This window comes from Triticum aestivum, chromosome 2B, assembly GCF_018294505.1.
Source record: "Triticum aestivum cultivar Chinese Spring chromosome 2B, IWGSC CS RefSeq v2.1, whole genome shotgun sequence".
Classification (NCBI taxonomy): Eukaryota; Viridiplantae; Streptophyta; class Magnoliopsida; order Poales; family Poaceae; genus Triticum; species Triticum aestivum.
In genome coordinates this window covers 382,887,089-382,959,177 of record NC_057798.1, presented here as the reverse complement: position 1 = coordinate 382,959,177, position 72,089 = coordinate 382,887,089, and the positions used below count along the sequence as shown (strand labels likewise).

The 72,089-nt window shown below is 47.1% G+C and overlaps 1 protein-coding gene across 2 annotated transcripts; it reads right to left on the bottom strand.

Annotated features, from left to right (window-relative positions):
- Positions 1-60,738: 60,738 nt before the first annotated feature.
- Positions 60,739-67,323, bottom strand: LOC543188 (DNA-binding protein EMBP-1-like). Of its 2 annotated transcripts, none has more exons than XM_044467949.1 (9): positions 66,960-67,308; positions 66,762-66,875; positions 66,494-66,639; positions 66,361-66,418; positions 66,203-66,251; positions 65,878-66,122; positions 64,229-64,306; positions 61,325-61,450; positions 60,739-61,207 (listed from the first exon to the last, which is right to left on the bottom strand). In XM_044467949.1, the coding sequence occupies exons 1-9, from the start codon at positions 67,116-67,118 to the stop codon at positions 61,046-61,048; spliced, it is 1,137 nt and encodes a 378-aa protein (XP_044323884.1). In that variant the 5' UTR covers positions 67,119-67,308; the 3' UTR covers positions 60,739-61,045. The 2 variants fall into 2 exon arrangements, 1 of the variants encoding a protein (XP_044323884.1); XR_006420964.1 differs by lacking the exon at positions 60,739-61,207 and adding an exon at positions 62,908-63,087 and having other exon boundaries at positions 61,331-61,450; positions 66,960-67,323.
- Between the last annotated feature and the right edge of the window lie 4,766 nt (positions 67,324-72,089).

The window sequence follows — 72,089 nt, the reverse complement described above, 5'->3', positions numbered from 1 at the left end:
TCGAGAACGGCGACAACATGTCATCATTCGTCACAAAGAGCCACCTCTTTGGTGCTCAAAGGGCGTTACACCAAGAGCAACAAGCTATGAGCGACCGCATCGACAACCTCACCACCGACTTGCAACTCTCCGAGCAACATACAAGAGACTACTTCAACAACAAGTTCGACTCTCACAAGCAAGAGAATGATGCAAGAATGGACGAGATCCGCGCCTTGGTGAGGAACCGGCATCCTTCCACTTCTTCATCCTCAAGACGGAGCCGCTCGAGTCGACACTCCGATGACACCTTCTCCGACTCAAGCACACCGTCATCGAACACTCTTCGACGAGCCGTGCGTCAAGATCGTCATGCATCTCGCAACCCGCTACATGACAAGCATTCCCAAGAGAAAGTCGATGAGCAAGTCCATCGTCCTCAATCAAACCAAGTCGCTTTTGCTCAAGCTCAAGAACGGCAACGACTACGGTGCCAAGAGGAAGAACGAGCGTGTCTACACCAAGAGGAACAAGACGCCGAGGCTCAACGTCTTCAACAACAACAAGAAGAAGCGCAAGCTCTTGAGGCGCAACGTGCCCTTCAAGAATCAAGTCGAGACATCGCCACCCACAATCGTGAACGGCGCAATCAAGAGGAAGCTCTTCGAGAAGAAATCCAAGAGAGGAACTACAAACCGCGTGTGCAACGTCAAGCTCCACAAGTTCCTCCACAAGCACGTCAAGCTCCACAAGCTCCCCCACAAGCTCGTCAAGCTCTACCTCAACATCAAGCTCAACAAGAACAAGTTGACTATGGACTTCCTCCGCGACAAGAGCAACATGAGGATGACTATCCTCCACGTCAAGGACGTCATCATCACCATCGCCAACAACACAATGAAGAACAACGCTACGGAAAGCTCAAGTTCACAATGCCCAAGTTCAATGGAAGTAATGATCCGGAAGAGTACCTCTCATGGGCATTGAAACTCGACAAAATTTTCCGCTTGCACAACTATGAGGAAGAGAAGAAGATCGCTATGGAATCACTTGAGTTCCAAGATTATGTGCTCATATGGTGGGAACAAGTACTTGAACGCTGCCAAGCAAGAGGTGAACCACCAATCACCACTTGGGCTCAAATGAAGGATGTCATGCGAGCACGTTTTGTGCCAACCTACTACAACCGCGATCTCTTTAAGAAGCTACAACTCCTCAAGCAAGGAACAAAGAGTGTTGAAGAATACTACAAGGAAATGGAGATAGCCATGATTCGAGCCAATGTCACGGAAGATGATGAGCAAACAATGGCACGTTTCTTGAATGGACTCAATCATCCCATCAAGAAGATTACCGACTTCCAACCGTATTCCAACCTCATTGAGCTCGTACATCAAGCAACCAAGGCGGAACGTCAAGTGCAAGATGACTTCAAGTACGCCAAGTACTCATACAAGACCTACGGTTTCTCCAACACCCAAGCTTCAACGACTCCTTCAACATCTACATCAACCAAACCTTCTCAAAGCAACAACGACAAGTCAAGTTACAAGAAAACTTCGGCAAGTTCAAGTCGTCTTCCTCCTACTACAAGCAACTTAAAGCCGCGTGCGTCATCATCTACTCCAACCGATGAGACCGTCAAAACAAGCTCCTTCAAGTGTTTCACTTGCGGCGGCCGAGGCCACAAGTCCTTCCAATGCACGAACAAGCGCACCATGATCCTCAACGACGACGGCACATATGCCTCAATGAGTGAAGAGGAGATGGAAGCCATTGAGCAAGTGGCCATGCACCGGCGCGTGAACGAGGATGAAGATGATCAAGTCTTTTGTGATGAGGATTCGAGCCCCGCTCTCGTTGTCTCCAAAGTCTTGACACTTCAACATCAACAAGAAGAATACCAACGATGCCACATCTTCCACACTAAGGCCGGCATCAACGGAAGGTCCGTCAAGGTCATCATCGATGGAGGTAGTTGCCACAACTTGGCAAGTGAAGAACCATGTTCCAAGCTTCAATTGGTCAAGAGGAAGCACCCGCACCCCTACAAAGTTCAATGGCTAAGTGACTCCGGCACTATACGAGTCGAGCATACGGTCCAAGTCTCTTTCAAAATTGGTGCTTATGAAGACACTTTGGAGTGTGATGTGGTCCCAATGACCATTTGCCACCTCCTTCTTGGTCGACCATGGCAATTCGACCGTGGTGTCGTCCACAATGGGCGTACCAATCACTATAGCTTCAAAATGAAAGGAAAGGAATATGTGCTACGACCTATGTCTCCTAGTCAAGTGATAGCCGACAAGCAAGCCACCAATCGTGGAAAGATGAGTGAAAAAGTGACACACCCAAAAGTGAGTGAGAGCCACAAGCCAAATTTGAGCGCCTCTCCGCCTAGAGAGAATAACCTCATCCTATTTGCCACCAAAAGTGAGATAAGAGAAGTGTGTGAGAACCCATCGAGTGTGATACACTTCATCCTTGTGTGCAAAGATGGAGAGCCAACAACTAACACCTCTCACGAGTTACCTTTAGTGTTTCAATCTCTTTTGCAGGAATTCAAAGATGTTTTCCCCGATGAGCTACCTTCGGGTCTACCGCCACTACAAGGCATTGAGCATCGAATCGACCTCATCCCCGGGGCGCCACTTCCAAACAAAGCTCCATACCGTGTCAATCCCGAAGAAACCAAGGAGATTCAACGGCAAGTACAACAACTCATCGACAATGGTCATGTATGTGAAAGCTTAAGCCCTTGTGCCGTTCCCATTATACTTGTGCCTAAGCCCGATGGAAGTTTCCGTTTGTGTTCCGATTGCAGACCCATAAATGCCATTACCGTTCGATATAGGCATCCCATTCCTCGTTTAGACGATATGCTTGATGAACTTAGTGGAGCCAACTTTTTCTCAAAAATAGATCTTAAAAGTGGCTATTATAAAATCCGCATTCAAGAAGGTGATGAATGGAAAACCGCTTTCAAAACAAAATTTGGCTTATATGAGTGGTTAGTGATGCCTATGGATTTATCGGAAGCACCCGGAACTTTCGTGCGTCTTATGCATCATGTGCTTAGACCTTACATTGGAGTCTTCGTTGTGGTTTACTTTGATGATATCCTTGTGTTTAGCAAAACCATGAAAGAGCACATTAATCATGTTAAATCTGTGTTGCAAACCCTCCGCAAGGAAAGCCTTTATGCGAACTTGAAAAAATGCACTTTTGGCGTTGACAAAGTGGTTTTCTTAGGTTTTGTTGTCTCTTCCAAGGGTGTCCATGTTGATGAAACTAAGATTAAAGCAATTAAAACTTGGCCCCAACCCACCAATTTGCAACAAGTGCGTAGTTTTCTTGGCCTTGCGGGATTTTATCGCCACTTTGTGAAAAACTTTAGCACAATTTCCGCTCCTTTGCATGCTTTGAGTAAGAAGAATGCACCTTTTGTTTGGGGATCTTTGCAATCCACCGCTTTTGATGAGCTCAAGTCTTTGCTTACTCATGCTCCGATTCTTGCTTTGCCCAACTTTGAGAAAACTTTTGAGGTTCATTGTGATGCAAGTGGTACCGGAATTGGCGGAGTTTTGATGCAAGAAAAATGAGCCATTGCTTATTTTAGTGAAAAACTCTCCGGTGCTCAACTTAACTACCCAATCTATGACAAAGAATTGTATGCTTTAGTGCGTGTGCTACATGTTTGGGAACATTACGTTAGACCTCATGAATTTGTCATCCATACCAATCATGAAACGCTTAAGTACTTAAAAGGCCAAACTAAGTTGAACAAGCGTCATGCCAAATGGAGTGAATTTATTGAATCTTTCCCATATGTGATCAAGTACATTAAGGGTAAAGAAAATGTTGTTGCGGATGCAATTTCACGCATATGCACACCTGTCACTCAACTTGAGTTGAATGTTATTGGTTTTGAGCATATAAAAGACTTGTATGAGCATGATCCTTCTTTTGCTACTCCTTATGTTAAGTGTTTGACGCACACGTCTTGGGAATGATACTACATAAAGGATGATTATCTTATGAGAGCTAACAAACTTTGCATTCCCAAGTCTTCTCTCCGTTTACTCCTTTTACAAGAGGCTCATGGAGGCGGACTCATGGGACACTTTGGACGCGACAAGACATTCGCCACGCTCTCCAAGAACTACTTTTGGCCCAAGATGTTCCGTAACGTTTCATGCTTCACCAACCGTTGCTCTACATGTCGCAAAGCTAAGTCTAAAGCTCAATCCCATGGTCTTTACATGCCACTTCCTATTCCTTATCAACCTTGGGAAGACATTAGCATGGATTTTATACTTGGTTTGCCTAGAACAAAAAATGTCAAGGATTCAATCTTTGTTGTTGTGGACAGATTTTCTAAGATGGCACATTTCATTCCTTGCAACAAGATAGACGATGCTTCACATATTGCAAATCTATTTTCTAGGGAAATCTTGCGACTTCATGGAGTGCCAAAGACAATTGTCTCGGACCGCGACTTCAAGTTCTTGAGTTACTTTTGGAAGACCCTATGTGCCAAGCTTGGCATCAAGCTATTGTTCTCTTCGGCATACCATCCTCAAACAGACGGCCAAACGGAGGTGACGAACCATACACTCTCCACTCTACTTCGCGTGTTGATCAAGAGGAACATCAAGGAGTGGGAGGCGTGCCTACCAATCGCCGAGTACGCCTACAACCGTGCAAGACATTCGACAACCAGCAAGTCCCCCTTTGAGGTCGTCTACGGCTTCAACCCGTTGTCCCCGTTGGACATTCTACCTCTTCCTCTACAAGAGCGCACCAACTTCGACGCAAGTGCCCGTGCAAGCTACATCAAGAAGATGCATGAAGATACAAGGCACACCATCGAGTGCCAAGTACAACGCCTCGCGACCAAGCTCAACGTCAACAAGCACCCCATGATATTCAACATTGGAGACCTAGTGTGGCTACATCTTCGCAAGGACCGCTTCCCCAACGAACACAAGTCCAAGCTTCTCCCTCGCGCCGATGGACCTTTCAAGGTGCTAGCACGTTACAACAACAATGCTTACAAGATCAATCTCCCGTGCGACAAGTACAACGTGAGCGACATCTTCAACGTCTCCGATCTCTCCCCGTACCATGGTGATGAGGATTTCGATCCGAGGTAGGATCTTTCACAAGGGGGAGGAGATGATGCGGAGCATCCTTCGGTCATCCCCATGGACCTTCCATCGCCTCACCAAGCACCAAGAGGACCCATGACACGAGCCCGAGCTAAGGCTATTGAAGATAAGGTGAACTCGCTCCTCTCCGAACTTTCTCTTCCTACTCACGAGACATGGCTACTACCTCATTCGGAAACTCTGTGTGTGATCAGGTGCCTGGAAGCGAGCCACGGAACAGCTACATACAAGAGCCAAGACGGCGAGGACCCCAAGCATGGTGGACAAGAAGAAGAGTTGCCGTGGAAGCTACAGGCATCGGACGACCGACCAAGTCCGGACGTCCGACGAGTCCCAGGACACGGACGACCGAGATTTCCGGACGTCCGGTACCTGGCCACCCGAACGAAATCTACGGAAGTCTGAGACGTCCCGGACGACCGGACGACAAGCAACCGAGCCAAAACCACGAACGACCGACGATCTCCAGACCGTCACGAAGCTCCGGACAACCGACCCCCTCCGGACGTCCGACACGCCCACGACAGAGCTGATTCTACGGACGCCTGAGCCCGACCGGACGTCCGGACCGTCCCGAGCCTCCGGACGTCCGACGCCTTCTGGACGACCGACACCTGAGTGACCGCACCTGCGGGCTGGAGCCCTTGTACCCCTTCGCTTTGACTTCCATTTGCACTAAGACTATAAATATGACGCCCCCACCTCCTAGGGAGGGTTAGCATAGGTTTAGCTCATATTTTGTGTGAGAGCCTTACTCATCCACTTGGCTACTTCTCCTCGGAGCTCAGGACCTCTTCGGAGAAGATCCCCCAAGCGGATTCAAGACCCCTTTCTAGGGAAGACCATCAAGACCTCCGTACGGAGAAGAACTGTTCCTTTGTATCCTTACCTTGGTTGATTGTGGATCATATGTTACTCTATGTTGTCGGTGATCTAGCACTCGTGTGATTGATTCTATGTCAGTTTAGTGTTTCTCTCTCTCTCGTTTTCCCCGTGTTTCCCCTTTATGCCTCCGTGTGTTCTTCGTGAATTCCCGTAGGATCCCTCCAAACGTGAAAGATCGTCCACTTAGGGTTCCACCCTACATCACCGCGGTCCTCGGATGTGGGAGGAGGTATTTCGGAGGCCTTGAATAGCACCTTCCATGTGTCCTTGTGCGTCGTGCCATAAAGCTCTTGAAGTGTCTGGTGTTCGGTCGGATCGAACTCCCACAGATTTAATGCCCGTCTTTGGCACGAAGGAATTCGGCGGACGAGCATGACCTGGACCACGTTGACAAGCTTGATCTTCTTGTCCATCATATTTTTGATGCAGTTCTGAAGTCCTATCAGCTCTGCAGGTTCGCCCCAGGCCAGGCCCTTCTTCTCCCAGGAAGTAAGCCGCATGGGAATTCCGGATCGAAATTCAGGGGCCGCTGCCCAGTTGGCGTCGCGTGGCTCGGTGATGTAGAACCACCCCGATTGCCACCCCTTCAAGGTCTCCGCGAAGGAGCCGTCAAGCCAGGTAACATTGGGCATCCTGCCCACCATGGCGCCTCCGCACTCCGTTTGTTGGCCGCTCACGATCTTTGGCTTCACGCAGAAGATTCGTAGCCACAAGCCAAAGTGGGGCTTGATGCGGAGGAAGGCCTCGCACATGACGATAAATGCCGAGATGTTGAGGACGAAATTTGGGGCTAGATCATAGAAATCCAACCCATAGTAAAACATGAGCCCGCAGACAAAGGGATGAAGTGGAAATCCCAGTCCGCTGACGAAGTGGGCGAGGAACACGACCTTCTCATGGGGTCCCGGAGTCGGAATGAACTGCCCTGCGTCCGGCAGCCGGTGCGCGGTATCTGCGAACAAGTATCCGGCCGCCCGGAGCTTCGTAATATGCTCCTCCTTAACGGCGGAGGCCACCCACTTGCCTCCTGCTCCGGACATGTTTGGTTGTGCGGAGAAGGTGTGGACTAGGGCGCTGGAGCTCAAGGGTGCGAGAATGGATAAGCGAAGGAGGAAGAAGGCGTGGGTAAAAATGGGGAATCCTTATCCATTTATAGAGGCGACGAAAACGGTGCGCCTCCCCGCTTGCCCGTTGAAAATCGCTTATTTCCCAAGCACCACGATTGATGGCGCGGTTGGGTTACCCGTACCCACATTGATGAGAATCTCGTGATAAGGGGACATGATCTCTGCTTCGACAAAACAAGCCGAGGAAACCGCCTCGCAATATGTGTTGTGGCTGGTTATGGGAAAATGGTTTGAATAATGACTCAACCATAGTGTCGTGTCACGTTATCTAAAGCTGTCAGTAGATTATATTTGTGGGATATCATTCTCTCTACGGTTGATGAGGACATCAATACCATTGTTACACCCACAGCCCCTACTGCTACATATACTGGACCAATTACTAGAGCTCGTGCACGCCAAATAAATTATCAGGTACTTCCGTTTCTTGGTAATGATTCTAATGTTCATGAGAATATAATGCTGCCTAAATTGGATACATTTGTTTTGCTTACAAATGAAGGGCCTCGCTTGGAGAAGGATGAACATTGGAGCAAGAACAAGCATGGAGATGATGGCATGCGCAAGGGGAACAAGAACGGAGTTACAAGTGATGATTTCAGGACTTTGAAGCCACCATAATGAGTGCATGAAGCCTTGGACGAAATATACAAGATGCCACTTCATAAATTTCGTCCAGAGGCTATTTTAGGTGCTGCGTCACCTTATTATTGGGCCAGGTCCATGTAATTTCGAAATACATAAGTATAGGCTATTTTTAGAGTTCGTATATGTGGGGAAACAAGAGATAGGGTTAGTTTCGGACCCCTCCACCAAGGGCCACGAAATTCACCCCTCTTCCTCCATATATACAGCCCTTAGGGCACCGTTTAGACTTTGGGTTTTGTTTAGATTAAAGTTCGACATAGCTGCAACTTCGCGTACTTCGTTTGTGTTCAACGACCAGACAAAGGCGTCACAGAACCCAACCTTGATCAATAAAGCTTTCCTCTTATATTCACAATATCCAGATTGCAATCTTAGTTTCTTGCTTGTTCTTCGTTTGCCTGCAGGAAACAGACCTTCGTGGTCAGGTTGATCGTGCTCCGGCGTGGTCAATAACCTCTCGGAGTTGGTTTAGCGATTGCTAAGGTGCGACATCCTCGCACGTTCATAGTCGGATCGTCAAAGTCGACTTCCTCCAAAACGATAGCCACCATCTCATCAAAAGACGGGACACCTTTGCCTCTATCAACGGTGGTATGTGAAAATCGTCTTGCAAAGCCGGACATGGTTTAAGTGTTCGAGGTTAACTTTGGAGTATTCGGAGATGGAACCCGCCTTTCAATGCCGAAGACAATCTACACGCTGGACTCATCTTCATTGAAGCCTGGTTCAGGGGCTACTGAGGGAGTCCTGGATTAGGGGGTATCCAGACAGCCGGACTGTATACTTTGGCCAAACTGTTGGACCATGAAGATACAAGACTCAAGACTTTGTCCCGTGTCCGGATGGGACTCTCCTTTGCATGGAAGACAAGCTTGGCGATCTGGATATTAGATCTCCTTCTTTGTAACCGACTCTGTGTAAACCCTAGCCTCCTCCGGTGTCTATATAAGCCAGAGGGTTTAGTCCATAGAGGAACAATCATAATCATCATAGGCTAGCTTCTAGGGTTTAGCCTCTACGATCTCGTGGTAGATCAACTCTTGTAATACTCATATCATCAAGATCAATCAAGCAAGAAGTAGGGTTTTACCTCCATCGAGAGGGACCGAACCTGGGAAAAACATCGTGTCCCTTGCCTCCTGTTACCTTTAGCCTTAGACGCACAGATTGGGACCCCCTACCCAAGATCCGCCGGTTTTGAAACCGACAGGTATGATGACAGACTCGATCTAAACTATGAAAAACTATAAAATCTCACCGAGCAACTTGGAAATCTGATACCACTTAATAAAGGTGAAGGTGTCCCGTCTTCCGATGAGATGGTGATTATCGTTTCGGAGGAGTAGACTTTGACGATCCGACTATGTACGTGCGAGGACGTTGCGCCTTAGCAATCGCTAAACCAACTCCGAGAGGTTATTGACCACGCCGGAGCACGATCAACCTGACCACGAGGGTCAATTTCCTGCGAGCAAATGAAGAACAAGCAAGAAACTGAGACTGCAATATGGATATTGTGAATATAAGATGAAAGTTTTATTGATCAAGATGGGGTTCTGTGACATCTTGGTCTGGTCGTTGAAAACAAACGAAGTATGTGAAGTTGCGTCTATGGCGAACTTTTAATCTAAACAAAAGCCAAAGTCTAAACGGTGCCCTAAGGGTTGTATATATGGAGGAAGAGGGGGGGAATTTCGTGGCCCTTGGGGGAGGGGTCCGAAACCAACCCTGTCTCTTGTTTCCCCACACATACAGACTCTAAAAATAGCCTATACTTATGTATTTCAAAATTACATGGGTCTGGCCCAATAATAAGGTGACGCGGCACCTAGAATAGCCTCTGGACGAAATTTATGAAGTGGAATCTTGTATATTTTTTCCAAGGCTTCATACACTCATTATGGTGGCTTCAAAGTCCTGAAATCATCACTTGTAACTCTGTTCTTGTTTCCCCTGTGCATGACATCATCTCCATGCTTGTTCTTGCTCCAATTCATCCTTCTCCAAGCTAGGCCCTTCATTTGTAAGCAAAACAAATGTATCCAATTTAGGCATCATCATATTCTCATGAACATTAGAATCATTACCAAGAAACAAAGTACCTGGTAATTCAATTGGTGTGCGTGAGCTCTAGTAATTGGTCCAATATGTATAGCGGCAGGGATTGTGGGTGTAACAACGGTATTGATGTCCTCATCAAAGACTCCACCGATCCATCGCATCGCAACGCAAGTCACCTATCGATGCGGAGTCGAGCCTCTAGGTGATTAAGCGGCTATTATTTGGCACATGGCAGCCATTCGGAAGGAAGATTACCTCCATGTGACACATGTCTAGAGGCGTGTCAAGCTGACAGACAAGCAGTGACTAAGCGGTGCGGCAGGCTTGCCTGGCTACATCCACAGCGTGACACCTAGCAGTGCATTTAATGCACTTTGTCCTAACTGCCAGAGTTAGGTATGATAGCACTGTTGGCTATCTAATCAGCAGATAATGACCATTTAGCCATTGTGGTAACCCCTTAGCCTATAAAAGGAGGACCATGGTTACCTAAGAGAGGATTCAGACCCTTGTACACTCATACCGGCATAGCTACTCCCCGAGGCACCCTTGCCAGGCTTGAGCGTCGGGTGATGTTTGTAGTCCCTCCATCAATCCACCAAAGCACGAGTAGGGTTTTACGCCTCGCGGTGGCCAGAACCTGGGTAAAATCTACTGGTGTCACCACTATCATGTTGTTTCCATGGCCTTTGCTCTTTGTGCATTGCGATCCTCCCCCTTGCCGAACCACAAGGGACTGATGACCCCATAGGTGATTGTGTTCCACCGTGAGATGGGCCGATGTCTAAGCCATGACTCACTTCGGCTGGAAATTAAAGCCCTTCATTTGACACAGGTGATCTCTATCGTCACATCGCTTAACTCGGTCTACAGATGGCCGGCCAGTCTACACCTACCTAGATAGTCAGTTTTCCGCTTTCTCCACTGAGGCGCTCTGCAAATGAACCTGGTGGCGCAATCCCAGTGGTTCTCCTATTACACCCTTAGTCGAATTCGTCAGGAACGTAAGGGGTACACATAGGAGCCGGGCAACCCAATTATTGAGTGAAATCTAGGTTCAAAACTGATGCATATAAAGCCGAAATCCAAGACGCCGAATACTTCGGACTTGTAATACAATTGTGACTTCTTTGCACCGAAGCTCCGTGAATGCTATATAGGGCCTTTAAAGGGCGTGGTTTCTTTATTTCATAATCTCAAGCATTTACATGCCCGACCGCAATAAGAGGAACTAAAAGAATACAATGTAAGAAGAAAAGAAGGAATATTGAGATCGGTCTTTTAGGAGCCTGGGCCGCATCCTGCCGCGCGTCTATGCTTTCGGGCTATTGACCAGCTTGTAGTCACCGAAGGTGGTGTTTTAAGTAGGACTGGTGCAATCTTGGTCCGTTTATGCGCTTCAGGCGTCTATTTGGCCGAGCCCCTTGAAGGAGGTCTTGCAGGAGTCTGCTTGCATGCTTTAAGCCACACTGAGGAATTCTTGGTTGCTGGCTCTTTAACAAAGGCCTGCTAATATGAGGGCTCAAAGCCGCGTCACTCCTCGGTCTAGTCGTTCCAACGTGTTGGTGAGTTTTTGGCCCCTCGGCAGCCCAGGGAATCTTGAGTGCGAAATTGTGCACTCTGGGGACATAATGCCCCATCCAGAGAGGGCGCACTAGGAGCATGTATCCCGATTTAGGGTGCGGGTGTATGTGGTCGAGGTCGATTTGCGCGGCCCGGATGCGCTTTGAAGAGCTAGTGTTGCGTTTATCGCTATGGGCTGCCTCCTCGGACGCATGTACCTCTGCTGCAAAAGCCGCACTCTGCTCCTCGGTCCGGAGTGAGCGCTTGGTGTTGCCATTGACTGTTATGACACTGTTGGGTCCTAGCATTTTGAGCTTGAGGTAAGCATAATGCAGGATCACGTTGAGCGCGTGAAGGCTGTGCGCCGTAAAAGCGCATGATACCCACTCTGGAAGGGGACGATGTCGAATATTGATTCTTTGCTTCTGAAGTTCTTGGCTGAGCCGAAAACTACCTCTAGGGTGACCGTTTCGATGCAGCAAGCTTCGACGCCCGGGATGACACCTTTAAGGTGGTTGTGGTCGGCTTGATCTGGGATGAGTCGATGCCCATCTTCCTTACTGTGTCCTTGTAAATGAGGTTGAGGTTGTTGCCTCCATCCATGAGGATACATGTCAGATGGTAACCATCGACAATTGGGTCCAGACGAGTGCTGTCAATCCACCATGCCTAATGCTAGTTGGATGGTCATGCTTATCAAGGTGATTGGACAAGTCGGCCAGGGGTTGAACTTCGGGGCAACTGGCTCCATCGCATAGACATCCCGAAGCACTCGCTTCCTCTTCTTCTTAGGGATATGGGTGACATAGATCATGTTAACCTCTATTACCTCATTAGGAAACGTATTTTGGCCTCCATTATTGGGTCGCTGAGGTTCATCCTTATCTTTGCTGCAGTTTTTGGGTTTTACTTTGACCCTCTGCAACGACCTTGCCGGCTTGCTTAAAGACCCAATATTCCTGTTAGTGTGGGTTGCTGGTTTGTCCCGAGTGTCGTGGATTCCGCATGGGCGGTCTAGGAGTCTATCAAGCTTGCTAGGTCCATCTCTGTTCCCTTTAAAGGGCTTATTTTTATGTCCTGGTTTAGGTCCAGTGAACCCTGTGTTAACCGCACCATCCTCTGTGTCGCTTCCGTCATTCTTATGCATGTGCTTGTTTTTATTGTGCTTGGGCTTTCCATTGGCGTCGTGTGTTTCCGAGGTGCCTGCCTCGTTGTTGTGAGAACTGCGGGTGAGCCAACTATCCTCTCCCACACAGAAGCGGGTAATCAGCAAGGCAAGGGCAGCCATAGTCCTTGGCTTTTCTTGACCGAGTTGACGGGCCAACCATTCATCTCGTATATTGTTTTTGAATGTGGCGATGGCCTCGTCTTTGGAGTAGTCTATGATTTGATTCTTCTTGGTGAGGAACCTATTCCAGAACTTCTGTGTTGATTTGCCTGGCTCCTGGGTGACACGACTGAGGTCGTCAATGTCCGTAGGCCGGACGTATGTGCCCTGGAAGTTTGCTCTAAAGGCATCTTCGAGGGCCTCCCAGCTGCCCATAGATTGAGGAGGCAGGCTATTGAGCCAATGCCTCGCCGTCCCCCTTAGTTTGAGCGGCAAATATTTAATGGCATGGAGATCATCTCCATTGGCCATGTGAATGTGGAGAAGGAAATCCTCGATCCATACTGCTAGATCGGTGGTGCCATCGTATGATTCTATATTGATGGGCTTGAATCCTTCGGTCCATCACCCTATCTGTGAAGTAGATCAGGTGTGCAGGACCTCGGAACCGAGGAGCATCTCATCGGAGGTATGGAGAGAGTTGTGCATAGGCCTGATCTCAGGCACGGTCATTCCTGTCCATCCAAGCATCATAGCCATTGAGCCCAGCCGCTGCGCGTCCCCTTGGTCTATAGATGGACCAGGGAGGTGCCCTGTTTGCCTTGATGTGACGTCGACCATCATGAGGATCTAACTAATCCATGGGGTACTTGCCATAACGGCATGGAGGTGGCCGGTCATTGAGGTTTTCCCGCATTTGCATGTCCCACCCACTAGGGGGTCGGTCCTAGTCCTCGGCGATCTCCTCATCAAACTCTGGCAGAACACGCCTACGTGGGTATGATTTCGGTGCACTACGGTGTCGGTCTTCCATGTCTTTCTCGGCAGAGAGCACTTCGACCCACTTTTCATTCATTGCGTCGGTATTGGCTTGCAGCTGATGCTGCTTTGTTTCATGCTCCGAGCAATTGTAATGAGGCGCCGCCAGAAGTGCTCTTGTTCGAAGGGGTCTTCGGGGACAACAAAGTCCTCGGTACCGAGGCTTTCGTCCTCCTCATATTCCAGCATGTATTTGTCATGGGCCCCTTCAAAGTGGTCGTCGGGATCTGAATCCCTGAGATGTCCGTTGGGTGTGCCGTTGCGCCTGGGGAAGCTTGATGGTCTCCCTCAATGTTATCGATGTCGCCGGATTCTGCGTCACCGTTATCGGCGGTTGCATTATTGCCGCTAGGCTTGCCGTTGTTGCCTCTTCTGCGTCTTCGCTGACGTCTTGGAGGGGTATCGGGGTGTCCACCATATAGACATCATAAGTAAATGTACCAGTCCACCTGCCAGTGTTTACTAGGGGCGAGGTGTCTTCTATGGGGACATCTCCATCTTCACCCATGTCTGAGGCCTCACCGTACTCTAGTACGTTGGTTAAATCATCGACTGTGACGACTAGGTGGGTGGTGGGTGGGATGTAAATTTCCCAATCGTTGGCTTTAAGTTTGACCTGATCATAGACCGGAGTCTTGCCGTCCGAGATGGACATGGCTTGGATATGGTCAAGCATCTCATTAAGGTGGGACAGCTATTCCGGATTCATTGATGGGTTATAGGAGGGGCTGACTTGAAGTATGCCCATCCGGTAACTCGACATGTCTTTGGCACGAAGGAAATTCGGGAGTGATTTTGGATTCTGCATTAGTATCAGGTCCAACCCTTACGTGATTCCTGAAGTGGGGGCAGATCTGCATGCGGGTCAGAGATCGGAAGGACATCAGCTGAGGCGATCACGTCGGGAGCCTCTAAGGGTGTTGTGACGGAGATTGGTTCTGGGGTCGAGCCCCCGATGCTAGATAGGTTCTCAATTCGGCCGGTGGCCCATCCTGGTAGGATGTCGCCAAAGGTCATGATCCAACCTGGGGAAAAGTTCTCGGCCGAGGCTAGATGAGTCAGCGCAAGAGACCATGTTGCCGAACACAAAAAGCTAGCCGGGGGCGAAAACGCTCCCGAGGCCGTTGGAGAAGTTGATATGCAGGTGAGCCCTCAATCCTTGTGGTGATCGCACAGCGGAACTCTCAACGAAAGCACCAGTGTTGGTGTCAAAACTGGTAGACCTCGGGGTAGGGGTCCCGAGCTGTGGATCTCGGATTGAGGGTAACAGGAACGAAGGAGATGGTGTGTTGTATGGTGAAACCCTAAGATGGATCTTTTCACACTTGGAGGGGGGAAGGAATGAACACCAAGAACACAAAGAGGAATTCACTCCAACAAAACCCAATCACACTGAGTAGCAAACACATTGATCCACAAGATTACAAGCACAATCAAAGGAAACAAGCACTAGGTAAAGTTCTTCCCACTCCTAAGAGATGAGGTCTTGATGATGATAGTCTTCTCCAAGAGGAGGTCTTGAAATCCACAAGTGGATCCTCTCCTAAGAGGCCTTGATCTCCAATGGAGTGGTAGAGGAGCAAAGCTCTCAAATATCTCACATATACTTTGCTAACCTTAAACATGAACCTAAGTACGGAATATATAGGCTTGGGGGCGAGGTGTATGAAGTGGAGTCCCAAAACCCGAAGTTAGTCGGGAATCCTGTAGGGCTCGTGCGCATGGGGTAATTGGGCCCGTGCGCCCGGGGATCCCATGCGCAAGGTACACGCCCGTGCGCACGGGGTGCTACAGCCGTAGCTCCCTGTGTAGCCCGTGGGCACGGGGTTTCGGGGGGCCATGCGCATGGGGTCGCCTAGGACTTTCTGTCCTTCTCCTTTGTGCTTCCTTCTTCTTCCTCAACACCTTGGGGAGGTTCTCCTCCTCCTTGGTGATGCTCCTTAGCTGCTTGGGAGTGTTCCTCTTCGTAACTAATGATACATAGTGCATTTTGTGAGGTAGTACCCAAGTTCCATTCGTGTCCATACGCATGTCAAGTAGGAAGGAATTCACCTCGGTTTCCATTGCGCGTGCTCGAGCTCTTGTCATAGGCCTACGTGGTTGATGCAGGGTAGAACCCTAGATGCATGATCTTTCACGTTTGGAGGGAATCCTACCAAGAACACGAAGAACACAAGGGGAAAATGAGGGGAAAATGAGGGTAAACACAAGAGAAATCACTCAACCAACAAGATATGGTCACACATATGCTAGATCCTCGAAACACAAAGAGTGATACATGATTCAAAGTCAACAAGGGACGATACAAAGGGTCTTCTCCGTGAGGAGGTCTTGAAGGGTCTTCCCGTAAAGGGGTCTTGAATCCGCTTGGGGGATCTTCTCCAAAGAGGTTGTGAGCTCCAAGGAAAAGTAACCAAGTGGATGAGCAAAGCTCTATCTCAAGTAGGAGCTATCACAATGCTAATCCTAATATGAAGCTAGGAGACAAGTATATATAGTCCAAGGGGTAAGTGGGTGATACATGGGGTGAAACCCCTTTCACTGTGCACAGGCAGGGCGGTTGTACCGGTCATGGGGGCGGTTGTACCGCTGGGAGCTCAGGCAGGCCGGTTGTACCGGTGTTTGGAGCGGTAGTACCGGTCTTCTGGCAGTTACGCGGATAAACCAGTGCTGTACCGGCCTTGCACCGCTCGATCACAGAAGTTGGACCGGTTGTTGGGTGGTAGTCGAGCGGTTGTACCGCCCGGGCGGTAGTTGGGTGGTTCTTGGCCGGTTGTACAGGTCCTTCTGCGCTGAGCAGATTGTCATCATGCTCTTGATGTTCATCTTGCACCGTAACTTCTCCTTGGTTTGCTTCCTTTGTACCTAAGCACGCAAAGCATCTTCGTTTGAGGTATTATCCATGTCTCAAGTGGATCAAAGGGGGGTTCAACAAGGAGAGAGTTAACCTCGTTTTCAATAGCTCTCGCACGAGCTCTTGTCATTGGTCCAAGTGGTGTCATGGGAGACGAAGGTAGGTCCATGGGGATGACCGTAGGATGATCCGCATCATCTCCCTTCCCTTGGGAAAGATCCGACCTCGGATCTAAATCTTCATCACCATGGTATGGGGAGAGATCGTTGACGTTGAAGATGTCGCTCACCGAGTATTTGTCGCGTGGGATATCGATCTTGTAGGCGTTGTTGTTGTAGCGTTCAAGCACCTTGAAGGGTCCATCAGCTCGTGGTAGAAGTTTGGACTTATGTTCGTTGGGGAAGCGTTCTTTGCGAAGGTGTAGCTACACAAGATCTCCAATGTTGAATATCATGGGTTGCTTGTTGATGTTGAGCTTGGTCGCGACTCATTGTACTTGGCACTCGATTGTGTGCCTTGTATCTTCGTGCATCTTCTTGAGGTAGCTTGCTCTTGCACTGGCATCCATGTTGGTGCACTCTTGTAGTGAACAGGAAGAATGTCCAATGGGGACAATAGGTTGAAACCGTAGACGGCCTCGAAGGGGGACTTGCCTGTAGTTGAATGTCTTGCTCGGTTGTAGGCATACTCGGCAATGGGTAGACACTCCTCCCACTCCTTGGTGTTCTTCTTGATCAACACGCGTAGTAGAGTGGATAGCGTACGGTTCATCACCTCCATTTGGCCGTCAGTTTGAGGATGGTATGCCGAAGAGAACAAGATCTTGATTCCGAGCTTGGTTCATAGGGTCTTCCAAAAGTAACTCAAGAACTTGACGTCGCGGTCCGAGACAATCATCTTTGGGACTCCATGGAGGCATAAAATTTCCCTACAAAAGATATTTTCAATATGTGAAGCATCTTCTATCTGGTTGCATGGGATAAAATGAGCCATTTTAGAGAATTGGTCCACAATAACAAACACAATAACAAGCGTCATGCTAAATGGAGTGAATTTATAGAGTCTTGTTGCGTCCAAAGTGTCCCATGAGTCCTCCTCCATAAGCCTCTTGCAAAAGGAGCAAACAAAGAGAAGACTCGGGAATGCAAAGTGTGTTAGCTCTCATAAGATAATCATCCTTGATGCAATATTGTTCCCAAGATGTATGTGTCAAACACTTGGCATAAGGAATAGCAAAAGTAGGATCATGCACATACAAGTCTTTGATGTGCTCAAAGCCAATGACATTCAATTCAAGTTTAGTGACAAGCATGCATATGCGGGAAAGATCATCTGCCACTACATTTTCCTTACCCTTCATGTACTTGATGACATAAGGAAAAGACTCAATGAATTGACTCCATTTAGCATGACGCTTGTTCAACTTAGTTTGACCCTTTAAGTACTTATGCGTTTCATGATCGGTATGAATGATAAATTCATGAGGGCGAAGATAATGTTCCCATTCACGCAAAACTTGCACTAAATCATATAGCTCTTTATAATAGATGGGGTAATTGAGTTGCGCTCCGGAAAGTTTCTAACTAAAATATGCTATGGGGCGCTTTTCTTGCGTTAACACGCCTCCTATGCCATTACCGCTAGCATCGCAATGAATTTCAAAAGCTTTGTCAAAGTTGGGTAATGCAAGCACCCTTAGAAGAAAATTCTTAAGCTCATTAAATGCGGTATCTTAGGATGGTCCCCAAATAAAAGGCGCATTTTTCTTACTCAAGGAATGCAAAGGTGAAGCAATGGTGCTAAAATCCTTCACAAATCTATGATAGAAACCGGCTAAACCAAGAAAACTATGCACTTGTTGCAAATTGGTTGGTTGGGGCCAAGTTTTAGTAGCATTGATCTTATATTCATCTACATGAACACCCTTAGAAGACACAACAAAACCTAAGAAAACAAGCTTAGCAACACCAAAAAGGCATTTGTCCATATTAGCATAAAGGCGCTCTTTCCTAAGGGTTTGCAACACGGTCCTAAGATGGGTGACATGATCTTTGAGAGATTTTCTAAAGACGAGAATATCATCAAAATAGACCACAACAAATACACCAATATAGGGATGAAGAACAAAGTGCATGACTCGCATCAAAGTACCGGGTGCTTCGGATAAACCCATTGGCATAACTAGCCATTCATATAAGCCAAATTTGGACTTAAATGTGGTTTTCCATTCATCACCTTCTTGGATGCGTATTTGATAGTAGCCACTCTTAAGATCAATCTTTGAGAAAATGGCGGCTCCGCTAATCTCATCAAGCATATCATCTAAGCGTGGAATAGGATAACAATATCTAACGGTGATAGCATTGATGGGACGGCAATCAGAAACCATGCGATAAGTACCATCTTTCTTTGGAACAAGAATGACCAGAATGGCACAAGGGATCAAGCTTTCACGTAATTAACCGTTGTCGATGAGTTGTTGTACTTGACGTTGGATCTCCTTAGTTTCCTCGGGGTTGACGTGGTAGGGAGCCTTGTTAGGTAGAGGTGCTCCGGGGATGAAGTCGATTCGGTGTTCCATGCCTCGTAGTGGAGGTAGACCCGGAGGTAGCTCGTCGGGGAAAACATCTTGGAATTCCTGCAAAAGAGAAGACAACACTAAAGGTAGATCGTGAGATGTGTTAGTTTTTTGTGCGTCGTCCTTGCACACAAGGACATAGTGTGTAACACTTGATTGGTTCTCACACACTTCTCTCATCTCACTTTTTGTGGCAAATGGGAGTAAGTTTTTCTTGGCGCTCATCATTGAGACACTCGATTTTGGCTTGTGGCGCTCGCTCTCTTTTGGGTGGGTCACTTGCTCACTCTTTTCTACACGATGGGTGGCTTTCTTGTCGGCGATCACTTGACTTGGAGACATAGGTCGTAGCACATACTCCTTTCCCTTCATCTTGAATATATAGTGATTGGTACGCCCATTGTGGATGACACCGCGGTCAAATTGCCATGATCGACCAAGAAGGAGGTGGCAAACGGACATCGGGACGACATCACACTCCAAAGTGTCTTCGTATGCTCCGATTTTGAAGGAAACTTTGACCGTATGCTCAACTTGGATAGTGCCGGAATTGCTTAGCCATTGAACCTTGTAGGGGTGCGGGTGCTTCATCTTGACCAATTGGAGATTGGAGCATAGTTCTTCACTTGCCAAGTTGTAACAACTCCCTGCATCGATGATGACCTTGACGGACCTTCAATTGATGTCGGCCTTGGTGTGGAAGATGTGGCATCTTTGGTCTTCATCTTGTTGATGTTGGAGATTCAAGACTTTGGAGACAACGAGAGCGGGGCTCGAATCCTCATCACAAAAGACTTGATCATCATCATCTTTGTTCACGTGCCGGTGCATGGCCACTTGCTCAAGGGCTTCCATTTCCTGTTCACTCATGGAGTCATAGGTTCTGTCATCGTTGAGGATCATGATGCGCTTGTTGGTACACTCAAAGGACTTGTGGCCTTGGCCGCCACATGTGAAACACTTGACGGAACTTGTCTTGGCGGTCTCATCGGTTGGAGTAGATGATGAAGCGCGCGGCTTGAGGTTGCTTGTAGTAGGAGGACCCACTTGAGGTTGTCAAAGTTTTCTTATAACTCGACTTGTCGCCATTGCTTGTAGATGGCTTGGTTGAGGTAGAAGGAGTTGGAGTCGTTGAATCTTGGGTGTTGGAGAAGCCATAGCTCTTGGATGAGTACTTGGCGTACTTGAAGTCATCTTGCACTTGGCGTTCCGCTTTGGTAGCTTGATGCACGAGCTCAATGAGGTTTGAGTATGGTTGGAAGTCGGCAATCTTCTTGATGGGATGATTGAGGCCATTCAAGAAATGGGCCATAGTTTGCTCATCATCTTTTGTGACATTGGCTCTTATCATGGAATCTCCATTTCCTTGTAGTATTCTTCAACGCTCTTTGTTCCTTGCTTGAGGAGTTGGAGTTTCTTGAAGACGTCGCGGTTGTAGTATGTTGGCACAAAGCATGCGCGCATGACATCTTTCATTTCCTCCAATGTGGTGATTGATGGTTCACCTCTTGCTTCTCGGCGCTCAAGGACTTGTTCCCACCATATGAGCACATAGTCTTGGAACTCAAGGGATTCCATAGCGATCTTCTTCTCTTCCTCATAGTTCTGGAAACGAAAGATCTTGTCGACCTTCAATGCCCATGAAAGGTACTCTTCAGGATCATTGCTTCCATGGAACTTGGGCATGGTGAACTTGAGATTGCCATAGCGTTGCTCTTCATTGTGTTAGGGTCGGGGTGATGATGATGCCCTTGATGAGGAGGATTGTCAACCTCATATTGCTCTTGGCGTGGAAGATTTTCAAAGTCATCTTGCTCTTGATGAACTTGAGGTTGTGGAGGAGCTTGTCGAGCTTGTGGAGGAGCTTGAGGAACTTGACCATGCACTCTTGTTTGGTAGTTTCGCTCTTGGATTTCTTCACAAAGTGCTTCCTCTTGATTGCGCCTATCTCAGTTGTGGTTGGCAATGGCTCAACTTGATTCTTGAAGGGCATGTTGCGCCTCAAGAGCTTGTGTTTCACGATGTTGTTGTTGAAGACGTTGAGCCTCGGCGTCTTGTTCGTCTTGATGTTGTCGCGCTCTCTCTTCCTCTTGGAGACGTTGACGCTGCCTTTCTTGTGCTTGTGCAAGAGGGACTTGGTTTTGTCAATGATGATGTGCTTGCTCGTCGACTTGCTCCTGTGGATGATTGCCGTGTAGAGGATTGCTACATGCTTGATTGTCTTGATGCGCAGCTCGACATAGAGTGTTTGATGTCGGTGTACTTGAACCGGAGAAGGTGTCGTCGGAGTGTTGACTCGAGCGGCTCTGTCTTGAGTAGGAAGAAGTGGAAGAATGGCGGTTCATCAACAAGGCATTAATCTCTTCCATTCTTGCATCATTCTCTTGTTTGTGAGCGTCGAGCTTGTTATCGAAGTAGTCTATTGTTTGTTGCTTGGAGAGTCGCAAGTCGGTGGCGAGATTGTTGATGCGGTCGCTCATTGCTTGTTGTTCTTGGTGCAAAGCTCTTTGTGCACCGAAGAGGTGTCTCTTGGTGACATAGGATGACATGTCATCGTCTTGCTCTATGAAGAGTGGGTTGGTAGAAGAACTTGGCCTATCCATCATTCCAAGAAAATATGTGAGTGGGAGAAAGAGAAGAACTTATACCAAACGTACCCTGACCGATGTTGAAGATGGATCAATGATCACTCAAATGTGGAACAAGGAAATAGCACAATTGGTACTAATTCTTGTCAGTTCTCACACCTACACAAGTAAAAGCTTATGATAGAGATCGATTAGGATGGTGGCACAAAATTTGATGCAATTATTAGTAAGCCTCAAATAATGTTGGAAAAGATTCACGAATTTGCAAATGCAACAAGTAGACCAATAGCAAGATAATGGTACACGGAAACACACAAGCAAATAGCTAAGTTGGGTCTTGTAACCAAGGAATGAGCCAAAATGTGGAAACCACGAAAATGCTCTTGTTGTGCAACACTAGAGAGACGCTAGCACGATTGCACAATAGGCGAATACGAAACTTGTGCACAACCTACTAAGCAAAAATGCAACGACTTCTATCCCAAGTATGATATATGTATGGTATTCCGATGGTATGATCCAAGATGATCAGATATGACAATCTTAATGTAGTATGATGCTATGGTTCTTGCTTATAAGCTCTTTGCTTATCTTTCCTTCTTGCTTAAAAGCTTGTTTGGCTCTGTCTCTTTTGAGCTCTTTTCTCATGCAAAACTTCACGAACCAAGATAGAAATTGTGTATGCGATGACAACTTTGTGACACAAAAGATGATACCAAGATATGCACCACTACGATATGGTATGTATGTTATGGGGAGTATGATCACTAATGTGCACAAGTCACGTTGCCGACAATACTCAAAGGCTATTCTTGATGGGTAAGCAACGCAAAAGTAAGGCTATGGTGGTTATCAATGCAATGGCAATGAGTAGACAAAGATGTCATTGAGGTTACCGTCGAGGTAGTCGTTTGTAAGCACTGACAGTTGTTGGATATGACAAGTCATTGACGAAGATGAGCGGTGGTGATGTTGATGTCAAACAGTACCTATATAGCCGAAACACAATAGGACACGGGTGAGGGAGTCCTCGATTAGGGGGTATCCGGACAGCCGGACTATATACTTTGGCCGGACTGTTGGACCGTGGAGATACAAGACTCAAGACTTCGTCCCGTGTCCGGATGGGACTCTCCTTTGCGTCGAAGATAAGCTTGGCGATCCAGATATTAGATCTCCTCTTTATAACCGACTATGTGTAAACCCTAGCCCCCTCTGGTGTCTATATAAACCAGAGGGTTTAGTCCATAGAGGAACAATCATAATCATCATAGGCTAGCTTCTAGGGTTTAGCTCTATGATCTCGTGGTAGATCAACTCTTGTAATACTCATATCATCAAGATCAATCAAGCAGGAAGTAGGGTTTTACCTCCATCGAGAGGGCCCAAACCTGGGTAAATCATCATGTCCCTTGCCTCCTGTTACCATTAGCATTAGACGCACAGATCGGGACCCCCTACCCGAGATCCGCCGGTTTTGACACCGGCATTGGTGCTCTCATTGCGAGTTCCTCTGTGTCATCGCTGCAAGGCTCGATGGCTCCTTCAATCATCAACAACAACGCGGTCCAGGGTAAGACTTTTCTTCCCAGACAGATCTTCGTGTTCGGCGGCTTCGCACTGCGAGCCAATTCACTTGGCCATCTGGAGCAGATCGACAGCTACACCCCTGGCCATCAGGTCAGGTTCGGAAACTTGAACTACATGGCCGATATCCGCGGAGACATGATCATCGACGGATTCAAGCCTATGCCAGGAGTGCCGAACAGTCATGATGAGCACGGCTTACACCTGTTTTCGGACAATACTCGGGATATCACACCAGCAGGAGCTCCGGACCTAAATCTGGGGCAGATTGCGTCGTTCGAGGACGGGTGGATGGACCCCGCCCAGAGGCCGCACACTCATCGGCGGTAGATCCGACTTCACCCCCAAGGAAGCTTGCGTCTCCGGACCCCTGGACTTGTGTCCGGTTCTAGGTCCCAGACAGCGCGCCCCCAGGCCCGCCGATTCTGGTCGGGCTCCAGTAATGGAATTCGCCGCTGCGGATATCTTACAGCACTCGCCCTTTGGCGACATGCTGAACTCATTAAAGTCTCTCTCTTTGTCAGGAGACTCTTGGCCGAACTATGTCCGGCTCAAGGGGGAAGAAGGCGACATAGATATTCGTTGCCCACCCACCACCCACTTCATAGCCACTGTCGACGACGTAACAGACATGCTTAACTTTGACTCTGATGATACCGGTGGCATGGACGTCGGCGCAGAGGACGATTCTGAACCACCGCCCATGGGGCACTGGACTGCCACCTCATCATATGATATATACATGGTGGACACGCCTAAGGAGGATGATGGCGACAAAACGGAGGATAAAACCCCCGGACAAAGGCCAAAACGATGGCGCAGACGCTGCTCTAAGTCCAGCCACCAAAATATCGACACCCCAGTCAACTCCAAAGGCAACGACGACCATATGGACCCAGCGATGGAGCAGGATGAGCCAGGTCACACCGAACACAACCTGGAGCAGACGCCCAATCACAGCAATCCAGAGGGGAGAATTCATCAACCCGCCCCGGGAGAGGAACACAGTCCGGACGATGATGCATTCATCATCCCGGAAAAACGTTTGGAACGAGATAACCTCCACAGAAGGCTTATGGCCACTGCAAGAAATTCAAAGAAGCAGAAGCAAAGGCTCAAGGCTGCGCAGGAAACGCTCAACCACAGATGGAATAAAGTGCTAGACACTGAAGAAAAATACGGCGACGACCGCCACACAAAGAGCTACCCAAGGCGCAAGCTACTGCCAGAATTCGATGATGAGGCCATTCCGCCGAAGAACAATATGACCAGTAGGCCGGACCAGCCACTTCATGACTGCAATAGAGCAGCTACTGACGCCGCACATGATTTACGTGAGCTCCTGGATAAAAAGGCCGGTGCGACCAGGTCCATCTATGATTCTAGAGGACACGCTCTGGTGCAGGATTATGGTCACCAAAACGATCAGACTGATCGAGTACCAGTTCGGAATCAGCACCGGACACAACAACAGCCGACAGCATGCCACAACACATCCAGATACAGAGGGGCTGCTCACCCTCTGTGCTTCACCGAAGAGGTACTGGACCACGAATTTCCACAGGGTTTTAAACCTGTGAACATAGAGGCGTATGATGGAACGACAGACCCCGGGGTCTGGATTGAGGATTTTATCCTACATATCCACATGGCTCGTGGGGACAACCTCCACGCCATCAAATACCTTCCCCTCAAGTTGAAGGGACCAGCTCGACACTGGTTGAAAAGCCTCCCCGAAAATTCAATCAGAAGTTGGGAGGAACTCGAGGATGCTTTCAGGGCCAATTTTCAAGGGACCTATGTCCGACCTCCGGATGCTGATGATTTAAGTCACATAATTCAACATCCCGGAGAGTCCACCCGCAAGCTTTGGAACAGATTCCTCACTAAGAAGAATTAAATTGACGATTGTCTGGATGCCGAAGCCCTAGCGGCCTTTAAGCACAGTATCCGGGATGAGTGGCTCGCCAGACACCTCGGCCAAGAAAAGCCGAGGACAATGGCAGCCTTAACAAGCCTTATGACCCGCTTTTGCACGGGTGAAGACAGCCGGTTGGCCCATAGAGGCACCAACGACCCAAGTACATCGGAAATCAGGGATGGCAACAGGGAGCCATGTCGCAATAAAAACAAACATCGAAACAAGGAAGAAAGTCCGAACAACACAATGGTCAACGCCGGATTCAGGGGCTCTCGACCCGGTCAACAAAAGAAGCCATTTAAAGGCAGCAAAGAGGGACCGTCCGGCCTGAACAAAGTCCTGGACAGATTGTGCCAAATTCATGGCACCCCCAAAAAACCTGCGAACCACACCCATAGAGAATGCTGGGTCTTTAAGTAGGCCGGCAAGTTAAACGCCGAACACAAGGGAAGGGAAACACCAAGTGAAGACGAGGATGAGCCTCACCACCCGGACACTGGGGGGCAGAAAAAATTCCCACAAGAGGTAAAAATAGTGAACATGATCCACGGGGCTCACATACCCAAGAGAAGGCGCAAACGCGCGCTCAGAGACGCATACGCTATACAGCCTGTTGCCCCCAAACTTAACCACTGGTCGGCCTGCCCGATCACCTTCTATCACAGGGACTACCCGACTAGTACGCGGCACGGAGGATCGGCTGCCCTGGTGCTCGACCCAATAATCGACGGATACCATCTCACTCGCGTCCTCATGGACGGCGGCAGTAGTCTCAATTTAATATACCAGGACACTATCTGCAGGATGGGGATAGACCCATCCAGAATCAGCCAAAGTAACACCACCTTTGAAGGGGTGATACCAGGCGTCGAAGCCCGCTGCAGGGGCTCCCTCGTACTAGAGGTGACATTCGATTCCCCAGACAACTTCAGAAGTGAAGAACTACTCTTCACCATTGCTCCCCTCCAAAGTGGTTATCATGCATTGCTCGGGAGAATGGCCTTTTCCCCCTTCAATGCAGTATCGCACTACGCCTACCTTAAACTCAAGATGCCCGGTCCACGTGGCGTCATCACCATTAACGGAAATACAGAGTGTTCCTTACGCGCGAAGGAGTATGCGACGGCTCTAGCAGCCGGACACTAAGCGGCCTCTAATATCAGAACGCATGATCGGTCGTTAAGACCACAGACATGGTTAGACGGGTCCGGCAGCCCAGATAAACCTGAGCTGGGCGCTATACATGTAATCCCATAAAGGACACCAGGGGCTACAGATATTCAATAAAGCCCACCTTTTGGCTTGACCTTATTAACAGGCCAATGTCTTACACTTCTACTATCCATTGATAATAGCTAACTCTTCGCACGCTTATGTCTACATGAGTTTTCCTTTTTACAGATACCATTCGTGCGATACCCTCCCAGGACACGGCACAACGGAGACAAAGGCGCAGACGTGCAGCAGGGCCTCGCTCAAAGGTTTCTCTTTAGATTAAGCCCCTGTGTAAACCTTCTTTATTGTCTCTTGTTGCTTATACATCCAATGGGTACTACACCCACAGGGGATACTGTCGTCATTGGCATTCCGCCACGACAGACTAATGCACGTACCTGGAAACACGGTGTTCATAATAAAGGGCGTTATTTAGCCCAGTATATGTCCTAAAGTCCGAATACCTTCGGGAGTGTTCAGCGTCGCGAGTTTGGCCTTATATGCATCAGCTCCAAATCATGTCTTTGGTCAAATGTTGGGTTTGCCCGACTCCTAGGTTTGCCGCCTTACGTTCCGTTCCTATCGGCTAAGGCGGCCAAAGGAGAACTACTGTGATTGTGCCCTGGTTATTCCGGATGAGCACCTCAGTAGAGAAAGCCGAAAATTGACTGTCATGATATAGCGAGAGACTGGTCAACCACTCGAGGACTCATCGGAATCTTTAGGATTCCTCCGCATTAACGAAGGACCGTTTCCTGGTCATGTACACACGCGCCCGTATTCGGATGCATGCAAAGGTACCAGGGGCTACATAGTAGCCCCACTGTCAAACTCCTATGGCTAAGTGAAAGTGTTAAAGCTATATAGTCCGGTTGCTTAGTTCGACGTGCGATCACCTCCTTAATGGACCAAGACATTGGATCAAGTGTGATTACGCATATTCTTGCGAACACCCCCGCATTGTATGCGTGGGGGCTGAAGCCAACGACTGATAACTTTCAGATTACATATATACATCAAACGACCGCATAGGAGGCACAATAACACTTTTGGGCAAAAAGTATAAACATAGCCTCCATACTTAAAATAAAATTGTTTTTACAATGAAACGATTTGTCACTCGAACATGACATTCTTCGAGCACTGAGCCTTTATTAAACGAGCACCTTCTGTTACCTGCTCCAAGTAGCGCTTGGCTGGATCCTGGGTTCCCGCCGGACTCTGGGTCGCAATGACGGTGGCCTCCATATCTGTCCAATATGCTTTAACATGGGCAAGAGCCAACCGTGCACCCTCTATGCACGCCGACCTTTTCATGGCATCGATTCACGATGCGGCACCAAGGAATTGTTGCACCAAACCAAAATAACTGTCCGGCTTCGGCCCCTTCGGCCGTAGATGGTCCATTACAGACCTCATTGCAAGACCGGATAACCTATGGAGCTCGGCCACAGCAGCCATCCTCTCACTCAATGGCAACGGGCACGTTGGAGCACTAAATTGTGACCAGAACAACTTTTCCACTTCATTATCCTTTTGATCCTCGAAAAACTTGGCCGCATCAGCCATACTCTTTGCCAGATCCGCATATGCGTCTGTAGGGCTCCAGTGTCGATCTAGAGGAGCATACTTTGGATCTAAGAACTTCATCCGCAACAAATAGGGGTTTCCAGCTGCGATTTCTCCAGCCTGTCGAAGCTCCTCACGCACATCCCTAATTTTGGAACGCGTCTCCTTGGCCACATCTAGGGCCTTCTTCAGGTCAGCAGAATTAGCCTGATTCTCTTTTTCAAGGAGCTCATACTGGTTGGCTGCGTTTTTCAGCTCCACAACCATCTCGGCTATTTTATCTTCGCTTCAGCGATGAGCAGCATGTTCGGCTCTCAACTCTTCGGTCGTGCTTAGGGCAGCCGCATTGCTAGCTCGGGCTTGTTCCTTGGCTAGGGCAAGTTCCGCCCTCAGGGCCTCCACGGCAGTAGCTCCGCCTACAGTCCAAGCATATCACATTAACATTATGCTCCTCCTAATATTTCCTGTAAAAAATAAGGAAAGCAGAGCACATACTTTGTGACTCGTTAAGCCGCTCATTCACAAGTGTGATATCGGCATCCACAACTTCAATCTGTCGCCTCAGTTCGGCGACTTCAACGGACCGGTCGGCTGCCGGACCCTTAGCCACCTGCGCATGAATACAGTGCGATCATTACTCAACAATGTGATCCTCCGTTTGCCGCCTAGGGCTGGCAACCAGCGTCTCAGGGGCTACTATCCATATGGAGCACACCTAGCGCGTGCGCCACAATAAAAAAATCACGTATTTCATTACATACCTCAAAGCCTCTGAGCAGGCTCGTAAAAGCTTCATTCAACCCGCTTGTGGCGGATGAAATCTTCTCAAGCACCATGCTCATTAATGAACCGTGATCCTCCGAGAGAGCAGCTTGCTTCAGAAGGCCCGTCAGCGTGTCCGGCCGGTAGCCGAACTGTGACGAACCCTTCTTATCACCCCCCGTGGGAGCCGAACGCTCCGGGCTCAGGGCGGCCGAAGTACTAGCTTCTGGCCTCGGCAAATCTGGACTCCTCCGTGATGACACCTCGGGGTCGCCCGCCCCATGAAGCGGAGAGGCTGGTGGGGTTTCACTCTCCATCATCTCCGGAAGGAGATCCCCCGAAGACGAACTTTGTCGAGAAGAACTGCTAGCCGGACTGCAAAGGATGGATCCAGGTTATTGTTCTCGGAGGAGGGAGCAGTGGCTTTGTATTTACGATTAACTTACAGCTCGGCTGAGGGCTGACCCGTTTGCGGGCATCGCGCGGTGAGGACACCCTTTGGGGCAGGGCCCCCTGGTGAAGTCTTCTTCCCTTGTCTGGGCACCTCCATCTCCAAGTCTTCGTAGGCGGCCCTCTTCTTCCTGCGGGGGGAGGAAACCCTAGATTCTCCTCCCCGACTATCCTCCTTCGTGGAGGTAGTAATTCCCCCAGTTTGGATGTGCAATGTGTGAAGTTCTGCTTCTTTGTTCTTCCCTTCATCTTTCCCTGAGGGCACTTGACTTAGCACACGACCAAGCATCTTGTCAATGGCAGGACTAGGTGAGCCTTCGAGAAGTGGCGTCGGACACCTAATTCTCTCCTCCTTGCTGAGCCATTCCTGGTCGTGGAGGGTTTTAAGAATATTGTTATGATAAATATAAATGAATTGTTCGGTTTCTGGGTTACTTACTCGGGTATCTGGGCGGTTGCAGCTCAGGCCCGCATCCTCGGTGGTGTCCAAACACTTTACTTGTGGTCCGAAGAATAACTTACACATCCCTTCGAGCGTCATGCCGAAGAAGTGCAGAATACTCCGCGGACCTTCCAGATTTAACTCCCACATCCAAAGAGGCCGGCGTTTGCACGGCAACATCCGTCGGACTAGCATTACCTGAATTACACTGACAAGGCTAATGTCCCTCTCAAGAAGCTCCCGGATGCGGCTCTGCAATGTTGGTACATCATTAGCAGGCCCCCAATCCCGTCCTATATTGGCCCATGACGCCAGTTGAGGCGGAGGGCCCAAACAGAAGTCGGGGGCAGCCACCCACTTTGTGCCTCTGGGAGCCGTGACGTAAAACCACCTCCGCTGCCATAGATCGGACACCTCCGGGAAGAAGCCCTCTGGCCATGGGGCGTCGGCGTTCCTGCTTATTGCAGCACCTCTGCACTCTGCGTGTCGCCCCTCAATCATCTTCGGCTTCACATTGAAGGTCTTGAGCCATAAGCCGAAGTGCGGGGTGATGTGGAGGAAGGCTTCGCACACAATGATGAAGGACGAGATGTGAAGGATGGCGTCCGGAGCTAGATCATGGAAATCTAGTCTGTAATAGAACATGAGCCCTCTCACAAAGGGATCAAGGGTGAAGCCTAAGCCGTGGAGGAAGTGAGAAACGAATACGACACTCTCGTTTGGCTCGGGAGTAGGGATGACCTGCCCTGGAGCAGGAAGCTTGTGCTTGATGTCGGCGGTCAGGTATCTGACCTCCCTAAGCTTCACGATGTCCTCCTCTGTGACGGAGGAGGCCATCCACCAGCCTTGAAGGTTGGATCCGGACATGATTGAAGGTCTGAAGTTCTTAAACCTGGGTTTGGGTGTTGGAACTCAAGATGCGAAAAGATTCAAGTGTGGTAGAAATGAGGGATAGGCCTCAGCCCCTCTATAAAAGGGGTGAATATCAAGCGTCCTCAGCGTAACCGCTTGGGACTTACCTAAAAACATGGAGTCATACCAACAGGCGTCGTGGGATTGCACGCACTCGTATTGATGGCGGATCCCGCGATAAGGGGAACACCATCTCTCCTTTGGCAAGGCGTGCCAATAAAACATCCTCGCAACGCGTGTCGAGGCAGGCCGAGAAAACCGGTTCGTATTGAGCCAGGCCACGGCATAAGGGCACCCCGTAAGAAAAATTATCAGCATATCAGATTTGTGAAGTGTGATGCCCTCTACGATGGTGTGCGGAAATTATCTCACAGAACCGGACGCCATCCTTGAATCTGCTTTGGAGTATTCGGAGATGGAACCCGCCTTGCAATGCCGAAGACGAACTGTGTGCCGGACTCATCGTCATTGAAGCCTGGTTCAGGGGCTACTGAGGCAGCCCTGGATTAGGGGGTATCCGGACAGCCGGACTATATACTTTGGCCGGACTGTTGGACCGTGTAGATACAAGACTCAAGACTTCATCTCGTATCCGGATGGGACTCTCCTTTGCGTGGAAGACAAGCTTGGCGATCCGGATATTAGATCTCCTTCTTTGTAACCAACTCTGTGTAAACCCTAGCCCCCTTCGGTGTCTATATAAACCGGAGGGTTTAGTCCGTGGAGGAACAATCATAATCATCATAGGCTAGCTTCTAGGTTTTAGCCTCTACGATCTCGTGGTAGATCAACTCTTGTAATACTCATATCATCAAGATCAATCAAGCAGGAAGTAGGGTTTTACCTCCACTCGAGAGGGCCCGAACCTGGGTAAAACATCGTGTCCCTTGCCTCCTGTTACCATTAGCCTTAGACGCACAGATCGGTACCCCCTACCCGAGATCCGCCGGTTTTGACACCGACAACGGGAACTACAACTCAAATTCTCAAAGACCAAAAACAAATGGTGGTAGCGGAATGCGGTGGTGGTACGGCGGATGATGTGGTGAAAGCCCTAGGCAAATATGCCAAAGTTTGGAAAACTTGATGATGTCTATTGATGTTGGAACCTATCTAGGTGGATGGGGGATGTCAATAGCTTCTCAACGAGCTAAAGAACGCAAAAATCGGACTCCAGATGTGGAAGTTATGGGGAAAACTGTCAATCAGCCGAAACTAAAACTGGGAGGGGCAGTTGTACAGCTTTGGTGGGCGGTTGTACTGCTCCTCGAGCTCAGCGGTAGTACTGCTTGGATGGGGCAGTAGTACCGCTCGTGTCGGGAAAATTCACAGAACTGGATCGGGGCAAAAATTGGGGCGAAAATGGATGATTTTGGGGGGAAAATTGGGTGGATTTCTTGGATGGAAGGTGGGGAAACTTGTGGGGAAGCTAGATCGACCTGCTACACACAAAATCCATGAATCAAATCCAACAAAACTTCATCATACCAACAAATCACAAAAAAAAATTGGGGCTATTTTTTGTGGGGATTTTCGAAATTGAGGAAGAACACAACAAAATTAGGCTAGAAAAAGAGGGTAGGGGCTCCAAAATCGTGATCAACGTGGCTCATGATACCAAGATGATGTAGGGTAGAACCCTAGATACCTGATCTTTCACGTTTGGAGGGAATCCTACCAAGAACACGAGGGGAAAACGAGGGGAAAACAAGGGTAAACACAAGACAAATCACTCAACCAACAAGATATGGTCACACATATGCTAGATCCTCGAAACACAAAGAGTGATACACAATTCAAAGTCAACAAGGGACGATACAAAGGGTCTTCTCCGTGAGGAGGTCTTGAAGGGTCTTCCCGTAAAGGGGTCTCGAATCCGCTTGGGGGATCTTCTCCGAAGAGGTTGTGAGCTCCGAGGAGAAGTAACCAAGTGGATGAGCAAAGCTCTATCTCAAGTATGAGCTATCACAATGCTAACCCTAATACGAAGCTTGGAGACAAGTATATATAGTCCAAGGGGTAAGTAGGAGATACATGGGGTGAAACCCCTTTCACTATGCACAAGCAGGGCGGTTGTACCGCTGGGAGCTCAGGCAGGCCGGTTGTACCGGTGTTTGGAGCGGTAGTATCGGTCTTCTGGCTGTTATGTGGATAAATCGGTGCTGTACCGGCCTTGCACCGCTCGATCACAGAAGCTGGACCGGTTGTTGGGCGGTAGTCGAGCGGTTGTACCGCCCGGGCCGTAGTTGGGCGGTTCTTGGCCGGTTGTACCGGTCCTTCCGGGTTGAGCAGATTGTCTTCATTCTCTTGCTGTTCATCTTGCAACGTAACTTCTCCTTGGTTGCTTCCTTGGTACCTAAGCACACAAAGCATCTTCGTTTGAGGTAGTAGCCATGTCTCAAGTGGGTCAAAGAGGGGTTCAACAAGGAGAGAGTTAACCTCGTTTTCGATAGCTCTCGCACAGGCTCTTTCATTGGTCCAAGTGGTGTCGTGGGAGACGAGGGTAGGTCCATGGGGATTACCGTAGCATGCTCCGCATCAGTGGTGCTTGATGTGCTGGTGTAGAGTCCATGCTCCACATCATCTCCCCCCCCCCTCGGGAGAGATCCGTCCGCAGATTGTGATCTTCATCACCATGGTACTTGGCCAAGTCCTTGACATTTCAGATGTCGCTTACGTTGTACTTGTAGCATGGGATGTCGATCATGTAGGCGTTGTCATTGTAGCATGCTATCACCTTGAAGGGTCCATCGGCTCGTGGTAGTAGCTTAGACATGCGCTCATTGCGGAAGCAGTCCTTGCGAAGATGAAGCCATATGAGATCTCCAGGTTGGAACACCATTGGTGTCTTGTTGATGTTGAGCTTGGTGGAGATGCGATGTACTTGACCCTCGATCATTGCCCTTGTATCTTCATGTATCTTCTTGAGAAATCTTTCCCTTGCACTCGCATCCATGTTTGCGCATTCTTGGAGCGGGAGAGGTAGAATGTCCACTGGGGACAATGAGTTGAAGTCGTAGACAGCCTAGAAGGGAGATTGGCCGGTAGTAGAGTGTCGAGCTCGATTGTAGGTGTACTCGATGATGGGAAAACTTTCATCCCACTCCTTGATGTTCTTCTTTATCAACATGCGTAGGAGGGTAGATAGCATCCGATTGGTGACTTCCATTTGGCCATCTGTTTAGGGATGATAAGCCGTCGAGAATAGTAGCTTGATGTCGAGCTTTGCACATATTGTCTTCCAAAAGTATCTTAGGAACTTGACGTCACGGTCCGACACAATGGTTCTTGGCACTCCATGCAATCTCAAGATTTCCCTACAAACGAGATTTGGAACATGTGAAGCATCGTCTATCTTATTGCATGGGATGAAATGTGCCATTTTGGAGAATCGGTCTGCAACAACAAATACGGAATCCTTTCCATTTTGAGTCCTAGGAAAACCATGAAATCCATACTAATATCTTCCCATGGTTGATATGGAATTGGAAGTGGCATATGTAAACCATGAGATTGGACCTTTGACTTAGCTTTGCGGCATGTAGAGCATCGGTTGGTGAAGTGTGCCACGTCGCGGAACATATTTGGCCAAAAGTACTTGAAGGAGAGTGTGGCAAAGGCCTTGTCGTGCCGAAAATGTCCCATAAGTCCTCCGCCGTGAGCCTCTTGCAAAAGTAACAAACAAAGCGAAGACTCGGGTATACAAAGCTTGTCATAAGGTAGTCATTCTGAGATAATAGTTCTCCCAACAAGTGTTAGCAAGACATTTGGCATAAGGAATCGCAAACGTAGGATCATGGGCATAAAGATCTTTAACATGCTCAAAGCCAATAACATTAAACTCAAGTTGAGTAACTAACATGCATTTGCGAGAAACAGCACCCGCCACGACATTTTCTTTACCCTTGATGTACTTGATCACATAAGGAAAAGATTCAATAAATTCACTCCATTTAGCATGCCTTGTATTCAACTTGGTTTGACCTTTAAGGTACTTTAGTGTCTGATGATCAGTATGGATGACAAATTCATGTGGGCGAAGATAATGTTCCCAAATATGTAATACTCGCACTAAAGCATACAATTCTTTTTCATAGATGGGATAGTTAAGTTGAGCTCCAGAAAGTTTTTCACTAAAGTATGCAATGTGTCACTTTTCTTGCATCAAAACTCCACCAATTCCATGACCGCTAGCATCACAATGAACCTCAAAAGTTTTGTTGAAATTAGGTAATGCAAGAATTGGGGCATGTGTAAGCAAAGATTTGAGCTCATCAAATGCGGTAGATTCCAAGGGTCCCCAAACAAAGGGTGTATTCTTCATACTCAAAGCATGTAACGTTGCAGAAATAGTGCTAAAGTCTTTCACAAAGAGACGATAAAAACCCGCTAGACCAAGGAAACTATGCACTTGTTGCAAATTAGTGGGTTGTGGCCAAGTTTTAATTGCTTCAATTTTAGATTAATCAACATGAACGCCCTTTGAAGACACAACGAAACCCAAGAAAACCACCTTGTCAACACCAAAGGTGCATTTTTTCAAATTGGCATAGAGTCGTTCCTTTCTAAGAGTTTGCAAAACAGCTTGAAGATGATTTACATGCTCTTTGAGAGATTTGCTAAATACAAGAATATTTTCAAAGTAGACTATGACAAACGCACCAATTTATGGGCGAAGCACATAATGCATAACACGCATGAAAGCACCGGGTGCTTCGGATAAACCCATAGACATAACTAGCCACTCATACAAGCCAAATTTTGTTTTGAAGGCGGTTTTCCATTCATCACCTTCTTGTATGCGGATTTGATAATAGCCACTTTTAAGATCAATTTAGATAAAATGGAGGCACCGCTAAGCTCATTTAACATCATCAAGTCATGGAATGGGATGCCTATAGCGAATGGTGATAGCATTTATAGGTCTACAATCAGAACACATGCGAAAACTGCCGTCTCTTCTTGGCACAAGAATGACCGGTACGGCACAAGGACTCAAACTTTCACGCACATGTCCATGGTCTATGAGATGTTGGACTTGCCTTTGTATTTCTGTGGTTTCTTCGGGTTTGACACGGTATGGATCCTTGTTAGGAAGAGGTGTGCCGGGGATGAGGTTGATCCGGTGTTCGATTCCACGTAGCGGAGGGGGCCGGGAGGAAGCTCATCGGGGAAGACATCCGCAAATTCCTGCAACAAATCAGATAACACTAGAGGAGGAGGGTTAAGAGTGTTATTCTTTGCCACCTAATCCTTGCACACTAGGACATAGTGTATGACACTTGATGGGTTCTCACACACTTCTTCATCTCTCTTTTTGTGGCTAGGAGGACTAGGTTCTTGTCTCTTGGTGTGGAGTCACTCATTTTGGGCTTGTGGCACTCACTCTCTTTGTGGTGGTTCACTCGCTCACTAGCCTCTCCTTGATGTTTAGTGCCTTGCTTGTCAGCGAGCACTTGACTTGGTGTCATAGGTCATAGCACGTACTCCTTGCCTTTCATCTTGAAGCTATATTGGTTTGTTCTTCTGTTGTGGATGACGCCGCGGTCGAATTGCCAAGGTCTTCCCAAGAGAAGATAGCACACGGACATAGGAACCACATCACACTCTAGGGTGTCCTCGTAGGCGCCGATCTTGAAGAAAATGTGCATGATGTGCTCCACTTGAATGGTGCCGGAGTCGCTAAGCCATTGGACCTTGTAGGGCCGAGGATACTTCTTCTTGACCAATTGAAGCTTGGAACATAGCTCTTCACTTGCCAAGTTGTGCCAACTTTCTTCGTTGATGATGACCTTCATGGAACGCCCATTGATGATGGCCTTAGTGTGGAAGATGTGACACCGTTGACCTTCGTCTTGTTGGTGTTGTAGCATCAAGACCTTGGAGACCACGAGAGCGGGACATGAATCATTGTCACAAAATACTTGAGCATCATCTTCTTCATTCACTTGATGATGCATGGCATGTGCTCAAGGGCATCCATCTCATCTTCACTCATAGAGTCGTAAGTGACATCATCATTCGCGATCATGGTTCGCCGGTTGATGCATTGGAAAGACTTGTGTCCACGGCCACCACATGTGAAACACTTGAGATAACTTTTCTTGACGGGATCACCCAGTGGTGCCAATGAAGAGGTAGTCTTGTTCTTGTAGTTGCTTGCCCGAGGACGAGTCAAGGAACATTTCTCTTTCTTGGAACTTGACTTGTCGCCGATACTTGGTGATGCTCTAGTCGAGGTAGGAGATGTTGTAGTAGAGTTAGCTTGAGTGTATGAGCCATAGGTCTTGGATGAGTACTTGGCATACTTGAAGTCTTCTTGCACTTGTCGCTCCGTCTTGGTCGCTTGATGAACTAGCTCGAGAAGGATGGATTAGGGTTGGAAATCGGCAATCTTCCTTATAGGGTGACTGAGACCGTTCAAGAAGCGGGCCATAGTTTACTCATCATCTTCTTTGACATTGGCTCATATCATGGCAATATCCATTTCTTGATAGTATTCTCCACCGTCTTCATACCTTGCTTGAGGAGTTGTAACTTCTTGAAGAGATCTCCGGTGTACTATGTAGGCATGAAGCAAGCTCGCATGACGTCCTTCATTTGAGTCCAAGTGGTGATGGATGGCTCGTCCTTCTTGTAGCGTCGCTTGATCACTTGTTCCCACAAAATGAGGACGTAGTCTTGAAACTCTAGGAATGCCATGGCGATCTTCTTTTCTTCGTCCGTAGTGGTGAAGATGGAATATCTTGTCGACTTTCAATGCCCATGAAAGATATTCTTCAGGATCGTTGCTTCCGAAGAAATTGGGCATGGTGAACTTGAGCTTGCCATAGCGGAGTTCTTCATCACAGTGATGGTGTTATTGTCGCTCTTGGCGTGAAAGAGGATCTTCAAGCACTCGATCCGCTAGGTGTCGCTCTTGACGTGGAGGAGGAGGAGGTATATGTGCTCGGTTGTGCCTTTCTTGTTGATCTTCGCGATGTGCGGCTTCATCTTGTCGTGCTTGAAAAAGTGCTTCCTCTTTCTCAAGGACTTGACGGCTTCGTTGAGCAACGTCTCAAGTTGATTCACGGAGTGCATCTTAAGCCGCTTGAGCTTGAGCTTCACGACTTTGTTGCTCTTGCCGTATTGCATCACCATCGTGAGATGCTTGACGTTGACGATGTGGTGGTGGTTGCTCTAGATCCATGGCTTGTTGTTCTTGGCGTTGCGCCTTCTCACGTGCTCGAACTCGGTCTTGTAGGCCATTGCCATGGAATGAATTTTCTTCCGTTTGGTGGTCTTGAGTGTCATCGCGTCGAGGAGGACTTGCATCGGAAGAAGAATATGATGACGAATGCTAACTTGAGTGGCGTCGTCTTGGTGAAGGGGTTGAGGAATACGCGCGGCTCACGATCATGTTGAGGAATTCGTCCATTTGTTTGGAGAGCTTGGCGTCCAAATAGTCATGTTGTCTTACTTTCGATTGGCGGAGGTCGGTGGCGAGTTGCTCGATGCGATCACCCAAAGCTTCACTCTCTTGATGTAGAGCTTGTTGTGTGATGAAGAAGTGATTCTTGGTGATGTAGTCGCAGTCGTCATCTTGATCCTCAAAGAGAGGGTTTGTCGAAGAAGAGGGCCTATCCATCATGTGAAGTGGTGGTGAGTAGGAAAGTGAGAGAACAATACCAAGATACCTATTCCGGAGATTGTGGATTTATCAAGTATGATTCCACGTGATGCTAGAATAGTAGAATTGGCACTGGGTTTTGTTTCTCACACCTACAAGTAAGAGTCTTATGATGGATCTCGGTTAGGAAATGGCACAAATAATTCAAGCAAATGTTAGTCAAGATATCGAAAAAGTTTAGAAGATGCACAAATCGCAAGTAAGACAAATAGATCAAACCCATATCACTAGGAACAGACACACGGAAGATAGATGGGATCTGCACAACCAAGGAGTGAGCTCTAAGGTGGAACCATGGAAATGCTCTTGTTGTACGGATAGTAGAGAGATGCTAGCTCGATTGCTCCAATGGGCTAGATATGCTAATGCACCAACCTAAGAGGGAAATGAGTCGTCTACTATCCCAAGTATGCTTATGTGTGTAGTGACCAATATGATGTAACTATGCTAGAGGCTCGATGGTATTGCTTACAAGCTCTTTGCCTCTCTTCTTTTTCTTTTGCTTAAAAGCTTTTTTAACTATGCCACAATGCTTGATATGCGAGCCGAAAAGCGAAACGACAAGTAGGATATGCACGGGAGAGACGTAACACTAAAGGTGCACTAAGGCGTGGCCCGACAATTCTCAACATGCTAGTCTCGATGGGTAAGCTAGGCAAAATGGGCTTGAAGCTATCAAAGGTAATGGCAATGGTAATATAATGGTGTCGGCGATGTTACCATCCTTGCTTACGGTAGGTATGAAGATGGAGTGGTCGAAGCCGGTGTGGAGTCCAAGTCATTGACGAGTGGCGGTGATGATGAAGACAAATCACGCCTAAGTAGCCGAAACACCTTAGGACACACGAGAACCGCAACTCCAAAACTCAAAACACACACAAGAATTATTGCGGAAGATGAACTATGGTGGTGGAATGGCAAAATGGTGTAAAATGGGTTTGGCTGAACTGCTCTGAGTGGCCCGTGTCCATGGGGTAAGTGATGCCTGTGTGCACGGGGTCCCAATGGCCCGTGCGCACGGGGTGTTCCGGGAGCAGATGAACACCTTCAGGCGCATAGTTTTTGTGGAAAATTTGACCAAAATTAGCGGTGGGGGTGTGGGATGGAGGTAAGGGGTAGATCCACTTGCCTCATGGATCAAGTCAACCAAATATCATAAGAACCAACAAATTGCAAGAAACTTTTTGGGGCTATTTTTGGTGGGGATTTTCGGATTAGGACGAAAAAAACAAAAAAAATCAAGCTAGCAAGTGGGGGTAGGGACTCCAAGATGTGAATCAACCTTGCTCATGATGCCAAGATGTTGTAGGGTGAAACCCTAAGATGGATCTTTTCACACTTGGAGGGGGGAAAGGGATGAACACCAAGAACACAAAGAGGAATTGTGACGCCCTCGATTCAATCGTACACTAATCATACAGGCAAATGTGTATGATCAAGATCAAGGACTCACGGGAAGATATCACAACACAACTCTAGACACAAATAAAATAATACAAGCTTTATATTACAAGTCAGGGGCCTCGAGGGCTCGAAAACATAAGCTTGAATACAAATGAGTCAGTGGAAGCAACATTACCTGAGTACAGACTTGAGTTGAACAAGTTTGCCTTAAGAAGGCTAGCACAAAAGCAACATCGATTGAAAAGGCAAGGCCTCCTGCCTGGGAGCCTCCTAACTACTCCTGGTCATCGGCGGCCTCCGCGTAGTAGTAGGCACCCTCGATGTAGTAGTAGTCATTGTCGAAGGTGGTGTCTGGATCCTGGGCTCCACCATCTGGTTGCAACATCTGAGAAGAATGGAAAGAGGTGGAAAAAGGGGAGCAAAGTAACCATGAGTACTCATCCAACGTACTCGCAAGCAAGGATCTACACTACATATGCATCTGTATCAATGAAATGGGTAGTATCTATGGATTGAACTGCATAATGCTAGAAGAGAAGGGGAAAGCCTAGCCTATCGAAGACTAGCATCTTCAAGCAGCTCCAAGCATCTTGCAGCAATCATAAGAGTATAGAATAGCAGATTATATTTAACAAACATGTTGTAGAAATAACGCCCAGAGATCCTTCCCCGACTCCCTGCGGGAAAGCAATCTCGGAGCCACATACCCATTACATGCCTCAGCATTCAGTATCCAGTTCTAGTTGTAACAATCGGGATACAACTCTGAGCGTCCGTTACCATGGACCCGGCTATTCGAATAGATCAATCTTCCCTGCAGGGGTGCACAAACTTACCCAACACACTCGATCAACTCCGGCCAGACACACCATCAGGTCATGAAAGGCCTCGGCCGATCAACACGATGTAGTCCTACCTAGGCTCAACAGAGAGGTTACACGCCGGTCTACATCCTAAATGTGAAGGTGTCATGGGCCAATCATCCTTTCTTTGCAATCCTGCGTGTTGCAAGGACGGACGGGATCAGTCCTGGCTACCTCCTTATACAAGGCAGTGCTTACGCGGACCACCCGAGCGCGTCCCACTCAATTGTGGCATCTGATGAGCTTTCGGGAGAAACATATGACGCAGAGTGTCCATACTTATTCATGTGTGGTGGTCAGTGCGAAAAAGGCCAGAGGCCTACTCGGATCAAACATCCAAACCATTAGTGTCTTGTTAGTGCGGTAACGATCAATGATCCACGATATGTGGTCCCATCGCCCCGTCTCACGGACTTGCGGCAAGGGCTAAGAATGCCCGGCCGCGCCACATGGAAAACTTGCGGGTATCCTCCAGATCAACCTTACTTCACATCACTCGCGGGTACCCCTTGGGGCTGACCCGATGTCATCATGGTTCTGTGGTAAGTCAAAGTAACTGTGTGTCCGAAACAGCAAGGGGGAAACCTGAGGAATCACTCTCAATGGATTCCCACTCGATGTAACCGTCAAGGTGGACTTGGAGGAATCACCCTCGATGGTCCACACTTGAGGGGTTGCATGACAGAGTCGTTATCGGGAGTGTTGAAGGAGGAATCACCCTCGATGACCACGACCTAATAACTACACTACAGGGTTAACATCATAAGTGCTAATGAGGTATCACCCTCGGCACTCGATAATAACTCTGCAGAGTCATACAACTAAGGGAGGTGATGTGCGGTGTCAGGGTCTGGACGTCGGTCACGTTGATCGAGTCATCGAACATAAAGCGGGGGAAACTGGGACAAGGTGGGAGGCACGGATGGATCTCTAACCAACCTATACTAAGCAGTTTAGAATAAGCAGGTAAGGTATGAAAGTAGGTAACAAAAATAGGCTATGCATCACAATAGGATCATACAAAAAGCAGTAGCAGTTCTAATGCAAGCATGAGAGAGAAAGAAATGTGCGATATCAGAATGATCAATGGGGGTTTGCTTGCCTGGAAGCTCTACTGAAAAGAAGAAGTGTCGCCGTCGACGTAGTCGATCATAGGGGTAGCATCGGTCTCGGGGACTACCGGAGAGAAGAGGGGGAAGAAAGAGTAAATACAAAGCAAACAGATGCATTACTAAGCAAGACAAGACGATAAGCGGTGCTAGGGGTGTTCTAACGCGGTACTACATGATACCGGCGAAGGGGGATAACATCCGGGAATATTTTCCCGGTGTTTGGCATTTTCTGGGCAGATGAAAAGAAGGGGACGGTTCCACTGTCGTCATCCTAGAGACATGTGACAAATGAACGGACCGTGTATTCGGGTTCGTTGGATTTTTCTGAGCAACTTTCATATATAAATTATTTTCATCCGAGTTACAGTTTATTTTATATGATTTTTCAACGATTTAAACATATTGTGCAATTACATATTTATTTTAATTCTAAAATCATTTAATACCTAATTGCTACGGGTACCTGAAAGTGTACCCGCACTTTTGCACATGACGCTGACATGTGGGTCTGGTCAACTGCTGACTCGGAAGTCAACAATTGACTGGTCAATTGTCAACACTGTAGAATGGGCCCTACCTGTCTGTGACTTAAGTGTTAATAAATTATTGAATCTAGTTTAATTAGTGGGGGGTCCATTAGTCAATGGGGTTAGGAAGATTTAGCCCCTCTAATTAGGCCAGCCGGCCCCATTGGCCAGGGTGACTGAGCCGGCTGTGGCCACAGCAAGCACCGGCGGGCGCAGAGGCCTCCCATGGGCTGCCGGCCGGCAGCAGCGGCAGCGAACCGACGGGGGAGCAGGCCGGCGAGCGGCGGGTGCAGGAGGCGGCGCTAGCGGTGCGATGGTTAGGCCATAGCAGGGAAGGGCCGCAGCGTGGGGAGGCAGGGTCGGGTGTGCGTGAACGGGACGAGTGGCGGGCGCGAGGCATCAGCTGCAGCGGAGTCAGAAGGCACCAGTAGTGGCAGCAGCAGCTAGGCGCTGCAGGGGTCAGGGGAGCGGCAGCTAGCGGCGGGTGCGGGTCTGCCCTGGCATGGCGGTTGTGTCCTGAGGCAGCGAGCGAGCGTGCTCAGGGTGAATCGGCACGGACGAGCCAGGCGGCTGGAGCGTGAGACGCGGGCTTGGATGCGGGGCATGTGCGAGAGGGCGCGCGCGGAGGCTCGGTCGTGCACGGGGTGTGGGGCGCATGGCTAGGGGGCGGCCAGGGCGTGAAGTAGGCGAGCCCGGGGTTGCTCGTGCCCGTCGGCCATGGTGGGCGGTGCGGTTCGGTCCAGGTAGGCGGCAGTGAAACGACATAAATCCGAGGGGTTCAGAGGGGGGATCGAGGGGGGCTCCCATCGCAATAGTAGGGGAAGTTCACGGGCTCGGGGAGGCTTTGATGAGGTTAAAATTGATGATGACAAGCAGCGGGGCAGAGCTTGAAGAAGACCTCGATGCGGTCAATGTGGTTGCTCCGGGCTCGATCTCGTTGGCGGAGATGAAGAAGTGGACGATGACGGTTCTCCCGGACATGTTTCTACGGCACGGGGATGAGGGTGAGCGCACGGGTGAGGTCGGCCATGGTGGTTGCGGTTCGGTCGAGCTCGAGTTTGAGTGAGGGAGGGAAAAGGAGGGGGAGAAGTGGCTAGGTCAAGCAAAGGGGTCGCAGGGGTCCTTCTTATCCTTCCCGGGGACCGGGGGATGGCCGGCGCGTCGCCCAGCCTCGGCCATGGTGGTTGGATGTCCGCCACTCACTCCCTCGCTCCTGTAGCAGGAGGAGGGAGATGACCCAGATGGGCTGGGCTGGCTATTATTGCTAGCTGGGCTGAAATGAACGTGGGTGTTTCCCCCCACCCTTGTTTCTTTTAATTCTCCAACGTTTTGCTTTAACACTTGCTACCCATTGACTTTTGTTAACTATAGCATTTGGCACATAAATCCCAGGCATTATTTTGAGCATGCCCATAAAGTTTGGGGGCAACTGGAGTTAAATAGATAATTGTTTATTTTTAAAAGGTCATTTTATTTGTTGTCGGTCCATTTGTTAAACTACTAGGAATTTATTGGTAAGTCAAATGAAGTTGGTTTCAATACGACAATGATCACGGGAATTTATAGAATTATTCGAACATTTTAGTTTTACTGCTCGAAGAAATAAATATTTCAGTTGCAAATTAAATTTGAATTTGACTTTGATTTTGGACAAGTGGCAAGCTGCATAGTAATCATGATGACATGGCCACCATTAGGGGGAGATTACTGTAGCATGATTCTCGGGGTGTTACAGCAATTCACTCCAACTAAACTACTAGAGTAGCAAACACATAGATCCACAAGATTACAAGCACTAGGTAAAGTTATTCCCACTCCTAAGAGATGAGGTCTTGATGATGATAGTCTTCTCCAAGAGGAGGTCTTGAAATCCATAAGTGGATCCTCTCCTAAGAGGCCCTGATCTCCAATGGAGTGGTAGAAGGATTAAAGCTCTCAAATATCTCACATATACTTTGCTAACCCTAAATATGACCCTAGGTATGGAATATATAGTCTTGGGGGCGAGGTGGATGAAGTGGACGCCCAAAACCCAAAGTTAGCCAGACATCTTGTAGGGCCCGTGCGCATGGGGTAAGTTGGGCCCGTGCACGGGGTGCTACAGCCGTAGCTCCCTGCGTAGCCCGTGGGCACGGGGGTTTGAGGGCCTGTGTGCACAGGGTCACCTGGGACTTCCTGTCCTGCTCCTCTATGCTTCCTTCTTCTTCCTCAAGGCCTTGGGGCAGTTCTCCTACTCCTTGGTGATGCTCCTTAGCTGCTTGGAAGTGTTCCTCTTTGTACCTAATGATACAAAGTGCATTTTGGTGAGGTAATACCCAAGTTCCATTCGTTTCATATGCATGCCAAGTAGGAAGGAGTTCACCTCGATTTCCATTGTGCGTGCTCGAGCTCTTGTCCTAGGCCTACATGGTGCTTGATGCATTGGTATAGAGTCCATGGGGATGATGGAAGGATGCTCTGCATCACGGTGTTTACCCAGGTTCGGCCCCTCTTGATGGAGGTAAAACCTTACGTCCTGCTCTTGTTTATATCAATGGAGATGTATCAAGTACAGAGTTGATCTACCTCAAGATCGTAATGTGTGGTCTAACTCTAGGGCTAGGTGGATGATTTTGTGTGATTTCCCCTCTACGGGCTAAACCCTATGGCTTATATACATGCCAGGGAGGGTACCTAGGGTTACAAGGTCGGTAACTACGAGCAAGGCGACGGTAGAGATCTTGGAGTATACGAAAAGTATTCGGTGGAGGTAGTCTTGATCATGCCTCCTGTATATGGTGTTCGGAGTCCATCTTGACCATGAAAGAGGGCCTGTCGGCCCAACCCAGGGAGAATGGGCCGACTAGGTTAGGACCCCCCCCCCAATCCAGGACACTATCACTTATGAAGGCGGATTTAAATAATGCAACTCGGTGAGACAAGTGCTTTACCAATATTGTGCAAGTTCTAGACAATTGGTGAGTGAAGGGAAATGCAACATTTATTTCAGTACAAGTCCGGAGGTGAAAACAAAAGCAAGTACATGTGTACAACTGAATAATGAGAGAGTCTTTATCAGACAAGTATTTCGATTTGCCTACTATGGTTGGACTCGACATAAGTGATAGTTTTGCCTATTTGGTGGAGAGGGTCATTGCTCGGCTAAAGGGTTGAAAGGAGAAATTTCTATCTCTCGGAGCTAAAGAATCGTACTTAAAGCAGTTATTTAGTCTCTGCCAGTTTTTGCAATGGGGGTGTTTAAGATCCCAAAGAAAATATGTAAGGAAATTATATACACCATGGCTAGCTTTTGGTGGGGTGGCGAAGAGGAGCAGAAGAGAGTGCATTGCTTGGGATGGTGGTGAATGTGCATACCAAAAAATAAGGGTGGAATGGCCTTCCATGACCTTCATGCTTTTAACCTTGCAATGTTGGCTAAGTAATGTTGGAGATTGATCTATAATCCGGATAAGTTATGTGCACATGTGCTTCGCACGAAATACTATCTGGATGGTAATATTTTGAAGGTAGGATCTTCCTTTACTTGGCAGTCTATTATTTCATATTTGGCGTGTTGGGACATGATCGGAAACCAATATATGGAATGACCACTGGGTGCCAAACGGCCCAACTAGAAAGGTTTTAACACCAAAGGGAGCTTGTTTGCTATCTAAAGTGGAAGAATTGATTGGTCCGTGCTCAGGAGAGGGGATGAAACACTCATCAGAAACATGTTCTTCCCTACAGATGATGAGAAGATTTTGAGAATTCTACTGAATGTTAGGATTTTGTAGCATGGAACTTTACTATGTCATATGCCTTCACAGTTCGCTCGGCGTACTACGTAGAGTGGCACCACCAGCATGATTATAACGCCCCTACAATTAAGCTACAGTGATCTCACCCTAATGATGACATGTCACCATGTTTGCTAAGCTAAATTATCACTTAATTAAAACTCAGCTCAAATTCAAATTTAAATTGCTAGTCAAAATTACTTCAAACAGTAAAACAAAAATGTCAGTAGTATTTTAAATATTCCCCAAGCATTTTTCATGTAGAATCCAACACCATTTGGTTTTATGAAATTGACCCTAGCAACAAATTGGTGTACGAGCAACACCAAAACAAGCCTATTTAAATCCAAACGTAAATTTGGGTGTTTCCAAATGGACTGGGAGTTTATGTGTTGCCTTGTTATATTTCTAGTTGAATTATGTGCCAAGTTTGAACTAAAGCAAAAATAATTTGGTGCCTTAAAGAAATACAAAACAGAGACTAGAATAGAAAACATAAAATAATAAAGAAAAGAACAAACTGGTACTGTACCACTGGGCCACAAGTGCACAGTGCACGGCCAAGCCCAACTCCCCCCTCTACTTGTACCTCTGTTCATTGAACAGAGGCATGGCAGCCATCCACGGCGCCATGGCCGCACCTGGACGCATGGCAGCCATCAGACACCTCCCCGACGCCTACAAGACCTGCCCAGCGGCCCCTCGAACCCTAGATCGGCATTTTCCCCATCACTCCCTCGTTGTCTTCGTTTTGTTCGACGACCGACACCACCGTCGCCTTGGCCTCATCTGCCCGCATGCTTTATGACCTCCCCGTCGCCTAGGACTGCGCCAAGAGCACCAATGTCATCAGATGTTTCCTCCCCAACCATGAGCTCGAGTTCTACACCACTACATCGACTGGGTCGACCATGTCTTCATCGCTACTGCCGTCGGCGTTCTTCCTTAATTTTGATGCCTCTGCTGCTCCTAGTCACTCATCGGGCCTCCTTGTGCCTCCTTGGTGAGCTACCGCTTGAAAACCCCCTCTTCCTCACTCGATTGTGTCCTCTAGCTGCCCCTGCCACCATAGCTGAAGCTCGCAGCCGCCGCTCGCCTCGCCGCCGCAGCCACCGCAAGCGGTGCTTGTGTCGGAGCACCGAATCGTCCTTCTGGACTGCCAAGGAAGCACGTAGCTCCATTGGTTCGTCAAAACTGTGGTCGTCGCATCAATTTCCAGCAAGCTCGAGGCCTTGTCTACGCGGAAGCTCGTCGCCATCCTCAAATCCGGCGAACCCTTGGACCAGCCCCACCACCAGGAGATGCACGTGAGCACCAGGATCCCGTAGCACCCACCAGCTCTTTCCCCCATGCCCCGCTGGGCTGGCACTGCTGGCATTGTTGCTTCTGCTGCTTTTGCTACTGCACTGCTGCTTGGCGCTGCTGCAACTGCTATCATTCCTACCTGCCGCGTCCTATGGCCACGCCCCTGCCAGTCCTCGTCAGCGTGCACGCGCCAGATCTGCAGCCGCGCCCGCTGCTTCTCCCGGTCGCGCACCTGTGCCTGCCCATGCTCACCCATGCTTCCTATGAGCGCACTCGCCGCAGCTCCTGGCGCTGTCGCCGTCCCCTGTGGCCATTGCCTATAGCCGCAGGTGCGCATGTGTCGTCCGTGCCCAGCTACTGGAAAGGTACGGTTGTGCCTATGACCAGTGGGACCGGCCCAATTAGTTAAGCAGGCTAATTAGTTTTAGTTAGTTTATTAATTAGGGTCCAATTAGTTAATGACACACTGACATCCCCAGTGCTTAATTAACTCAGCTACAATACTAACCTTGCGGTCAATACAATTGGGTCCCACTGGACCGAAGTTGACCAGTCAACTGTTGACTTTTAACTACAAACTCAACATCAACAGGCCCCACTATCAGCCTCTATAGCACACTACTATGTACACTTCCTGTGTACACTTAGCAATTAACATTAAATCATTTTTGAATTAAAATAAATCCAAAAAATTAGTAAATCATCCAAACTTTAGAAAATCATATAAGATAAACCGTAATTCAGATGAAAATAATTTATATATGAAAAACAATCCAAAAAATATAACGAATCTGAATATGCCATCTACATACATGTCACACGTCTCTAACATAACAAACATGGAACATTTGCACCTCGATCGATACAGGCAATAACACCTGGAGCTGGGAAAATATTCTCGGATATTTTCTCACTTCATCTAAAATACTTGGTAATGCATTAGAGCACCCCTAGCATAACATTTTGTCATGCCATGCATGGTGTTGCACTTGTATGTCTTATATTTATTGTTCTTCCCTCTCCTTCTCTTCGGTAGACCCCAAGACCACTGCTGACGCCCCTGAGATCGACTACGTCGCCGACGATCAGCTTCCTTCTACAAAGCTTACAGGCAAGCAAAACCCCCTTGACCATCCAGATATCGCCCATTCTTTCTCTCTTATTCTTGCATTAGATTTTCCTACCGTTGTTCCAGTAGCTCCTATTCTGATGCATAGCCCGTTTTTGATAACCTGTTATTGATACTTTATCTATTAACCTATATGGTTAGTACAAGTTTGATATTATCCCATCAGTGGCCCTACATCCTTGTCCGTGTTGCCATGATGTACTATCTGGGTTATCCGAGATGATGGATCACTATACCGAGACCAGAACACCCATAAAGGCCCTTACAATTGTACGACTCTACCGAGCCGTATCAAGTGTGATCTACCGAGGGTGATTCCTTCTATTTCAATCTCGATGATGACTCTCTAGTGTAGCACATCTATTGTGATCTACTGAGGGTGATTCCTCATATTTCACTCTCGATGATGTCTCTATCATGCAATACATCACGTGTGAACCTATCAAGGGTGATTCCTCAGTTTCACCTCGATGGTATGGACCTGAGTCCCGATTGCACGAAATGTTAAAGATGGGTCGGCCCCAAGGGTACCCGTGAGTGATTCTTTGTGGTGGAACGATAGGGCAAGTGGAGACCATCTAGGAGAAAGGTGGGTCTGGTCCCTGGTCGATGTATGCGGTTATTTCATAATAACATGCTTAACGAGATTGGGTATTTTATCTGAGACTGCCATTGGCATATACGCACTAACCTCCACACGAGATGATGGTATATGGGACCCTCGGCGTCATACAATTTCTCATGAAAGCTCTAGAGACGTCATAGTTGAGCGGCACGCGCCCGGATGATCTGTAACTGCCGGCTTTGTATAAAGAGGTATGCTAGGATTGGGCCCGATCCTCCTCGTAATCCGCAGGAGCGCTTAGGATGATAGGCCCATGACCCATTCGCACTTACGATGTAGACCGGTGTGGTGACCTCTCTGGAGAGCCTAGGTAGGACTACGATGTGTCGATTATCCGATGCCAGGCATTACCCGAAGAAGTGTGTCTAGCCAGAGGTAATCAAGTGTATTGGGTAATGTGGTGCACCCCTACATGGAAGTCAAACTATTTGAATAGTTGTGTCCATGATAACAGGATGACTTGGAGTTGTATCCCAACCTCTTACAACTAAAATCGGATACTTCATAAAATACACCCAGATAACAGATAGATACCCCCGGAGATTGCTTTCCCCCCGAGAGGCAAGGAGAGGATCTCTAGGCAGGATTATTGCTATACATATGTACAAGATGATACCATATAATGCTCCTCTCTTCTACTGCTGCACGTTGATGGTTGCAAGAATATGTAGTCTTCTACACGATGAGCTTCTCCCCCTTATTCTGGCATTTCTGCAGTATAGTCCACATATACTACCCCATTCCTTTGATACCGATGCTTACCTAGTGTAGATCTGATGTAAGTCTTGTGAGTACTTTGGATGAGTACCCATGGTTGCTTTGCTAGCCTTTTCATTCGACCTGGTTGCTGCAATAGTTGGTAACAACGCGGATGCAGGTTACCCCGGCGGAGCGTACTACATGGAGACCGACGACCAGGAGTAGTTCGGAGGTCCCAGGCAGGAGGCCTCGCCTTTCGATCTAGCGTAGTTGTTTTGCTCGGCCTTCTTAAGGCAAAACTTGTCTAACTATGTTTGTACTCAGATAATATTTTGCTTGCTGACTGATGTATTATGGGTCCTCCTGGCCCTGGCTTGTAATATAAAGTTTTATGTTCAATTTGTGTCATAGAGTTGTGTTGTGATATTGACGTGAGTCACCGTTCGTGATCGTGCATGATGTGCGTATGATTAGTGCACGATTATAAAGGGGGCGTCACAATGATTCATAGTGGACTAGGCTCCTTGACGCCTAACCTAGTGTGGGAGATAATTTGGAAATTGAAAGTCCAAGTAAGGTCAAGATCTTTGCGTGGAAAGCTCTACATGGTACCTTTGTTGCTCGACCCATATTAGCAAATAGGCACATTAAGGTGTCTCTGCAATGCCCTTTATGTTCAAAGGGAGCCGAGGACATCAAGCACCTGATCTTCTTCTGTCAGCGTGCGATGGAAGTTTGGGATGCAATGGGTCTTTCCAAAGTTATAAATAATGCATTGAGGGTAGACCAACCTAGCAGTATAGTTTTGAAGGATCATCCGAAACAAGTCAAATCTTTATCTTTACCTAATAATAATAAAGCATGCATTGCTTTTGTCGGTTCACCATCGTGGACTTTTTGCGAAAAAATCCTTCTATTTTTTACTAATTGAACCCGGTGTCCCAGCCTAACCCTAGTTGAACCGTCGGACATCTTCGTACGTGGTCTGCCTTGGGTCGGCGCACTCCTGTGGGCCTGAGCTGGACAAGCTACACATCCTTCTTTTTTGTCCACTGAAAGGCAGCGACTAGCAAAAATTAGTAAGAGTTCATGTGGGATTCGAACTCTCCACCTTCCCTTTCATATAGAAGGGAGCAACCAGCTGAGAAAGCATACACTTTTTGCTAAAAATAGGGTTTGTTTTTTAATAGCCCCACCTCGATTCTTTTCACCAAATTCTACTGATTTATATAGGAGGTTACTAATGCGCGCGTGTGTTGCAACGCCTGGTTTCGTACATGACCCATTAGGAAATGACGTAGTATAATTGATATTTATTAGGCATGGCAGGCTTGGGCCGAGCCCACCCTGAAAATCAAGGGGGTTGTTGTGATTACGTGAAGGGGATAGCAGGTCTCAAGTTATGGTGCAATTGTCCGCGAAATCAAGTTAGGTGTTAGTGCTTTTATTTCATGTAATATAGTTCATGAACATCGCAGCTCAAAGTTCGAGGCTCACAATCTAGCGAAGCATGTGTTACATTTGGGGCCAGGCTAACATGTATGGTTAGGCCAGCCCGGGAACCTTCCCTCCGTCCCTATAAATGTGGTGACGATTTAATAAAACTTCACGTGATTGTCTCAAAAAAAATCTGAAGAATAAGGCCGGTGATTACATGAGAGCCGTGGGATTAGGCAGGTTTTGGTGGGGCCCTGAAATCACCGGGGGCGGGGGGGGGGGGGTGTGAATACGTGAGGGAGCATGCATAAAAAAAGAAAAGGGAGCCAATCCTCTGTCAGGCCTGGGAACTATTGAGGATCATCTGATTCAGCACAGTACCGTTTCAGTTTGCCTAGGAGCTTGTCAACTGTCGATATTCAATCCAACGAAGCCTGGAGTCACTTACCGCTTCGCTTCAGCGACGCGCCCTCAGCCGTAGATCTCCATCTGGACGGTTCCAAGCCTTGCGATCTTACTTTTTAAAAGTTACCGCATTAGTTGTCCTCGCTGATCTTGTCGTTGTCGACATTTACTCTCTGTACTCCCTATTTAAACCCTCCTCCAGCTTGTGGAGAGGCATGGAGTGTGTATCTAGGCATGGCCCTTGTAGCCGTCGTGTTCCGGCTAGCGAAACCCTAGCTACTTTTCCTCAGATCTGAATGAAACTGCTCTCAAATTCCCCAACAAATTGAGTGTTTCTCTCTGTTCTTGTGAGAATTCAATGACAGTTCTAGCTAGGTCCTGACAATTGGTATACAGAGCAAGGTTTAATCCTCGGAGGCAGCATTAGCAGACTCCAGATCGGATCTGGAGAGGGCTTGGTGGCGGTGCGAACCAGGGAGGAGATGGCGGTGGTAGACAGCTCGGAAGCAGGATCGGACTGGTTAGTGATTTCTGAAGAACTTTTCTTTAGTGTCAAATCCCACCCAACCCTCCCTTCCAGTGCTTCTCTTCTGATGGCGAACGACATCGCGGCAGCAGCAGCAGCAAGAGAGTTCAGGGCTCGAGGTCAGGTTTCTGGAACACCGGAGTAAAATCCCTCCCTCCACACCCAAGTAGCAGCTCCGGCCAAGGTTTCTCAACGCCTGAATGATCAACCCTCCCCTGGATCAGATGACGAAGGAGGATGAGACGCTGGGCACTGCGTCTCTGGAATTAGAGTCTCTGCAGCTTGACATCAAGGCTTTGAGGCAAAACAGAGAAGACAATAAGAAGGAATTTTATGACTTCACGGAGATAGTCAACAGAAATTTTACCAGCATCGACAGGAACTTCAAGAAGATACAGGCGAGTCTGCGCAAATTAACAGAAGAAGATAAAGCAGAGGAAGAGGAAGAAGATCCAAGTCCTTAGTCTGGTCGTGGGAGTACTACCTCCTGGCCACCCCCAAACAGCTGTTAGCTTCGAACCAGGGTGAAAGAACAAGAGCAACAATAGTTAGATCTGATGTACTTACTGACAACGCAATAGGAAGAGTACTGAATCTGGATGGAACACCAAAAGGGCCTTACAGACATCCAAACCATACAGCAAACAAAGTGGAAATGGTTACAGCTCAGAGTAATGTTGGAGCAAATCAGGGAGCAATTCAAGCAGTAGAAGAAATCCAGGAAAATAATCGTCACCAGGAAGCACAAAGACCACAGCCTTTGGATAATGATGTGTGAAGAAGTATATTAAGTGTCAAACCTGCTAAGCTCAACATCTCTGGATTTGAAGGAACTGATGCAGATTCTTAGATACAGAACATAGAGCAATTCTTTGATGCGTCTAGAACCCCTTTGGAGCAAAGAACTGAAATTGTTGTGTCTTATCTGAAAGGAGAAGCAATGCAGTGGTGGAGAGGGACATGTTTTGTGGTAACTAACATGCCCTGGTACAAGTTTTGCTCCCACCTGACAGAAAGGTTTGCAGTAACTTCTGTATGTGAAAATGTTAAAGCTTTTCACAGCCTTACCCAAACTAGTACTGTGGCCCAGTACATCACTGCCTTTGAGCAAAACATGAACCTCATGAGAAGAGATAATCCTACCGTGCAAGACAGTTACTATATGCACATTTTCATATCAGGGTTGAATCCATGCATTCAGAGCCATCTAGAATGTCACCAACCTGATAATATGCAGAGAGAAATGTGGCTGGCAAGAAGGATAGAGAAATCATGTCCCACCCCCAACAATTACAAGAGCTCCACAACCTATTACAATAGGCAGAGCACTGCTGAGATCAGTAAGACACCAACTCCTCATGTAACACCTGCAGCTACTGTTATACAACAAGCTAGAGGAAAGGGAATTTGCTACAAGTGTAGAGAACCCTTGTTTCCTGGACACAAACAAGTATGCAAAATGTCACATAAAGCTCAGATTCAAGCACTGCAAGAGCAAAATTCAGTAAACCCTGACATCATCTACATAGTTGATGCTGAAGAAGTACAGTCAAATGCGGAAGAAGAACCTCCTGATAACCAAGAGCTCAAAATTTCCATGCATGCAGCTACAGGAGTACCTGAAGATAAAAAGAAACACACTTTTACCTTACAGGTCCAAATTGGAAATACAGTAGGCCTGGCACTAGTGGATAGTGGCAGCACTAGTACCTTCATTTCCACTTCTACTGCATTACACTCTGGATGCCCTGTCACACCAGTGAAACATGTCCAAGTAACTGTAGCAAATGGGGGCAAACTATACAGTGATTTTTCCCTCCACAACATCACTTACAACATCCAAGGAGTGGAACTGGTGTCTGATTTCAGACTGGTGCAGCTCACAGTATGATATCATACTAGGAGCTGACTGGATGTATAAAGACAGCCCTGTCACCTTTGATCTACCTAACATGATGTTGGGATCAGACAAATTAATGGAAAACAGATCACATTCTTGGATGAGAGTTTGCCCACCAGCCCATGCACTCCTATACTACAGGATATGAAGAACATAATGGATAACATGCTCTTTGGAGCTCTGATGTGGATGCAACCAGTGCAGCTGGAAACAATAACTGACACTGGGCAAAAAACTGAAATTGTAAACATCTTAGATAACTTCAAAGATGTTTTTACTCAGCCTACTGGCCTACCTCCATAGAGAGAGTGTGACCACGCAATCAAAATAGAACCTGGAGCTCCAGTCATCAGTCAGAGAGGATACAGATTGCCACATCATCAGAAAAATGCATTGGAAGAAATCATTAAAGATCTCCTTCAAAAAGGGATTATAAGATTAAGTCACAGTCCATATTCATCTCCTGCTATTCTGGTTAATAAAAAGGATTTGACTTGGAGATTATGCATTGACTATAGAAGACTTAATGCACACACAATCAAGAACAAATATCCCAATCCCATGATAGAAGATCTCCTGGATGAACTTAATGGAGCAACCATATTTACCAAGCTGGACCTGAGAAGTGGTTATCATCAAATTAGAATGAAGGAGGGAGATATAGAGAAAACTGCTAGCACACACTGGTCTGTTTGAGTTCCTGGTAATGCCATTTGGAGTTACAAATGGTCCTCCCACTTTTACAGAGCTCATGCGCACTGTTTTAGGGCCTCTGCTGAGACACTGTGTGTTAATTTTCTTTGATGATATCCTCATCTTTGTCAAGACATACAAGGAACACTTGGAACATGTAGCCCTAATGTTGGAAGCACTAAGGAGACATCAACTCTATGCAAAACTCTCTAAGTGCACTTTTGCACAACATAAAGTAGAGTACTTGGGCTATGTGATCACTGACAAGGGAGTTTCCACAGACCCTGCAAAAATAGAAGCTATTGTGAACTGCACACACCTCAGAATGTAACACACCTAAGGAGCTTTTTGGGACTAGCAGGGTACTACAGGAGACTTGTCCAGAATTATGGTCTGATCTGCAAGCCACTGTTTGATGCATTAAAGAAGGAAGGATTTTAGTGGAGTGACAAACAAGTTGCTGCTTTCCAACTACTCAAGGACAAGATGACTTCTGCACCAGTCCTTGCTTTACCTGATTTCTCCTTACCTTTTGTTCTAGAAGTTGATGCTTCGGGATATGGAATTGGAGCTGCGTTAATGCAGAAGGGACAGCCCATTGCATATTTGAGCAAAGCCCTAGGCCCTAAAGCTGCAGGATGGTCTACTTATGATAAAGAGGCTCTAGCAATCATTGAAGCACTTAAGAAGTGGAAGCACTATTTTGCTTCATCTTCCCTCATTATCAGAACTGACCAGCAAAGTTTGAAATACATCCAAGTTCAGAAATTAACATAAGGGGTTTAGCATAAACTCCTCATTAAATTAATGGGGTCCAAATTCACAGTGGAGTACAAGAAAGGAAAGGAGAATAGAGTAGTTGATGCTCTCTCCAGAGTTAAATATGCTTTGAATGCTTTGGGCTCTAGCACTGTAATTCCAACTTGGATCATTGAAGTAGTGAACAGTTACAAGGATGACACTAAGTGTTCTGATTTGATTGCTAAACTAGCAATTGATCCAAATGGCCAGCCTCCCTATACTCTAACCAGTGGAGTCCTCGGATATAAGGAAAAAATCATGATTAAATAACAGTGCACTAAGAAATTCCCAGCTCACTTCTTTTCACAAGTCTAAATTAGGAGGACATTCTCAGATTGAAAATTTTGTTTACTTGCCCTGGAATGAGGAAAGCAGTGCAAACATTTGTGCAATAGTGTCCTGTGTACCAACTGAACAAAGCACAACATGTACACCCTCCTAGCTTGTTGCAACCTCTCCCAGTTCCAGACCTTGCTTGGACTCACATTAGCATGGATTCTGTTGAAGGATTACCTAAATCTGAACACAAAGACATGATATTGGTTTGTTGACAGATTTACCAAGTATGCTCATTTTGTAGCAATGAGACACCCCATCACTGTTAAAACAGTAGCTCAAGCCTTTGCTGATAACATATTCAGGCTCCATGGACAGCCTACTGTTATGGTCACTGATAGAGACAAGATATTTACAAGTCATATCTGGCAACATATGTTCAACAAAATGGGAGTTAAACTACACATGAGCACTTCCTACCACCCTCAATCAGGTGGCCAGACTGAGAGAGTAAATCAATGTCTGGAAAACTACCTAAGATGCATGGCTTTTGCTCATCCCAAGAAGTGGCACACTTGGCTTTCTATGGCTGAATGGTGGTACAACACCACTTTTTATACATCCCTGAAAATGACTCCTTTCCAAGCCCTATATGCCAGACCTCCTCCCCTGATTGTTGAACTAATGTTACCACTAGTGTAAGGAGAGGACCACCAAGCTCTACTGGACAGGGCACAATAGCACAACAGATCAAGGATAATCTGCTCAAAGCACAAGAAAGAATGAAATATTTTGCTGACAAGAAGAGATTTGAAAGACAGCTTATTGTTGGAGATATGGTGTATGTAAAACTGCAACCTTAAAGACACACCAGCTTGAGTATACACAGACACCTAAAACTCCACTCCAAGTATTATGAGCCCTTCAGAGTGATGGAGAAAATTGAAGTTGTTGCTTACAGGCTACTCCTGCCTGATGGCTGCCAACTCCACCCAACCTTTCATGTCAGTCAACTCAAGAAGCACATTGGCCCAGAAGCTGTACCAAATGCCAACTTGCCATTGCTAGATGAACACGGCAACATTCTCATACGGCCAGAAGCGCTGCTCGAGAAGAAACTGATTCCAAGAGTTCAGGGGGACATCAGCATTCTAGTGGTACAATGGTGTATCAAGTGGCTCAACCTACCCGTGGAAAATGCTACCTGGGATGATGCGGTGTTCATTCATAAAAAATTTCCAGATTTCTATCCTTGAGGGCAAGTCTGATCTTCGCCGGGAGGAATTGTCAGGCCTGGGAACTATTGAGGATCATCTGATTCAGCACAATACCATTTCAGTTTGCCTAGGAGCTTGTCAACCATCGATCTTCAATCCAAGGAAGCCTGGAGTCACCTACCACTTCGCTTCAGCGACGCACCCTCAGCCGTAGATCTCCATCTGGATGGTTCCAAGCCTTGTGATCTTACTTTTTAAAAGTTACCGCGTTAGTTGTCCTCGCTGATCTTGTCGCTGTCGACTTTTACTCTCTGTACTCCCTATTTAAACCCTCCACGGCTTGTGGAGAGGCATGGAGTGTGTATCTGGGCTTGGCCCTTGTAGTCGTCGTGTTCCAGTTGGCGAAACCCTAGCTACTTTTCCTCAGATCTGAATGAAACTGCTCTCAAATTCCCCAACAAATTGAGTGTTTCTCTCGGTTCTTGTGAGAATTCGGTGACAGTTCTAGCTAGGTCCTGACACTGACAAAAGCAGCCAGCTGCTCGGGACGGAGCACTCTGCGTGTGGGGATTGCTCGCTCCCGCGAGCGGTCGCTATGCAGTAAACTCCTTTATATACCTTCACAAATTACCTATCAACAAGCCTCGAGAACCAGGAAATAAGGGAACGAAGAAATCAACTCCAGAAATCGAGTGGTTGATGCAAGTTTCAATTAAATCGAGAAAAACTCTAAAGGAGGAGGGACATGCGGATGCTACAAATGGATTTGTGGGCTGCGCTCCTAATTTAGATGGGATGGAGTAATGAACATGGCTGATGGATGGTATGAAGAAGGGACATGCACGACCGCTGATTTGGCTAGCTAGTTAAATGGGATCCTTAGGAATTAAGTCAGCTTTGCATGCACGAACAGCGGCAAAAAAAGAGAAATGGAGCAGGTCGTGCATGCATGCGAGTGAGTGCACACGCGTGAGCTCCGGTGCGAGATCAATTCCGCTCACTAAATTATAGGGCAGTGATCTGCGCCGGTCGACCGGCGCAGGCTTTCGCTGGTCGCATGAATATCGTTCGATTGGAGGACTCGCATCCGTCAGATTAAAACCTCTTCCCCTGCGAGTCAAACTACTTGTAACTTCTTCCCCCTATAGATCTCGTTCTCCTATGCGATGGGCGCCCATACCACCAGCCCCCGCCCGCACCACCAGCACGTAGGTCTCTGGCCACGATCGCGGCATCCTCTTGCATGCGCGCGCCCCATCTCCTCCATTCGCAGTTCCGTTCATCTCCCATTGGAAGCAACTTCTATCCTGAAGGTTGAAGCTTTTTCCTCCGAGGTTGAAGCTTTTCCCCGACGGATGAAGCTTTGTCAATCGAGGTTGGAGCTTTTCCCCGAACGGTTGCAGCATCCGCATCGATCATGCCCGCTCCAATATCCGTCATCGAGGTCGTAGTTCCCCGTCGCCGCACCGCTTCTAGTACTCGGTCACCACGATGGCAGCAAAAACATCACCGGTTGTAGCAAATCCTGGTCGTCGTGGTCACCCCATGTCGCCGCTCGTCGCACCATCGCTCGCTGGTTGTAGCAAATTCGGTCGCCGGTGGTAGCTTTTCCGGTGCCGGTAGCAACAACTTTGCAGCCCGTCGTCGCCGACCACACTTCACCGTCTTCCTAGTTGTAGCAAATCCGGCAGTCGATGGTAGCTTCCCTCGTTGCCCGTTGCAGCAAAAATCATGGTGTTGTCATCGCCGGCCACGCTCCCCTTTGCCTGGTTGTAGCAAAATCCAGGACGGTACAAGCTTCCCCTGCGCTGCTTGTAGCTTCCAGCGGTGCTGGTTGCAGCAAAAGCGCAAAAAGATGTGGCTGAGTATGTCGTTGTCCTATAGAAGAACCATGTGCTCAGTCTGCTGTAGGGTCGCCGGTGGCGGCAACCATGGCCTCGGAGTGCAGCGACACTAGAACGGCTGGAGCGATGGCGTCTAGTGCGATGGGGAAGAAGAATAGGAGAAAATTACGTTTCGCGAGGAAGACAAGCGAGCGGATGGGAGCGTCCATGAATAGATAAGGTCAAGTTGCAGTGCGTGGGCCCCTTCCAGCGCGGGCGTGTGAGGCACACGATTTTTTTTGAACATCAGTACTGACACAAGCGCTCATATACACGCGCATACACTCACCCCTAAGAACGCATACACACACGCCCTACCCCTATGAGCGCCTCCGAAAGACTGAGCCGACATATCATCTTGAAATTTATGAAGTCACCGTAGACGCCTCGTCGTCGACGGGTTGAAATTTATGAAGTCACCGTAGACGCCTCGTCGTCGACGGGAACGTCTCCTCCCACTGAATGTGCATCGCCGGAAATCCTGAAATAAATCCAAGAATAAATGCGAGCACTAGGCTTTGAATCCTGGTGGGCTGGGGATACCACAGTCTCTCTAACCATCCAACCACAGGTTGGTTCGCCTGTGAGGCACACGATTTGAAGGGATCAGATGGCTCGCACAAGACCGGCGCAATACTCGGCCCAGAATTTGAATCCTGGTGGGCTGGGGATACCACAGTCTTTCTAACCATCCAACCACAGGTTGGTTCGCCTGTGAGGCACACGATTTGAAGGGATTAGATGGCTCGCACAGGACCGGCGCAATACTCGGCCGGCACGCCGAGTCTAAACATTTTCTTAAGTTATATTGCTTGACTTTTCCTTATAAAAAATCCTGAAGGGAATTCCCTTTTTCGGCAAATCCGGACAGATTTGCGAGCGTTATTTTTGAATTTCCAAGAAGCTTCAGCGAGGGGCGCGCGTGCATGCGCGTGGGTTGTTGCTGTAAGCCAGTTCATTCATTTCTTTTAAACACAGCTAACCTATTTTTTCAAGAGAAAAAACAAGTGCGTTAATTGGGCAGTGGGCTGGTTCAAATTCCTAGGATAGCCCCAAGAAACTAAAAGGGATGAACCGATGAAGTAGATTTCATTCTAATGGTTTTGTTCAACTTTGATTTATTCATGGATGTGAACGCTTGGTATATATGATGGCAGAGGAGAGAATTTGTAAAAGAACACCCAGTGGCTTCGCCTGGCAGGACAGCATTCACTATCAGCGCAATCAAATCAAACTTTGCAGCGACTCAGAGCGTGATACAGCCACATAAAATACCAACCTTCGGCCGGCAGCTACAAGATGAATGTGGACTACCATTGCAGAAACCTTCGGCTGACAGCTACAAAATGAACGTGGACGCATTTTTTTTTTCAAGATGGGTCGGGAGCAGCAGCAGTGATTCGAAATTGCAAGTAGGGCAGTAGCAGGTGGCTCATGGCTTGTGAATAATGTGTATGATGCTAGCACAGCTGAAATAATAGCTGTGCGAAAAGGTTTGATAATGCTTGAAAATATAGGATGCAACGATGTTATCATGGGAGTCTAATTCACTGGAATTAATTCAAGCTTGCACTGGCGTGAATGAAGTTTTGAGCTTGAAGTTTTGAGCTCGGCTACAGCAATACTTGAAGATTGTTTCCAGCAAGCAACAAGACTAGGTACAGTTAGCTTTCAGCACTGTCCATAGATTGTTTCCAGCAAGCAACAAGATTAGGTACGGTTAGCTTCCAGCACTGTCCTAGTAACGCCAATAGGGTTGCACATAATTTAGCTAGGCATGGTTATGATTCTAAAGTTGTACTCCCTCCGTCCCAAAAAAGTGTCTCAACCTTAATACAAATTTATACTAAATTTAGTACAAAGTTGATACACTTATTTTGAAACAGAGGAAGTAGTTTTTGAGGACGGTGATCGTCCTAGCTTTATTTTTCCACACATCATCTTCAATGTAAATGTTATTTGAAAATAATATATTGCGCCCAAGGGCATTTCCCCTCAAAAAAAAAAGAACTTGTTAGAGGAAGTGCGAGACGTAATGTAAAGGTTATTTGTTACGCATATGATCAGCCGATCAGGCCATCAAATTTGCAGGTTATATGAATCCTCATGAAAAGTTAGCAAACATAAAATTTCTAAGCTCTAGGTACACCAATCAGTTTACACATTCTTCTCGGCGACGAGCCATAAATAATACATGGCTGCGACGGGGCAACTCTACAGGGCTGTGAGAAGTGGACTAAAACATCATCTTTGCTAAAAAGCACACTGAATCGATGATGGGTGTTATGGTTAGATAAAGGAACACCACATCTCATCTCTGTCACTCCCTCGTGGGGTCTCTCACCTAGGGTTAGCCTCCAGTTTGCGGCTGCCACCTACGTACTTCCCGTTGCTGTTATTATTAGCCTTCTTATGAAGCTTACCCTCATCATCGTGCTGCTGCACTTTGGGCGCTGCGATGCTCATGCCCAGTGTGGTTGTGACCGCAGCAGGTTCCTGAGACTGAATCATTTCACCATTCAGAGTTAGAATACCGTCAGGGCAAGTACTACCAAGAATGAAATTGGCATTCCTCATATGTATATATGGCAAAGTATGGGCAGAGTGCCATGTGCTCACCATTAGTCGTGCATTTTGTGCTTCCATATCTTCACAGGCCTTCTTAAGCTGGTCAAGCTCAGTTCTGAGGGCGTTGTTCTCTGTTGTCAGCTCAGCAACCTTCCTGGATAATTCCTCGCACTCTTGCTGATAAAACAGTGGAAAGAATCATGTCAACGCAAAAGGATTACTTATAATTAGGACCTTTTTTGCAAATGTAAGTACTAAGATGCCACCGCAAAGGATTCAAAGGGAATAGTAATTTTATTTCCCAGCAAGTCACTATGTCCAGCTTTGCTTAGTCATGCTATTCATGGCTGTGTGTGATGGCATTCCAGAGGAGAGTAGAAAAAGAGATGGTCAGCACCTTCCCCCATCAACAAAATTTCAAAGGGGATAGATTATGCTTTTATGAAGCTGATTTTCAGAGTTCGAATTATGTTTTACAACAAAATTCCTGGTGTCATCTCTAAATTTCTTCTACTGCGGTTGCATGCACACCTCATCAATGGAAACATGCAAGTAAGAAATCAACAAAAATTTAGCTGCCTGGACCAAATTCTAGAGGTGAAATATATAGCAAATATGCAACTATCACCAATAGTTTTAAGTCCGTTTTACCCTTCTGAGATATTATGAGTGTCAACTCTTCACCCCTAACTTCTCTTTGTCCACTTGGAGCATCTACAACCTGACCCCTCAAACTGCCCTCATTATGTCTGGGCGGACAGGGTCCAAACAGGAGAGCCTCAAACTCCCGCATGTGGGGATGATATGAGGGTGTCTGGACATGTTCTGGCAATCCGCCACGTCGGACGCAGTCCACCCCGGACCACTTTATCTCTTTCTTTATTCATTCTTCTCTCTTTCTCTCCATCCCCGCCAATCATAGGCATTTGACTGGACAATTTGGGCGACATGGCTGCGTGCCCGGACAAATGAGGGTTCAAAAAGGACACGCGCAGACACCATCCGGACGCGTCCGAGTTATAAGGGGTCAAATTATCCCATTCCAGTTGTAGATGCTCTTACCACCCTGAACTTCCCCCTGCGACCGATTTCAGTTACATGATGGCCACGATGTTGAAACCACTCCCAAAACAAACTCAAAGGATGAAGTGCCAAGTGTTGGAAGTTCAGGTGGTTAAGCAACAAACCAAAAAATTCAAGGGGGTAATTGCACATTTGTGGGCCATTTCTTTTACTTGAAGTGCAAAACAACATGAATGTTCAATATTCCGTTCTGCATCTACTCACTCTTCAGTATTCCCCTTACAAAACAGAAAGTGTAGCTTTTATGCAGCTGTCACAACTGGTGTCATCCCTGAAAGGCAATTTTGACGGCAATTGTGACTGAGTTTCAGTACAACAAACATTTCAAAATGTGTGGGAAGGATAGGCAGCCCAGTCAAAAACTGCTATGCCTGCAGTTGTAAGAAAATTGCCTGATTTGATATGTAGTATTCAGCTTATTTTCTAAGTACAAGAAACTAGCATGACCAGAATACAAATTTTATATTAGGCAACCCACATTTATTGAACTACTGGGCTTTGCAATGCATAAGGAATAGCTCGGTGATTCAGGTGATAAAAGTCAAGCCCACCTAGAATCCAAACACTAGCATGTCTGCATGTGCATATCATTACTTGACTGACCCATCAACTGGTGGCTCGTGGTGAACTGTGACCATTCAACTGCAACAAGGCAGCATCTGGTGAGGAGGCGAGATCATGCCAAATCCTTCCTGTGGCCTCCAACAGCAAGATGGCGCACTAAATCCCTCCTGCCAGTAATATGGCAGCATCCAGTTGAGAAGGTAGTTTTTTTGCAGGTTCCTCATCTAACTCCCTAATCCACTGTTATATTTAACTTGACAATTAACTAAAATGATGAATGCATGATGCATATCCATCCTCTTTGTGGTTTTGTATGCTTCCTCCGTAGAGGTGAATACCAAACCTAAAAAAAGGGGGGCCTGTTACATATGCTACTTCTACTCTACTGAATTTTGAACGCGGTATGCTGAAACCGATTTTAGAAAATACACAATAAAGCTAAATCATGCTCCCTCAGTTCCATAATGTAGTGCATACAGATATTTTTAAAACTCAAGCTTTACAAAGATCAACCAAGTTAATCGAAAGAACTATTTATATTTACAGTATCAAATATATACAATATGAATATGCGTCTCGATGTATCTAATAGTGTCAAAACTGATATTATATTTCAGGATAGAGGGAATATTTGATATTCTAGATGTAGATATTTTTCTCTATAAACTTGGTCAAACTTTTTATAGTTTAACTTAGTATTAAGTGTTTTGTGGAACGGAGGGAGTATTATGACATGCACTAGTACACTGCAGGTTAAAACAACCATCAGAGACGTCGAACAGTGATAATTTTAGGACAAATGCTAAGCAATGAAATTCACTTGGCAGGCACAAGAGATTCAGAAGAGAGGTACATAGTGGATCTGGAACTTTCTTAAGCCATTTGCTGAATAGAGAGATGGCAGATATAACACAGATCAAAAACATAGCTAAAGGATAATAGACAAAAGATAAGGTTAGCATACTACTAATCTCCTATCCGACAAACTAATTGCTCCCTATCTCTTCTGCATGCTACTGCAGGCATGTGTGACTGCTGCTGCCGAAGAGTTATCACACTGTGCAACTGCTCATGTTTTCAATATGCTTAACAATACCAACAGTAGGGAAACCTGGGTACAGTAATTTTTGGCATAAAACTGCAGTATCATAGTTTAAGTCTCCAAGTTCCTTTCACGGTAAAAATAAGTGTTTTCCAGGTTCATCACTAGTACCAGCATAATTGATACAAGTTAAGAAATGAAAAGAAGCAGCAGCATTTATTGTTCACATGCATTTTTGCAATGAGGTGTAATATTTCCATTACTACCTGCTTGCGTAACCTTGATCTCCTCGCAGACTCCCTATTAGATTGTTTTCGCCTCTCCCTCTTAATTTCACGCTCATCCTGCCAAAATAGGAATGATTAAGAGCAGTAGAATCAGATAAGTAATACAGAAACATGGGGGGGGGGGGGGGGATCTATGAGACCAGGTCTCACAGGCCAGCACGTGAGATCCGCCCCGATGGATGACACGTGGCATTCACAATCTTAAAGAGCTACTCCCACTTTGCCCATTAATTTCCAAAATCCTGAATGCAATTCCTACACTTGAACAGGTACATATACGTACACAAGTACACAGTGATTTAGGATTTGCTTGTTCTCCCTCTCGTTGATGACGGCCAAGCAAAAGGACCTCGTCGCCTGCGGCCGCTCGGAACGACACATTGACAACTACTCGTCCATGGTCGTGCCGAATGATCTCGTCACCAGCATCCGCGCGAGATGACCATGTGGAGACTTCCTGTCAGTGCCCACGCTGGAAGACCTCGCCGCCGGCGTTGCTGGCTGGGCGGACTTTATGTTCGTCGTAGTCACGCGCCAAGACGCTGATGCCTGCGCGGACACCTCGTCGACGGCGGCTACGCTGGAAGACTACTCCTTGTTGATGGTGGTCACGCACCAACACGTCCTCGCCGAGGGCGGGACTAACTCCTCAATGCCGCCGGGTGTCAAGACGTATGCAGCTGCTCGTCATCAACACATTCCTTTCCTGCTTCAAGCGCGGCGATGTGTTGGTGCATGGCCACCATATGTTCTTCTTGGCTTTGGAGTTGTATAACCTTCATAGTTAGTAGATTAATTACTTTCAAGTTTCAGTATGAGCTATCTGAAGATTGGTGTAACCAGTGAACTACTGTACTCGCTCAACCAGCCTAGCTTTGCATGGATCACTCACCGGGAGTGGAAGAGTCCTAGACGAACATGGCGTATTAATTAGCTGAATTAGCTGACACTAGAACCACCGGCCGGGAGTTCGCCGTCTTGGACGAGTGCGGCGTCACATAGCAGCTGGATGCATCTTGTCGCACGGTTACCACTACACGTCTACCGGCGGCGAGGTCTTTCGGTACAGCCATGGATGATAAGTCAGCATAGGATCGTGCCACACGACCACCGGCAATGAGATCCTTTGGAGCGACCATGGCTAGGAGTCGTGGTAGCATGAAGCCACGCGGCCGCTAGCGACGAGGTGGTTCGGCGTGGCCATCGACGACAAGTCTTGGTTGCGTAGTACCGTGCAGCAGCCGGCGACGAGGTCATCCGGCGCCACCATGCACGAGAGCAGCATGTGAGCCCTAGCTCATGGGGTGCGAGTTGTAGGTATCCCATACAACACTTTAGGATACGTATGCGTGATTGGAGTCGGGAATGGGTAATTAGGCAAAGTGGGATTACATGTGCTTTGGGATTGGCATCGTGACGTGTCATCCATCGGGAGAGGTCTCACGTGCTGGCCCGGCCCGTGAGACCTGGTCTCATAGAATTTTATTCCCAGAAACATGGTCTTTAAACATGTATTGTAAGACAAAAGCCATTCACGCCGTCACTTTCGAGGCATTCCAAAACAGGCACACATCGAAAAATCACTTTCTGGATGCTGTCATAAAAATTAGAAGGAAAAAAATCCATACCAGCTGACCAACACCATCACATCGGGCAAGGGCCAACCCAGGATTTGCTTCCCCCTGCACTGGGATCACAGCTAAGGATTGAGAAGCACTCCAAAGATCAATCCCTATGTTCAGATTTGGCGTGGCATTGGGAAGTGCTGCCCGCCCAGGCGCAGAAACTGGAAGCTTCGAGGCAGACCTCCCCTTCAACTGATACGGTGACTCGACAGCAGCATATGGAACAGCAGCAGCTTGAGACGGTTCACCTGGCAAATACCAATGTAATTATTCAATCTTCTAAAGGAACAACAAAGCTACCACATAGTTGAGCATTCTGATGACCCACCTTCCGCTGAGGTATTACCAGATTTCCTCTTCTTAGGTGCAGACGAATCCTGAAGAGAGCCAATATAAAGCACATAATAAAGTCATAAACATAGTAATTGCAAAAGAAAACAAGCAACTTTAAAATGCTCCCTTGCGTCACAGTAAGTTCTTCTGTACCTTTTGGTCAGTGTCATAATCTCTCGTGTCTGAGGACTCGTCGCTGCCGCTGTCACAGCTGCACAAGAAAATTTAAATCCTAAATTAAAAAAAAACTACATTAACAGATAAGTGAGGGAAAAGAAAAAAGTACCTCTGCGAAGCGTCGTCGCCAGAGGGCGCAGCAGAACTGCCCTTCTCAGAAGACAGGCCACCGCCCTTAGCCTTGCCCTTCCCTTCTGCCACAACTGGCGCAGCGGCGGCGGCAGCAACAGCTTCAGCAGTCGGGTAAGGAACACCCTGCGCAGAGGCAACGATTTCACCACCAAAAATCCCGCCAAATCCAAGTCCAATTCCCCCGATTGAGCACGAAACTGACTAGAAACGTTTATATCCAACCAAACGGAGACTCGTGCACTCACCGCGGCCATGGACGCGTGGGCGTAGTACGCCATCGCGGCCCCCGGGTGGTACATGGGGAACGGCACCGGCGCGCCGTACGATGTCCCTGAGGCCGCCGCCGCCGCCATCAGGTGCTGAATCAGAGGAAAAGCAAAAACCTAGTCAGAACACCCGGCCTTTCCCCTCCTCGTCCGGCCCAAAATTGGGCAATCTCGTACCTGCGCGGGCCAGGCGGCGTAGGGATGCCCCCCGGAGGCGTAGAACGCCTGCATCGAGGCGGCCCACTCTGCGTGGGACTGCGGCGCGGCGGTGGCCACAGCCACGGCGGCCGCGGGAGGCTCGGGCGGCTTGGGCTGCTCATCGGAGGAGGACGCCATGCGCGCTCGCGGGAGAGATCTAGGGTGTTTCTGCACCTCCCCTGCACGAGGAGGAAGGAAGCGGCGGAGGTGGTGGGTATAGCGAGCCACCGGCGGTGGAGCTACCTGGGCGGTGTGGGGAAGCAGCAGCCGAGCAGGAGGGGCGAGCAGTGGGAGAGCAAAAAGGCTAGGGTTTGGTGTCCTCTTACTGCGTGTACACCTCCCGGTACACATAGCAATACCTACAAAACGTGGCACGCGAGGATTGGCTGTCAGTGGAGGTGTGGCCCGCCAGAACGTAAAAGGGAATGACACGTCGAGCTTCTTTGGTCCTGGAGTCCATATGTCGGCTTCCTTAAATGCAAATCGGTGTGTGCGGTGAGAGGCGCCAAGCGAATAGAGTGACGCCGGTACCGGTGTAACGACAAATAGCCCGTTTGATATGAGGCTGATCGTAATGGTAGTATTATAGGTAGTACTAGCACAAATACTCATGCGTTGCAACAGGGGACATTGTTATCTGGCTCATGTGTCCACTTGTTTCAATGTGTCCGCCCTATTGTCCTCTTTCTTTCCTGGAGAGATCCTCTAGTACCCCAGACAACGAGCTTCTTCGGGACTCATTGTGTTCTTCTGACGTTATCATACTCATCCTACCCTTATTGAATTTTCAAGCCGACTTAGTGGATCAGTAGCTGGTAAATTCAAGACGTATATAAATTGATGGTTTTGGTTCTAGGGAGGGTGAGGTTATACTATCTAATGATAATAGAAAGATCCAATTTATTGAGTTGGTGTGTTTTTTCAGACCCAGTTGAGGCACGATGAAGTTTGTGTTATGTAATTGTTATCTGCCTAATCAAATCATTGGTTACAAAGAAAACACTAATTTAGTTTCATGCATTAATTATAACCCCGTGGCCCAATCGAGGAAACAATATGCAGCGCATACCCCATGGCCCACTTAGAGGAGTGATTCCATGAGGCCCAATAAAAGAAAACAAAAGATGCGGAGTAGGCCACTTGACTGCATGGTTTGGGGGTCTAGCCCGAAAGTTTATTTATGTCTTCTTCAGGACACATTATGTTCTTCTCACATCATCATCCTCGTCCTCTTTTTATTGATTCACAAGCCAATCTATTGAGTTGATCGATAACAAGTAACTCCAAGAGGTATATAAATTGATGGTTTTGGTTCTAAGATGGCTGATAGAGGCGAGGGTCCCGATCTTTCGATGAGACGATAACTATCGATTTGGTGAAGATGACTTTGACGATCCAACTACAAACGTGCATGACGTTGCGCCTTGGCAATCGCTAAACCAACTCCGGGAGGTTATTGACCACGCGTGGAGCACAATCAACCTGACCACGAAGGTCTATTCCTGCAAGCAATCGAAGAACAAGCAAGAATATGATAAAAGCAATCTGAATATTGCGAGTATATATGAAGTATTGATAAAGGTGGGGATCCGTAAGCGGTCTTGGTCTGGTCGTTGGACACAAACGAAGTACATGAAGTTGCAATGGCTAACTTTTAACTAAACAAATCCCAAGGAAAAAGCTACTAGACGGATCTACTTATATAGGAGCAAGGGGTGGCGGCCAAGGAGGTGGGAGGACGTCCCAAGGCAGCCTAAAACTAACCCTAGGTCGTACAAGGCTCATGGGCCCAAGTGGAGGTGATGCAACACCTTTGGACTTGTAGTTTGACTCGGATTCTGCTGCGGTGTTAGATTGTTTCGTCGATATCTCAATGCTCCGGACGGATTTTAAGGTGATTCCAATTGGGTTGGAAAGAGCACGAAATCTACTTTCCAAGAAAAAAGAATCACCCAATTTGGAGTCCGTATGAAAGAGTTCTTGGCGTTTTGAGTCAGGTATGTATGTGCAGTCCGAATCTGAATTCAGAACTTGAGAGACTTGGACTCTATCTTCTCTTGGCCCAAAAGTGACATGAGAGGACTTTTTGAACAACACTTAAACATCTCTTTTCCTCTTATCTTCATATGTGGATTGTACAAATGTACCATACACCTGCAATTGGAAATGACACAAAAGTTTGTGAAGTATGTTTGTCCTGGATGACATAAATAAATTATTGCATAGTTTGCATTAGAAATCACCTCACAAATATACATGTATGCAATATTTTTGGTCGTATCCATGGTAGTCATGTCCTCATCATCCTCCCCTTCTTGAAAACAAAACCGTCCTCGACGTTGCTTAATCTGAAATGTGGCTAACAAAAGAGACAAGGTGTACATGTTGTATATGTATATGTCATCCATTTTTACTTCCCTTGGTTTTTGCACATATGACACATGTATACATGAGTAACCTTCATAGTTCATAAAACCTAAAGCCAAAATATTATCACAAGAAGTAGAAGGCATGAAAATATTGCAACTCAGTTTGCACATATAAGCGAAGCTCTTATTTATTTCAAAAGGTTGACAATGTTCATCATTAAACCATCCTAACATTGGTGAATAAACCTTAATTGCATCAAATTTACATGCTACAACATGCTTAAATAAGCAAACATGCAATAAGTCATTGGTCACAGAATCATCACCAAGATTAGAGGTCATATCAAAATGATTAAACATTGGTTCTTTTGCATCAACAGTTAATTCAATGGGTGCAGTCAAAATTGTTGGTATTTTAGTTGTTTGATCACATGACGCATTCATGACAGTAACACAATTCTCTAAAATAGGTGGTGTACCAAAATCAATAGGTAACTCAACAAATGATGTATTCAAGTTAACTAGGCATGCATCATTCTCATGTGAAAGTGGAAAATCTGTACCTTTGTCATTACCTCTTATGATCAACTCAGATGATGTAGGCACTCTCGATGGTGATGTGTCACATGGTGGAGATGATGTAGTCATCACAACAACGGATGTGGTTGTGATAGTATGCCTAGTAGTTGAAGAAACATCTGTATCCAGACTTGGAATGTGCACCGTGCGCTTGTTCTCCTTGTGGGCAACACGTCGTTTTATTTCCTGTTCAGCTTTGCAAGCAAGACGAAACAAATGGACCATAGGATAACACTCTTCATGAATTAGTATCTCTTGAATATCATAGTTTAATCCTCCCCAAAATCTATCCATAAAATAGTCTTCACTTTCTTCTAAAAATGAGTGCAACAATGTAGTTTGTAAATCATCATAATATTTTGTTACCGTGTTAGTGCCTTGTCTTAAATGTTGTAATTTTTTAATCTTGCAACGAGTATAATAAACATCAACGAATCTATCTCTCATGACAAGTTTTAAATCATCCCAAGTAGTAGGTATAAAATCAGGGTTTAACCGACAATATTCACTCCACCAAACTAAAGCAAAGCTACTGAAAGTACTAACCGCAGCTTGAAATTTTCCACGCTCATCAAAATTATGGGAAGCAAATATAGCATTTATTTCGTACTCCCATTCAATATATAAATCAGGCCTAAAACGACCAATAAATGGTGGCATGAAAACATTAACCTGATTATGTGCATTCTGATGTTGTTGCTCCTCTTGTGACGGTTGTTGTATTTTCTTAGGTGATGGCAAATCTCCCACGATCGATGAAGCCCAAGAACTAACAACTCCGGAACCTGCCATAGTTAGTAGAAAACAAGAAACAAAATTCGAGAATAATGTTCCTATGAAATACTAGGATGTGGTGGTAAAACCCTCATAGTATATAGCAAATATCAATATCTTACAAGTTCTTACCATGCGGCAGGTGGTGACAGGCAACCAACGGTGTCAAGTAACTCTGAAGATTGTGTAAAGCGATTGCCAGGAGAACGTAATTATACACGGTGTAGAAATATGTGGAGCTGGGTTGGCTATATATGATAGCAAAAGATTAACAATAATCAATTTAAAGATGCAATGTTGAATAACCGCTCAACGATGGTACTGTGCTGGTCCTAGGCTAGACCGGACTAGAGACGCGAGCCTAGAACACTAATGAGGTCACGGCGTAGCACAACTAGCATCAATAAAGGATATGAAGTAGCTCTGGACAGCAAGATAAAAGTGAAGATCACAATAGCAGTAAAGATAATGATGTGAAACAACAGCCAAGCAGGATATACAACAACTCTCTCTCTCCAACTTTCCTCTTGAAAAGTTTAAGCCAATTTTCTGATAATTTTTTTCAAAGAATGCTACTAACTCAAGCTTTTCAATGCAAAAAGAATCACTCAATTCCGAGTTGATATGAGGAGTCAAAAAATTCTAAAATTGGCTTGAAAAAATGGAATAAGCTTTGTTTGCGAACTTCGGAGGGCAAAAAGACCTATTTAGAAGTCGATTTTGAGGTGCCAAATATTGAACTAGCTTCTTCAACTATTTAGATGCGGCTCGTCTCTAGCTTTAATTCGATTACTCGCGGAGCCAAAACAGACGTCGTATGAGGAAGTTATGACTGTTTTACTGAACAATGCATAAAATATATTCCAATCCGAATTCAGCTACGAGATTGAGTCTAGATAGGTTCGAATTTTTTTTTCTCCTTTTTTTCATCACACTTTTTTCTTTTTCTTTCTCTCTTTTTTTTCTGACTTTTTTTTACTTTTTTTTCTCTCGTTTTTTTCTCTTTCCCTCTTTCCAAAACAAAATAGATAAGATGCAGTTTGGATCAAGTGAAGATGTGAATGACCTCAACTATGATGAAGACAATGAACGGTGGATAGCACGTGATGGAAATTGATGGATGGGATGGTGGACAATGGAAGGAATAATGATGCAGCGGCAGCGTGACTAATATGAACAGAACTCGAAACTCTAAACGAACTAGACACTAAGACCAGCAACTCGACACGACGATGCAACCGATAATTCAATAATGCAAACAATGAAAAGAAAATTGCAAAGGCTCGGACTGGCTTGGACAAAGGGTGAATAGATCTAACTTTTGTTGTGGCTTTTTCTTGGACAAAAGGTAAGAAAATAAATCTAATCTAAGGGAAAACTGGAAATT

Coding starts and splice junctions, on each gene's coding strand:
- LOC543188 (XM_044467949.1), bottom strand. CDS start 67,118: ATGGCGTCCTCCTCCGATGAGCAGCCCAAGCCGCCCGAGCCTCCCGCG. Junction 66,876..66,959: donor ACGCCGCCTGGCCCGCGCAG/GTACGAGATTGC, acceptor CCTCTGATTCAG/CACCTGATGGCGGCGGCGGC. Junction 66,640..66,761: donor CCCACGCGTCCATGGCCGCG/GTGAGTGCACGA, acceptor GCCTCTGCGCAG/GGTGTTCCTTACCCGACTGC.